The 72089-nt window shown below is 46.6% G+C and overlaps 1 protein-coding gene across 1 annotated transcript; it reads left to right on the forward strand.

Annotated features, from left to right (window-relative positions):
* Positions 1-6049: 6049 nt before the first annotated feature.
* LOC127338132 (uncharacterized) lies at positions 6050-11081 on the forward strand. The gene is made up of 4 exons (XM_051364376.2): positions 6050-7028; positions 9296-9760; positions 10447-10569; positions 10690-11081. Exons 1-4 carry the CDS (start codon positions 6990-6992, stop codon positions 10783-10785), a joined length of 723 nt encoding a protein of 240 aa, XP_051220336.1. The 5' UTR covers positions 6050-6989; the 3' UTR covers positions 10786-11081.
* Positions 11082-72089: the final 61008 nt, after the last annotated feature.

The following is a 72089-nucleotide window of genomic DNA, read 5'->3' on the forward strand; positions in this document are numbered from 1 at the left end:
TATATCTTGAATGAACATTGCTGGCAGATTTTTGTGCGAATAGTGTTGGGCCTCAAATGAACAGTTTTTTTAGATTTGAGTTTGGCCGGAATCTATTTTTGTTTAGGCTTTAAATGGGTAAAAAACCGGGCCATGACGGTCTATCTCCTAACCTACATCACCTTTCCCTGCCGCGCTACATCCTATCGCATCACTACCATAGACATCACACCTTAATTCCTTCTCAGTCTTTGGCGGGTATAGCTGATAGATATGTCATAGCCTCCCACAACACTCATTCGTGTAGACCCGCCCACAACTAGCAATACTGCATTGCCTTCTCGATCGCACCCCAGGCAATCCCTCTTAGCATGATGGATGGAGAAGACGTACTCAACTGGACGCACATGATTGTTTTTCCCTTTTCCTCTTCTCTCCCCACGTCTGCTCTCACCACTACAGTGCTATAGTACCATCACAAAATCTACTCCTGTCAGTCCGACCTTTTTTGTTTTGCTTTACCCTCCCACTCCGCTCGCAATGAATATATAAAATGAACACCCAGCAGATTGGGCTAATAACGTTCACAACTAGCCTTTTTTTTTGCAAAAATTATCACAACTAACACTACAGGAAAGGATCAAGGTGCCGACGGCCCTGCCGTCGGCACAGGGCCCATCCACGCCAGCCCACGGAAAGGGCCATCGGCACAAGCGCTGATTTTTTTCCCTCCACGCACCCCCCAGTGGATCACCTTTTTAAGTTTCAACCGAATGGCAGAAAATGATAAAAATTTCAAAAAATAAAATCTTTTGAGATTCTTGTATGATACACAACCTACTATTAGGGGAAATTAACAAATTTGAATTTTGACTTTTTTTTGCAAAAAAAGTTTATTTCTCAATAAAATGGCATTATCTTTTGCATACGATGTCAGAAAAAAAATGTATACCCTATCAAAATGATCATCTCGAAAAGTTAGATCCGAATTCACCAAGGTTTACCTGGTTGCCATTTTTTAGATTCTCAAAATTCCAAAGGAAAATACGAAAGCAGGAAGATTTTAGTTTTTGCCAGAAATTCAGGATTATATTTTTTTAAAAAAAATTAAAATTAATAATTGTATTCTGCATAAAGATTATTATTACTTAATGATTGATGTTTATTTAAATAATTATTTAAAATTCAAAATAATAAAGAGTTGTGATATCACGGTGTAAGGGTTAATAGAATTGATATGGTAGTATTATCAATAATGTTTTGTTTCTTTCATGGAAGCTCAACCGAAAGGAACGAAGATGTTAAACGTGCTAGGGCTAGAGTAGTGTGAGGATGGGTGACCAAATTGGGAAGTTTGACCGTGAGTGTAATTTGACCTAAGATTAAGTGTAGTTAGAGTTAAACTAAGACATGTGAGTTTTTTTTTTAAATTTTTTTTAAAAAAATTCCAGCCAGAAACGGCCATTAGTTCTATGCCGACGGCTTTGCCGTCGGCACAAAATACTATGCCGACAGCCAGGCTGTGCCGATGGCAAATGGGCCTGTGCAGAGGCCATATTGTGCCGTCAGCAAATGGGCCTGTGCCGAGGCCATATTGTGCCGACGGCGGCCGTCGGCACAGGGTTGTGCCGACGGCAATTCTAGGTGTGCCAACGGCATGGCAGCCGCCGGCACCTTGACTGGTCCCGTAGTGTAACCTTAGCACAACATTGCCCTAGGCTGATGCTGACTGATCCTGTGCGGACTAGGCATCGATGGGTAGGTAGGGTGCAACATTGCCCCTGGTTGAAATTAGTTTAATCAATTCCAGCACAAGATAGGGAGACATGAGAATCGATTGAGCCATCATCAAATTGACAGACAGGGACAACAATGATATTAAAACTAATCAACAACTAGGTACCATTCCATGACTCTTTTGACTTCATCTCAAATAAATAAATAAAAGACTCTGTCGACTGTAGCCACTGATATCAAGGCGCACGTTATTTTTTTTTTACTATAATCAACTTCACTGTCATATATTATCTCTTATATATACAAACTTTTCTTACAACCGGTGGTAGTGACACTCATGTGAGTTTTGCATGTTGTATATATCAAACCGGAAAGTATGTACGCGTAGTATGTAGTATCTAAGAATATTTTGTAGTTTATCTAACACTTTTTAGGTAGTATGTACTATTTTTTAGTATATTGTTTTATACATACAAATATAAAGGTATTTTCAAAATATACTAAAAACTATGGACTGTCATGTGGCTCATTTATTTCTCCCCCTAGGTATGGATGGAGTCTAATATATGGGTCCATGCATCTACTCACCTTTCTTAGCTCCTAATCTCATAATATAAAAGTAACAGAACACGTTATTGGAATTCCAATGCACCGGTCCATGCATCCATCAAGTTGCACTGGTCATCTAAGCCAGCTAATCATCATCTTGTTGGCCAAAATAACATGCATGTCACTTTTGTTGAAGTGACCTGAGACATATTTTATTTTATCTTGGGAATGATCCAAACTAGTGTATGATATGCATGTAGATTGAGAAGATCTAATGGGTTGGTAGCTAGTAATACTCCTAATTTTTTCATATAGGTCCTTTTTTCTTATTGAAAAGAGGGATAATAGCCTGGCTTCTACATCGATTGATGCACACAATCTTTATTAATTATTCCACAGTTTAAAAGATCCAAACATGACAAAGTGTAATACATAGAGGGCCACCAGGGCACGCCCAAGAAGAAAACAGCTAACAAGAACAAGAGATATGAAGCCTCACGCATCACAAATCCTATTGTTAGGCCGCCACCCAAACCGGTTGAATAAAGACCGTCTTCCATAGGTTGCACCAAGAGACCGTGGACGCCGGTCCTCCTCCAGGCGCAGAAAGGACCACCTATGGATCCGGCAGATGGCTTTGTAGGAGACCTGTATTTTTTTTTGGAACTTTGGCATTATATATGCATGAAGATTAAGATCTTTTTTCACGGGTAAAAATAAGTTTCCTTTAATTACTGGCAGCTTGCATCATGCATCAGTTGCTTTGATTGAAGTGTCCGTCGATCGATGAGAAAGACTACATATATAAAGTTGTCTCTAGCTACAAACTAGCAGCTGCTTAATTCTCCAATCTCGTAGTATATATAAAGAAAAGAAAAGCATTGAAGAAAGAAAAGATGCATCCGGCCGGTTTGGTTTTCTATTAGTGGAGCGCCAACAGCTTTTGTAGAGGCACCCTGGTTGTCCTATGCTACTACATCTTTTAGAGGCAAAAACAAGAACAGCTTGTTCCTTAACAGACAAGGCTTTTCTAACTTTTCATTGTAACACCATCATTGGCCGGGCACTGGCCGTGTAATTAACCACACTAACCAACTGCTATATATGCTAATCCCCTTAGTGAAATCAAATCATATCAGTACTAGAAAAAAGGTTACCCATGGTGCACTAGTTTTGACTACCCGTGGCGCACCACCCATGCGCCACGACTAGCGCGGCACGGGTAATAGTTGGTGCGCCACGAGTAGTGCATATACCCGTGGCGCACCCCACCTGATGCGTCACGGGTATATTTTCGAAAATTAATTTTTTTCAATCCTTTTTTTTTGCGATTAATTGTTTTATTACGTTCTTTGCGTCGTCGTGGCGGTGGCTCCGCGTCGTGGACCTCGGATGCGGCCGCGCGCGTGCAGGAAGAGGAGGAGGCGCTGGGTCGAGGCTGGGCGCATGGCGGCGGAGGCGCTGTGTCGGGGCAGGGGCGCGCGGAGGCAGAAGTCGCCGGGTCGGGGCAGGGGCGCGCGGAGGGCGGCTGCCAAACTCGAGGGGCCCAGATCGGGCCAGGTCGTCGCGGCGGCGGAGGAGGCCGATGGGCGTGGCGTGCATGTTGGGGAAGAAGGTGGCCGGGGCCAGACGCGGGGAAAGAGAGTGTCGGCGCTGGGAGATAGTATGTAAAATACATCAATATATACATGTGGAAATATTTTTGGTTATAATTTTTTTTCAAAATTTCAGGTTCACACAAAAGTACAGGAAATTAGTGCTTTGCTGCCTACAAGAAGCTAAACTAGCTGTCTTGCTAAGCCAGTCCCGAACCCTCTCACCTTTCCCCTGGTAATACTTAGTGATGTGTATGTGTGATTTTATTGGAATTTTTTCAAAGAATGGAGAATTTTTTTGAGCCATGAGCGTGTGCTCCCGAGCTCACCTAGTGGTTTCCGAAACAAACCTTGGGATGGTATCTTCTGTCATCTCTCTTCTCCTACCTTTTGAATAGTCTTCACACTTACTATCTAGGCAGCTTGTATATTTATATGCTTGGTTGTAAGTACACAATAATTAATTAGGATAGCGATTACAAGGAAGAAGAAGAAAAGTCGTTTGTGTCTTCGGCTTTTGTTCGGCGCGCAATGTCAGTCCATTCTTATGAACGCCCTGCCCTATCACTCACTCACCCGATCACTCACTCACTGAAGTTTACATTAAAGAGGCATTAAGAATAAGGGTTTGATGTTACCAAAGCCACCACTAAACACCTCTACGCAACATGGTGGAGGCGATAAACCGGAGCCGCCGCTCCGACATCCACGCCAGCCTCAGGCTGCGCACCGCCTAGCCGAAGACTATCTAGGCAGCTAGTATATTTGTACGTTGGTGATAAGTAGCGATCACAAGGGATAATAAGAAAAGTGGTTTGTCTGTATTCGGCTTTTGTTCGGCGCGCGATGTCAGTCCATTCATGTGACTACCCTGCCGTGGCTGGCTCACTCACTCGATCACTCACTCACTGAAGTTCACAGTAAACATCATTAAGAGTAATGGCGTGAGAGAGTGATGGAGACACTGACAGACGGAGTCGCAGGAGTGGCAGCCTCTGACTTTGTTACTGCATACTTCATCCTCAAATAAGCGTACCTCTGGACATGTCTTAAGTCAAACTTTATTAACTTTAATCAACTCCCTATAAAAAAATAGCATCATTTATGACACTAAATTAATATCACTAGATTCATCTTCACATATATATGTTGTTATTTTTGTGTAATTTGAAAATGTTCGACTTCCAAAAAAAACGTACACTTATTTGCGGATGGAGGGAGTACTAACTAGTATATTTATATGCTTCGTGATAAGGATACATACACTAATTAGGATGACCATAGAAGAAGAAGAAGAAGAAGAAGAAGAAAAAATCATGGATGAGAAACTTGTAGCAGGTGTTAGTGTTTGATGTTCATTGGTAGGCAGGAAGCAACAAACATAATGCCATTCTATTGCGATGGCCATAGATGAAGAAGAAGAAGGAGAAATCATGGATGAGAAACTTGTAGTAGGTGTTAGTGTTTGATGTTCATTGGCAGGCAGGAAGCAACAAACATAATGCTATTCTGTTGCCACCTTACCAGCTTCATATAAGCCAAACCTCGGGTGCTGTGCTCTTGTCCCCTCATCTCTTCTCATCCAAATTCCTTTTGGATGAACTAATTATACGGCATACTAGCTAGTATACTTATATGCTTGGTGATAAGGATAAGTACAGTAAGTAGGTGTTAGTGTTTGATGTTCATTGGCAGGCAGGAAGCAACAAACATAATGCTATTCTGTTGCGATGGCCATAGATTAAGAAGAAGAAATCATGGATGAGTAACTTGTAGCATGTGTTAGTGTTTGATGTTCATTGGCAGGTAGGAAGCAACAAACATAATGCTATTCTGTTGCCACCTTATCAGCTTCATATAAGCCAAACCTCGGGTGCACTGCTCTTGTCCCCTCATCTCTTCTCATCCAAATCCCTTTTGGATGAACTAATTATACGGCATACTAGCTAGTATACTTAGATGCTTGGTGATAAGGATAAGTATAGTAATTACGATGGTTACAGATTAAGAAAAAGAAATGACGGATGAGAACCTTGTAGTAGGTGTTCGGGTTTGATGTTCATTGGTAGGCACCAAGCAACAACCATAGTGCTATTACTTTTGTTGCACCCAACCCTCCCAGGATAATGTTTGTGTACTTATATATAGTTTGGTTGTAATAAGGTAGTACTAGCACAAACCATCATGGAAAATGACCCAGCTCCATAAGGGAAGGGAGTGAGAGCTAGAAGCAGACATGGATGGTTGGTTCGTTGGTTCGTTGGTTCATGCGCGCACATAAACTAGCTTAGGTACTTGTTCAATGTGATGATATGTGAGAGTCTCTACATCCGCTCATGCGCCACTGCCAGCCAGCCTACTACTAGCTAGGCATCCACCCAACAACAACGAATGACCTCACAGACCTTTGCAACAAGGCGAGGAGATGATGTACGACCACTTGCCGCCGGTCTTCGACCTCTCCTTCTCCACTGCTCCTACACCACCGTCACCACCTCCTCTTTGTCCTCTTCCTCTTCCTCTTCTACATGATGGTGAAGCCGATGATGCCATCTACCACCACCTCGTAAGTTGTAGTATCTTCTTCTTGCTTCTTTTTTCATCATACATAGTACTCCCTCCGTCCTAAAGTAAGTGTTTCAACTTTTTTCTTGACACGGATATATCTAGAACTAAAATGCGTCTATATACCACGGAACTTATTTACTAAAGGTGCTCAGATTGCTCTATCTACGACAGCCGCCGTCATTTCCTCTCCGGACAAATTCAACTACGGCTTTCCACCCACCTTTGATATAGATATATAGCTTGTTGAAGTGAATCAAATGCAACTCATGCTGTCTAAGGAATGGAGTACTAGTATATTAGTAATATTATGGAGGGAGGTGTCAACTAGAAGCTCTCATGTCATGTCCTCTTCTCTCCTATTTTAATATTTCCACACTCCACTAGTTAAACATTGCAACTTTAAGCTCATTGCTTTTGTCGTAATTTATAGCTGCATACATGCTGCTTCTTTCTGACTTCCATTTTTGGCTATGGCCAAAAAATTGCATACATGCTGCTGTCCTCGTATAATACAGTCTTCATCAAAATCAATCACACACACAAGCTGCCGTTGGATGTACGATGCAAAATCATTTTATTGCATTCAAGGTTCAATTCAAGGTTCGATCTTTTTTTATTTTATTGCATTGCTAAGGCTATAATTAATGCATTGCTAAGGCTATAATTAATGCATTGATACACTATTTGAATCACTACATCTGTTTCATTGTTTTGTATAAATGAGAAAGCTTAAGGCCCCGTTCGGTAGCAAACTATTCTTAATTTCTTTTGGATATACCACGGTTTTCAAAAAACTATCATTATAAATACTTTGAGGTGTTCGGCTTCAACTCATAATGTGATTTTACAAACCGTGGCATTGCCAAAAATAGAAGAACTTTGGTAATATTGAGAAATGAGGTATTCCAACAAAGAAATGAAAAAAAAATGGCGCAGTCATTTCACAAATTGTAGTACTTTTTTTTTGAATAAAACACTGGCATTAAAAGAAACACCGAACAGTACAAAGCAGCCCAAGAAAAACGAAATTTACAACGAGATCCATGAGAAGCCCTTCATCTTCAACCTCCAGACCGTGTCGACGGCGCGCCGCCGCTGCCGCTCCTCCCTGAGTCGGCCTGACGTTGTTGGTTGCGGACGGGAAGTCGCCGAATGGGTCGAAAAGACCACATCCGTCCCGGAGACGAAGAAGTAGGATGCACTGCCGATGAATCTCCTTGACGATCCAAAGATCCCCACAGCCAGACGAAATCCTCGAAGACCACACCATACCCACAAGCTTCTCGACGTCGCCGTCGAGATGGGGTTGAAGCCGGGGAAACGTTATTGCACGAGGCGCCGCCACCACCACCCGAGCGTCGGCCCTACAAACGAAAACCCTAAAGACGGGGAACGAAGCCCCAAAACTGGGAAACGGAGCCCTCCTGCCGACGAGAGCCGCGATCCGCCACACCTCCATGGCCCGAAGGCCACAGAGACGGCCAGATCGGAGGCGGCCGCCGATGGGAGGCAGAGGAACCCTAGTCGCCTGAGGATCCCCTCAAGAGCACAAATTGTAGTACTTAGTGGCCCAGCAATCAAAAAACCGTTGTATCTAAATAATGTGGTTTTAAAAGAACTTTGCTTTCAAACAAAGCCTAAGTTATCTAATTAAATGAAAGTTTTATACAATTTAGGGCCTCATATTACAGCTTGCACAGGAGCCCCAAATTTCTAGAGACGGCCCTGCCAAAATAAATGGTGGATGCAGCAGTGGTGTACTTAAACCGAGGGGGCCCGATGATTACGCTTTTAGCTACTGCCAAAAATTGCATACATGCTGCTGTCATGTCCTCATATAGTATAGCCTTCATCAACATCAATCAACACTACTATACAAAAAAATGAACCGAAAAAGAAATTTCAGATGCTTGATTAATGGTACTCCTAGATTACTGCTTCCTACCTACACAGGACAGGAAATGAACATCCCCTTCAAGAAGTAAAAAAAATCACTTCTATATGATTTATCACATCAATTTGATGACCGAGTGCCCTCCCTATTTTTATTCAAATATCCTAAATATTATTTGGTGATGTTGGATCCAACTTCTCATTTCCCTTTTGCCTTGAATCTTCTCACTTCACATCCTTTCAAAAGCATCCTTTGGGGCAACGTCGACGATGGTCTTTCTCTTGGTACTATGTGTGGAGTGCATGTGAGTAGCCAGACTGGCTGCTGGTGGCCCGTGTGTTTTCAGGCGCATTGTAATGGTTTCCGCCCGGGTTTTCGCTAATTAGCAGGCAATTATCTTCTTGTTGATTAATGGATTGGGCCCTAAAGGCTCCTGCGTAAAAAAAAACCTTTCAAAGTCACACAAAGGACAGCCAGGTCGGAGGGGCTGAGATATTAATTGTCCTTTAGCTGCCTGACAAGGGATCAAATTTGGTTGTCTTTTTGGCCAATTTTAGATGCTCATCTAGTATATGCTCTGCTCTGGTGGTACCATGACATCATGAACACAAACACCAACACTACAATGCAATACTCCCCAGTCCCCACTCATGTCATAGCTCCGCTTTAGCGCCGCTATAGCTGATTTGTAGGGCTACCACTATTTGTCATAGCCCGCTATTTTAAACTTCGATCAAAACATTTGCCTTTTGCTTGGATTTACTCTGATGTTGTACTTTTTCTTCTTTTTTCATGAATGAATTGGCCTAGTCTATTAATCGATTCGATTATGTTCATTATACTTGTGGGAAAACAGACAAAAATCAAGTAGGTTGATTCATTCTAACTGATAGAGATTAAGTATTTGTCATTTTAGCCTTAATTAATTAAGTTGACTTCTCCACTCTAATAAAAAAAATTGATGTGAAAAAAGGGAAACAATGGGCAGCCATCCTTGATACCAGAGTATGACCTTGGAGGAGAAGGGGACCTGTTCAAGGCTCCACAGCCCATAATTGAGGAACCGCTGCGTACCCTCGACTCGGTCGCGGCTGCCATCTCGATAACGTCCTGCTATGAGAATACAATGGATGACACCATCCAGGTTTCAGACATGGGTTTGAGTGAAGTGATGTACGAGTGCGAGAAGGAGCTCATGGAGAGGTCTGTGATCGAAGAGACGATATCCGAACTTCTAGACGCCATCCCTATGTTACAAGTTGGGAAGGTCCCCGGAGAACTCAGGGCATCACCTTTAGCCAGTGAATGCTCACTCCAGAAGAGTGTTAGCTCTGAATGCCTCAACCCGGCCGATTGGATGAATGGGTCAGTGAGGCCAAATTTCTTGGATTTCCAAGGGCTCGACTTCAAGGCGGCATTCGAGCTGAGGAAGAAATGGGTATGATGACCTCTCTCCTCTCTCTCTCTGTCTCTCTCGCTCTCCCTCCCTATCTCTCTCTATCTATCTCTCTATCCCTTGCACTACACAAATATGGAATTATTATGACAAGCACTGATCTTTGTGTCTCAAGTAAGTACATAAACCAAAATGATAAGGCATTGCTTTCTCATTGCGTTGGACAAGCCTCACATTAGAGGTAGATGGTGTGCAGTGTAGTGCTTTGCTCAACATGAAAAAGCCATTAAATAAAGGTATGAATGACACTAACTAGTGATGTGATTTCAGATGTTACTAATTCTTCCTGAAGCCACCTTTCCCTTAATGACCTGGTAACTGCTTTAGCTAGTACAAGGCATATACATACTCTGCACACTCAACGGTATCTACTGTGATTTTTTCTTCCAATTTACTTATTATTTAGACATGCAAGATACTAGTATATGTTCTCTAATTTTTTTTTCAAAAGGGGGCTCGAGATGGGGCCAGCTTTGAATTAACAAAGTCATCAACCGACCAGGATAAAGGTTCTCTAATTTACACGCCCACATGAAGTATTTCACTCAGACAGATAAATGACATGTCAACCTGATACGTGTTTAGGACATTAGGTAGGATCACCATGTAAAATTATTTTTTACATTAAAAGCCTAAGATTACTAACTAGGATTTTTATTTTTTGACAGAATCTTGGTGCCAATACCCCTGGGCTTGTAACCATCAGTGACCTAAAAACTGAGGAAAGGAAGCAGAAGCTCTCTAGGTACAGGATGAAAAAGTTCAAGAGAAACTTTGGCAGAAAGATCAAGGTATAAAAATCTCTCTGTTTCTGCTAATATACAAGTAATTAAGCAAGAAGATGGAAGATCAGAGGCGCTAATGAATTCATGATGAGTGAGTGATAAATGTTTGCAACTCTGTGCTTGCAGTATGCTTGCAGGAAGGCTATGGCAGACAGCCAGCCAAGAACGCGAGGGAGGTTCGCCAAGATGCACCGTGGCGACATGCTCAAGCCGAGCAAGTAAAATAATGGGAAGATCGCTGAGGTTGCTGCGAAGCTGATGAGGATGTTAGAGTTAATCTTGTCAAAAGATCTGTTTTGTGTACTAGGACAGTCTGAGCGTGCATGTGTGCACGTCGCATATTCAGTAGTTTGGTTTATTAGTAGGTGCATTAGGTGTAAGCCAAGTACATGTGGTGTGGAGGCCTTTGAGAAGCAGCCGGATCACGCATGGAGAGCCTGCATGCATAGTTAGTTAGTGAGCTAGCTAAAAGCTTGGTTCATGTGTGTGTCCAGGTCGTGTGTGTATTCGAGATACAAAAGAGAAATAGAGAAAGATGTAGCTACGGTGGAAACCAAGGAAGTGCCCAGGCAAGATACCAAATGTCGGGGCTGAATCTCTCAGCCCCTATATATCTCTTCTTCTACCTCTCTCTCACTCTCTCTGGTTTCTCCCTCTCTCTCACAAGAACGCAGTACACACTTGTGTCTCACAAGCACACGCACCATGGAAGAAACCCACCCACACACACTTCACCCAAGGAAAAGAAGAAATACAGAGAAGAGAAAAGCCGTGAGGGCACCAAAACTCCTGTGTGTATTTGTTCATCTGAGAGCTGTGCGACGCAGCCGAGAGAGTAGCTAGCTAGTGAGTTGAGAGAATCAACTCCATCAATTGGTATCAGAGCGAGAAGATCCGGAAGGGCTACAGCGACAGCGGTGCAATGCCGCTGAAGCCGACAATGGTGGCGGCGGTGAACTCCATGCGAGGTGGAGGACGACGGCGCGAGGTGAAGGTCGCTGGCGGTGTGATGCCGCTAGCAGCCCAGCACGGTGCGATGCTGCGAGAAGGAGCCGAGGTGTGATGCCTCCACAAGACGAAGGCGGCGGCGTGACGCTGCCATGTGTCAACGGCGACGGTGTGATGCCGTTGCGCGGCTGGCAGCGGTGGCGTGATGCTATCGTCATCATGGAGAGTTGGTGTGAAGCCAACAACAGTTGCAATGTGATGTTGCGGCAAGACGGAGAGGTGACCGGCGCTGCGATCCGCGTCATGCTGGCGTGCAGTTTGGCGCTGTGAAGGCGTCATCCACAAGAAGTTGTCTCTATGTGCGGCAAGTGGACATGGTGAGATGGTGTGAAGAATGTCGTCCATGAGTGTTGCTGCGTCTAGTGCAGGTGATCTGCATTGAAGATATGCCAAGATTAAGGGAGAGATTGTTAGAGTTAATCTTGTCAAAAGATCTGTTTTGTGTACTAGGAGAGTCTGAGCGTGCATGTGTGCACGTCGCATGTTCAGTAGGCCTGGAGAGCCTGCATGCATGGTTAGTTAGTGAGCTAGCTAAAAGCTTGGTTCATGTGTGTGTCCAGGTCGTGTGTGTATTCGAGAGACAAGAGAGATTGGAGAGTGTGAGGTAGAAGAAGAAGATGGGGCTGCATCGCAGCCCCAACAGAGGAAGACAAGGTTGTTGCAAGGAATTATGCTACTACTGAGCTACCAGTAAAGCTTGTCGTCGTCTAGAATCTTCTAGGTGAGGCTACGATTTCTGTTGCGCCGCGCCGCGCTGCCCCATCGGAATTAATTTTAGTCACTACATCAATCTTCTACTCCTTGTGGAATTTCTATTTCACACGTTCCTCCATAATAGTAATAATATGATCCTTGCGCTGCAAGAGTGGAGAGCCCTTGCTAGGGAGGCTGCTCTCTGTTTACAAAGGCGACTTTTTAAGTCATCAAAGATGCAATTTTCATCTCTGTTTCTAATTTTTTTACCCAAAGTCATACTTGTAACAATATTAAGAAACTATCCCTGATATACAGATATATAGATACAATATAGATGGTTTTAAATCTATCAAGCTTCAGAATGCTTGTCCACATAAAAGGACATAGTTTTGCAAGGCTTGTTTTGCTTTGAAAGTTAGGGCCCTGAAACTGATAAGTCAATTTGTTGTGGCTGAAGATGGAAGAAAATAACCCTCTTCTTCTTGACATCAAGCACTTCAGCAACCATCAAACCAAGAGTACGCTGCGCTGGTAATAATACTAATACTACTAAGATTGATAGTTACTAAGATTATTACATGGCAAGCAAGAGAGGAGCCTGGGTTTCATTATTACCATGCATCTTCAAGCCTTTGTGCAGAGAGCAGCCTGCCTAGCTAGGGCTCTCCACTCTCTTGCAGAAGGAGGATCATATTATTACTAACTATTACAACAGATGAACACAGGGAAATAGAAATGTCACCCGAAGGAGCGGACTGATGGAGCGACTAAAATTAATTCCGACAGGTGGCGCAGCGTTGCACAGCAACCATCATCCTAGAAGATGGTGCGCCTCACCTAGAAGCTTGTAGATGCCGACGAGCTTGCTGGAAGCTCAGCAGTAGCTCAAATTCCTTCCATGCAGCCCTTTCTTCCTTCTTCTGCTGGCAGAATTGGTAACGTCTGAAACAGAACATGAATTATATCTCATATTGTATGTGTTTTGACATTACTCACATGGTGACATAATACATAGTAATCGCATCCAAATTTCAGTTCCAAATATCAAAAAAAAATATCTTAAATTACTGCGAAAAAGAACAACTTGAGACAGAGATCGACTTGGAAAAACAATTATGATCCTAACTCAAAGGGCCTAAAAAAACTTAATAAGTGAATGGCCAGTACTTTCATACTGTAAACTATAACTTGCACTATTGAATTAAATCTGAATAATTTCATGTGAGAAATCCTGGCAGGGTCATCATCTTCCAGAAGCACCTATGCCTACAGCCTACAGGTTTGGGCTGCGAAGCCCAAGGCACTGAGCACCTTGCTAGGGCTCGGCAAGATAAACGATAGAGAAAAATAAGAACGTGAAAAAGTAGATGAATTGTATTGATAGATCGATTGGTCTCTTTCCGTCAATCGACCAGAGCCTTTAAATAAGGCGCAGGTCTTCACGTATCGAGCCGGACTTGGATTAGTCGTCCTTCCAAGATTCGGTTGCTAACCTGCACCTACCAAATCTACGTATCAGCTCCAAATCTTAAACAATGTGTACGTACAAATTGAAAACTTTCAGAGAGGGAGGAGAGATTGGTTTTGGCCGTAATGGTTAACTCCATCGGGCGCTCAGTATATATAGCCTCTACCGATAGAATCGGTGGGCATAACGTACGGAACACGTACGTGAGATTACAACAGAAGATTACAACAACTCATGTGTTTATCTCTACAGCTAGCTAACTACAAATCTCACCAACTAATTACGTATCTGTACATGAGCTATCTCGTACAATATGTTGTACGCTAACATCCTCCCTCGATCGAAACGTGGGAAGTACATTGAGATCGCTCCTGAATCGCTCAAACTGCTGAGCCATCAGTGGTTTGGTGAGTACATCCGCTAGCTGATCATGAGTTGAAATATGTCGAATCTCGAGCGCCTTCTTGGCAACCTGCTCACGCACAAAGTGATAGTCAATCTCGATATGCTTTGTGCGAGCATGGAACACTGGGTTCACTGAGAGATAGGTCGCACCAATATTGTCACACCATAGCGACGGTGGGCGACGCATCACACATCCAAGCTCACGAAGTAATGCCCGTATCCACATAATCTCCGCTGTGGCATTAGCAACAGATTTGTATTCAGCCTCCGTACTTGAACGTGAAACCGTAGGTTGTTTCCGAGAATTCCAAGCAACGAGATTCCCACCAAGGAACACAGCATGCCCTCCTGTGGAACGCCGATCATCAGGGCATCCAGCCCAGTCGGCATCAGAAAAGGCACTCAGAGTCATCGAGGAAGAGCGACGAAGAAGTAAGCCATGCGTCGCTGTACCCTGAAGGTAGCGAAGTATCCTCTTAACTGCCGTCCAGTGCAAATCTGTGGGTGAGTGCAGGAACTGACAAACTTTGTTGACACTGTATGAAATGTCTGGGCGCGTCAAAGTGACATACTGTAATGCCCCAACAATACTACGATACATAGTGGCAGCAGCTTGTGCTAACACGGTGCCGGAATCCTTGGAGAGCCTCTCGGTTACAGCCATCGGTGTAGTGCAGGATTTTGCCATCCCCATGTTGGCCTTCTGTAGAAGATCAAGTATATACTTCCGCTGACACAAAGCAAGTCCCTCATCAACAGCATGAACTTCAATACCCAAAAAGTAACTCAGAGCACCAAGATCCTTGATAGCAAAGTCTCGGCGTAGCTGAGTCAGCAAGCGATCAATAGCTGCAGAAGAGGAGCTGATAACAATGATGTCGTCAACATAGATGAGGAAATATATGCATAGGCCCCCTTTCCGAAATATGAAGAGAGACACATCAGCGGCTGAGGATGAAAACCCGAGAGCAAGCAAACGAGAGCTAAGGCGAGCGAACCAGGCACGAGAAGCTTGCTTGAGACCATATAGGGACTTCTGAAGCTTGCAGATATGATGCGGGTACCGAGAATCAACATACCCAGGTGGCTGGAACATATAAACCTCCTCATCAAGGATACCATGGAGGAAGGCATTTTGGACATCCAGCTGACGCATACTCCAATTGTTCGCCACCGCCAAAGAGAGAAGAACTCGAATCGTAGTATGCTTAACAACGGGGCTGAACGTATCATCATAGTCAATACCTTCACGTTGCTTGAACCCCTTAGCCACCAGTCGCGCCTTATAGCGGTCAACAGAGCCATCTGCTTTGAACTTCAACTTGTAGACCCACTTACTGTCAATAACATTGAGGCCAGGACGGAACGGAACTAGACGCCACGTACCATTGCGGTGTAGTGCAGCCATCTCATCATCCATGGCCAGCTTCCAGGGAACATGGCGAGCGGCTTCTGAGTAACCGGAGGGCGCAGCAGGAACAACCGCGTCGGGCGACACAGTCTGGCACGCGTACGTGACTGTCCCGTCGGTTCGTTCCAATTTCTTGATGATGCCTGAGCGGGAGCGTGTGTGCGGCCGAGCATTGGAGGCAGCAGGTGCATCAGCCGTAGCTGGGCCAGGAGCAGCGGACGAGGTAGGCGGCCCAGCGGCAGTGGACGGGCGCAGCGGAGGGTGCGCGGGTGAGTCAGAGAGCCCACCAGACGGCCCAGCGGTGGACTGGCGTGCGGGAGACGAAGCCCGGGATGCTTGAGCGGGCGAGGAAGGCTGCTCAGGATCGCTGTCCGCTGCATGCCCCATGCATGGCGGTGTGGGAGCGGAAGATCCTGACTCCGTCGTTGTTCCTGCAGTGGGATCAAACGAAATAGCATGCTCATCGGCAATTAGATCATCAGAACCATTAATACTTCCGCTGGGTGGTGGGTTGGGGGCTACTGGTGATGGTAAAAGCTGGGCATAGGATGGTGGAGATGCATGGACCGGAGTAGCTTGTGTGTTGCGAGAAAAGGGAAAAACTGCCTCGTCAAAAATGACATCGCGGGATATATAGATGCGTCCGGTAGTAGTATCTAGGCACTTGTATCCTTTGTGATGGGAACTATAGCCGACAAACACACATTCTTTGGAGCGAAAAGCAAGTTTCTTATTATTATGGGGACGGAGATGAGGCCAACACGCACACCCAAAGGATTTGAGCATTGTGTAGTCAGGCTTAGCTTTAAAAAGACGTTCCATGGGTGAAGCATTATCAATGACACGGGTAGGAAGGCGATTGATGAGGAATGTTGCCGTTAAGAATGCCTCATCCCAAAAACGAACAGGCATACACGAGTGTGCAAGGAGTGCAAGACCCGTTTCGACAATATGCCTATGTTTGCGCTCGGCAGCGCCATTTTGCTGGTGTGTGTATGGACATGAGACATGATGTGCAATGCCATGTGTTTGAAAATATGAATGGAGACGTTGGTACTCTCCTCCCCAGTCCGATTGGACACAAAGAATTTTGCGATCAAGTAGGCGTTCAACATGAGTTTGAAAGCGAAGAAAAACTTGCTCAACATCAGATTTGGCATGCAAAAGATAAATCCAAGTGAACTTGCTAAAAGCATCAATAAAGGAAACATAGTACTTATAACCACCAACTAATACCGTTGCTGGCCCCCACACATCGGAGTAAATAAGTTCTAAAGGAAATTTTGCAACAAAACTAGAAGGGCCATAAGGGAGTTGATGACTCTTGGCCATTTGACACGCATTACAAATCGATGCGTCATGAGTTCCACTAATGGGAAGTTTATTCAAACTAATGATGGACTGAACCACTTGGGAAGAAGGGTGTCCAAGGCGATGATGCCATTGCCTTTTATTGACGGAAGCGAGCATGGCGGCACGAACATGGTGAAGGGTGGATGACGGCAGGGGGTAGAGTCCAGCTCTACATGCTCCTCGAAGCAGAGTTCTCCGTGTTGCTAGGTCCTTGATAACAAAAAAAGTGGGGTGAAACTCGACATAAACATCATTGTCTTTTGTTAATCTATGAATGGAAATGAGATTTTTTGTTATGTGGGGAACATGGAGAACATTGCGTAGAGCAAGATGTTTATCAGCGGAAGTAATAATAGAACTTTGACCAATATGTGCGATGTGCAAACCTGCGCCGTTGCCCACTTGAACGTTGTCGGTGCCGTTGTAGCGCTCGCGCAAGGAGAGACGATCTAAGTCGCTGGTGATGTGGTCCGTTGCGCCGGTGTCGGAGTACCAGTTTGGGTCCACTTGGTACCCGGCGTTGGTGCCGGCGATGTTTGCCGACGGGTGCTCCTCTTCGCCATGGAAGGAGCAGTCGAAGCGGCGATGGCACTTGAGAGCCATGTGCCCAGGTTTGCCGCACAGTTGGCATGGGGGACGCGGTGCTCCACCACCTCCCTGGTTGCCACGACGCCAGTTGCCGCCGCCACCGCCATGGCGACCGCCGCCACCGCCTTGACCTTGGCCACCTTGGTTGCCGCGACCGCGCCAGTTGCCGTTGCCTTGTCCGCCACCACCAGTGCGGCCTCCTCCCTGGTTACCCTGGCCTTGACCGCCACGATTCTGCTGGTTCTGCGGACGGCCGGACCCAGCGAAGTTGGCGGAGCTGCTGGATCCGATCTGGGGCTCGGCGTGGTAGACCTCCTGGCGATGCTCGTAGCCCATCATGTACGCGTAGACGTCGTCCAGGGTGAGATCGGCCTTGACGTTGAGGGCAGCGACGAGGGACTCGTATTCCGAGCCGAGCCCGGAGAGGATGTAGGCGACGACCTCGTCGGCTTGGAGTGGATGGCCGATCGATGCAAGGGTGTCGGCGAGTGTCTTCTTGAGCTTGAAGTAGGCGGTGCCGGTCATGCCGGCCCGTTTTGGCATCGCAAGCTGGGCCCGAATCTGGTTCAGCCGGGCACGGGAGCGAGAGGCGAACATCCGCTCCAGCTGCCCCCATGCTTCCGCTGCCGAGACAGCAGCCATGACATGGGAGAGAATGTCCTCAGATACGGTGGCGAGGATGCCACCGAGTATGGCCTGATCCTTCGTGTACCAGGTGACGTAGGCGGTGTTGGTCGTCCGCGAGGTGGTGCGGTTGTCGCCTGTGCCGCTCTCAACAACGACGGTCTTGGCTGGGGCAGCCTCGTCTCCATTGACGATGCCCAGGAGCTGGTGGGTGCGAAGGTACGTAAGGAACTGGGCTTTCCACATCATGTGGTTCTCGTGCGTGAGGCGCACGGTAACTACCGACGAGATCGGCGGCAGCGCGCCCAGGATGGAGGAGGAAGAAGCAGACATATGTCACGGTAGCTCTGATACCATGAAAACTTTCAGAGAGGGAGGAGAGATTGGTTTTGGCCGTAATGGTTAACTCCATCGGGCGCTCAGTATATATAGCCTCTACCGATAGAATCGGTGGGCATAACGTACGGAACACGTACGTGAGATTACAACAGAAGATTACAACAGAAGATTACAACAACTCATGTGTTTATCTCTACAGCTAGCTAACTACAAATCTCACCAACTAATTACGTATCTGTACATGAGCTATCTCGTACAATATGTTGTACGCTAACACAAATAACCTTGGGCCTACAAAGAGACAATATAATATTCCGGCCAGAACGCTAATCATACTAGCTAATGAAGATTGGTCGTTCCCTCTTTCCATGTGATTTTCCATGTTGCATTTCTCTTTATGTAATAACCTCGTAACCTTTGCAAACGTCCCTGCACCCGAGACCGGTCAGGACTTGTCCTGGGCAGTAGCATCTTAGCTTCTACGAATCCCAGAATCCGACCAAGATGTGTCCTTGGCGCTGCTAGTCCATCATCAAAATTGTTGAAGTGTATAAGTAGATTGCCTAGCTCTTTCCATCAGTTCAAACTTTTGGTTCAAGTGGCCAGTGCATGAAGCTTAACATGGTATCAGAGCCCCATGTCTCGAGTTCAAATCCTGGCTTTCACAATTTATTCTAAATTCCCCGCAGCCTCCTGCCGCGCCCGGCCTCCCGCTGCCTCTTTGCCTCTCTACACGTGTTGACTTGTCTTCTCGTCTCCCCGTCACACGTGAGAGGGGGTGTTGAAGTGTATAAGTAGATTGTCTAGCCCTTTCCATCAGTTCGGACTTTTGGTTCAAGTGGCTAGTGCATGAAGCTTAACAAAAATATCTGTTGCAATACTTAAGCAATGTGTCAACTGATTAGCTTGATCAACGATTGAATTAATTTGGGCCATTATACAAAAGCACAAACCAAATTACACCACCAACAAATGCCCCCCGTTTTTGGTACAATTACATTGACCAAAAGCACTATGGCAATTACCTTAGGGCGATGTTGCTTACTCGATCTACCGGCCATACAATTGCTTAGGGCGATATTTGAAATAATATATCAGCCAAATTTTGCTTAGGGCGATATGAATAATATGTTGGCCTTTTATTTTGTTGCTTAGGGTGATATTTCAGATAATATATTGGCCATAGTATCATTAAGTCTCCTGCCACATGGTACGATAATACTTTTTCGAATATTTTCCATTGAGTGCTTTGGACAACTTCTCTCCGTGCAAAAATTGTACAAAGTATGAATTTCTAGAAACAATCTCTTCAACTCTATATGGACCTTCCCAACTCGGCGACCATTTTGCCGAATCTTCTATCTTTAGTTCAGGCTCCTTTTAGTGCTCATAACAATTTCCTAATTAACATTGTCGGCCAAGAAAACCCCCTATTTGTAATAACCATCGCATCTCATGAGCCGACTGATGTGTCCCGCGTATTGCTTCATGCACTTCACCCATTGCTAATCTAGATTGACAAGAAACCAAGCAATTTAAAAATAAGGCATTTATTATTCGGCGATACACAACTCAGTCCTTCAACAAAGTATGTTTTAAAAATTGTCGCCTAAGATTCCTATCTCTTGTCCAACTTGGATCCTTTAAATAATTAACTAATGGAACTCTCAATCAGCTGGTTCTAAACTACACGCTAATTCGGTTAATTGGGAATCATGTACCGAATTGTGCTTGCTATGTACTTCTAGCTGCTGATGCTGAACTGAACCAGTACCAGCTGCACCATGCACTGAACTCAACCTAGCAGGCCGGTTTCACTCTCAACAACAGCTAGCATCGGCCTCTCTACTATAATTTTTTTACGTTGCCAACGTAATGACCAGATGCTTGCAGTGCTAAGCAATAAGCTCTAGAAATTTCTTCCCTAGGTATATGATAGATAGTGAACGTATCTAGAGACTTAATTATGTCTAAACATTGGTCCAAGTAGCTATTTAGTTATACATTAAAGCACTGAAATTCGCCTTTTATTTGTTGTAGTACCACAAGCGAATCTCCATAAGCATCTATGTCCTTCACACCCATGTCTACTAATTTTTTAAAACCAAACAGTAAAGCCTCATATTCAGTTTGGTTATTAATACAAGGTATTCCAAAGAGACCGATGTCTCATAAACTACATTGTTAGGTGAAATTAAATCATTACCGACGCCTTGTCCATCTCTACAAACCAATCCATCATAATAAAGCTTCCATGGGCAAACACTGACATAATTAATATTTTCCTCATCTTTAATCCTATGATCAACAATAAAATCGGCGATAACTTAACTTCTCATAGCGCGATTCGTATGCTGAATCATATTCTATTAGTGCATAAGCCCAATTTCCAATCCTACAACTAGGAATCGGTAGAAAGTAGATAACGCCGAAAATTGGTACATGTATAATCTAAAGACACGCATAACTTTTCAATAAACACGTACCGATTCTCGGCTTCGAGTAAGCGGCGGCTTAGATATGCAATGATGTACTCCTTCCAGATATTCTCTTTGTAGGCATCATTGCTCTATCTTGATCGAACCACTCATCACGCTACTTCTCTGCTAGCACTTCTCTGATTTTCAATACTCAAAATCACTGTACCCATCGTTTCTGAGTATGTGTGAGTCCCGTTGGGCACCATTGAGGTCATGGTTTAGTTATCGGTGCGATTAACTTAATTATGTTGCCCCCTGAGTTTCTCGGCCTGTACCGAAGTACTGTCATTTTTGGCGCAAATAGTTTGCCCTTGGCCAAAAACATTCTCTGTTGATCAGATATGTCGCTTGCAACAACTCTCTGGCTGCCTCCATTCCTTGAATCCCAGCGTTGCGTAGATGTCCTAGCACCCGACTTGACAATCGTTGGGGACAAACAAGCTGAAACAGCATGCATGCTAGCCGATTCGGATTTCCTACTTGTACGTGTACTAGAGGATGCAACATATGTATTGTCTATACGTTTCCCTTCTGTACCAGCAACTTTTCTTTGAACTGAACCACAACCAACTTCATCAACCTCTGAGTTTCTCGGCTTGTACTGGCATACTCTAGTTTCTGAGGCAAATATTCTGTCACTGGCCGAGAAAACTCTCCGCTGATCAGATAGACCACCAGTCCAAATTTTATGTTGCCTCTCGCATATTGATCAACATATACAGCAGCTGACTTACTATTATTGGTACGTACAACAGGCTTCTCTGAATGTGTATCCACGTTAAGCTCCATATCAGCATGCGAACTAGTGCCTTTTGCAGCAATTTTCTTGGTGCAGCCACGATTAGGTCCTTCACGTGTGACATCGTCTTCTGCATGGCAACTGATATCGTTGCCGTTCTGCAAACTAAGATTCGACGTTGCCTCATTCTGAACCAGACCAGACCATTGTTGCTGCTGCACATCACTGCCACCGTCAGCTACTTTTGGCTCCCGAGGTTTCAAAACGTGACCAGCATCAGACCCATTAAAATTTGTTGCAGACTGATTCACGATGGTACCCACTGGTAGAAAAAAGACCTTCCATACGACCCCTTTAGTCCCCAAAAAATTCGAACCGCGACTAATGGGGTCTTTAGTCGCGGTTCTGCAGGTGAACCGAGACTAATGCTCCACCACCCGGGACTAAAGGTCTATGGTGGGCCTCTTTAGTCCCGGTTGGGGACACCAACCGGGACTAAAGGGTCTTCCAGGTTTTTTTGCTCTCCACGCACCTCCACCCACCCCCCCCCCTCCCCCCCCCCCCCGTGGATCGCCTTTTTACCTTCGTAAATTATAAAAGAAAATGGTAGAAAATTCAAAAAATAAAATCTTTCGAGATTCCTGTATGTTATGCAACCTACTATTAGGATAAATTAATAAATTTGAATTTGAACTTTTTTTGCAAAAAAAGTTTACAAAAGGGTAAAAACGGCATTAACTTTTGCATACAACATCGAAAAAAAAACGTATAATATATCAAAATGATCGTGGGAAAAAGTTACATCCGAATTCACCCGAGTTTACCTGGTTAGCCAATTTTTAGATTCTCAAAATTCCAAATAAAAATATGAAAGCAGGAAGATTTTAGTTTTTGCTATAAATTACGGATTTTATATTTTTTAAATTTTTTAAAAAATTAAAATTAATAATTGCATACTGCATAAAGATTACTATTACTTTTACCCAATTTTTAGATTTTCAAATTTTTAGGTTTTGGGTTTGGCAAAAAAAAATTTAAAAAATTTAAAAATTAAAAAAATTAGAAATAATACAAATTAAAAAGTTAATGTTTATTTATTTATTCAAAATTATTATTACATCATTAATTTTGTTTATTAAAAGATTTATTTGAAATTCAAACAATAAAGAAATGTGACATCGACCAACATGTTAATAGGATTGATATGATACTAGTATCACATACATGCGCGCGAAGCACTTGGATGCGGGACGGGATGGAACTCGGAAGTTAAGCGTGCTAGTGCTAGAGTAGTGGGAGGATGGGTGACCGAGCGGGAAGTTTGACCACGAGTAAGTAATTTGACTAGAGATAATTATAGTTAGACACTAAACTATGCAAATAATAGAAATTCTGAAAAAAAAAGAAAAAAAAGAGGGAGTGAAAAATAATTAGAAACCCAAATGAATAAATAAAAATTAACGAAATAGCCTTTAGTCCCGGTTTGTTCCTTCGCCCCGGCGCACGCCAGCCGCCCACGTGGTAGGTGTTGGCGATGCAGGTGCCGTCGAAGAAGGCCTCGGCGAAGCAAATGGCGATGCAGGTGCCGTTGGTTTGCCACCTCCGTCACCGCCTCGTCCACGTCCCAGCCCGCTGGAGAGCCGACCGACGGCCCAGCCCGGTGCGGCGCCGATTCCTCCTGGGCAGCAGCAGGCGATGAGGCCTAGCCTATGACGCTGCCAGCCCATCATGCTGCGTGGCTGGTATGGTGCGGCCTATGGTGTAAGCTCGGCCGCGCACAGTCTTGGCGGGAGCATCGCGACTGGAAGCCTCCGCACCCGGCCACTGATTGGCCTCCGACTCCAACCCAGCCGAGTGAGAGCCAGCCAAGCGAACATCGACCGGTCCCTGCCGCTGATCACCAATAGCGGACAATGCAGACTGCAGCTGTTGTGGAGAAACTCGCGGTGGAGTAGTCTGTGGAGACGGATGAACTGGTGGGCGCTCAAGCGAGGGGTGAGACATCCATAGTGCTGCAACTAGCTCAGTCCCACGCGTTCTCTTTAGATTAGGATTAAAAGGCGTGACCGCTATCTGTAGAGCAGCTATCTGCGATGTGCCTGCTGGTGCAACCGCTGAACTATCAGACTAAGCTTGAGGCATAGCAGCATCAGCAAACCTCACTGTAGAATAAGAGATATCCATCTTGTCCTCATGTTCCCTACCATTGCCATTGTCATCACCATCACTCCTCTTCCACCAGATGAAAGGAATAAAGTATGGCTCTGGCACATAATCCGCAGGCTCGCGGCGAAAAAGGAATTCATAACCCTTCAGACTGACAACCACATCTGTACTCGCAAACGGACCAGTACCATCCTTCTTCTTCTTCTCCAACACACTAGTATTGTACCTAGCAACAAGGACACGAACAACTCCACGACGCCTCAAGTTTAGGAGATCAACATCCAGGGTAGTACACATAAGAGAACCAACAGCCCAAAGCCCCAAAAAATGGCGCACCGTATGCGGGACACCCTCCACATGCAGCCAGACTTGCTTAAGCTCTATCTTGTGAGGAACGTCCATAGATTTCCAAGCACTGACAGTCAACTATGCATTGAAAGACGTCACACACATCTAGATACAATCAACTCTGTCTAGGTCCTTGAAAGAAGGAAAGCTGATGAGATAAGTATTGTCCCCATGAGGTAAAGCTTCCCACTTCCATTGAGATTTAACCGGGCATTTCCTTTCCACCTGTTTTGCAATAACATCAGCAGGAATGGAGCCACCAGTGACTAGGACACGAGCAATGGGCGACAGGCTCGGAGCAAGGTCCTCATTAACCGCACTATCCAGCAACTGTGTGAAGTACGTCTCCGCAGTACCCACCCCAGACACAAAGGCAGTAGGTTTAGGTGCTTCAGAATGGGACAACGGACAGTCGGGTGGGCAAACTTATCACAAATATAACAATAATGCTTTACATTACAATCCTTTGCAGCATGTGTGTCCACCGCACATTTCTAGCAACGGACCCCTTTCTTCGGCTTGCCAACAGCAGTCACTACGGGAAAATCAGGCGCTGCCGTGCAACCTATCTTTGCCGTGAGCTGCTGCACGGCAAAGATTTCTTTGCCGTGCGCAGCAAGAAGACCGCACGGCAACGTCAAAACGCACGGCAAAGTATAGGAGCAGCGCACGGCAAAGAAATCTAGCACGGCAAAGAAAGACTTGGCGCACGGCAAAGCAATATCTCACGGCAAAGTCTGGGAGCAGCGCACGGCAAAGATATTAGGACGGCAAAGTCCCTGCAAGCCGCACGGCAAAGAAACAGTGCACGGCAAAGGACTGGGCACTGCCGTGTCCCGCCCCTTTGCCGTGCAGACACACCAGTTGCACGGCAAAGGGTCCTTTGCCGTGCGCTGCTCCCTTTGCCGTGCGCCAATATACATTTTATTTGTTTTTCTAACTATTTTATTTCATCTACTACTTATATTTATTTTGTTAATTAGTTTTTCTTTTTGATGACTATTTATTACACTATGTGCAATACAAAATTAGTCTCCATGCTCATCCCCCACATATATCAGGGTTCCGGTGCTCCGGCGGCCGTCCCCCTCCTTCCCCCAAAAACAGCGGGACGGCGGGTCTACCCCCGTAGATTTCTCCGCGCGAGGGTGCAAAATGTACTTTTTCATTCTTTTAGGTTTGTTAGGGTTAGGTTTTAGGTCCACTTGCAAGTTTTGGTGGCATTCCGGTGCTCCGGGGGTCATTCCCCCCTAAAAACGGCTGTCTGTGGGCCCCGGATGGTCTACCCCCTAGATTTCTCCGCGCGAGGTTCCACCAATATACCTTTTCATAGGTTTAGGTTTGTTTAGTCCATGGACATATGGAAAACCATGTGTGGCACCCTTTGGCACAGTCTAGCCCCTGATATACCCGCGGCGGGACACTTCACCGTACACGTCCAGGAATCTGTTAAGTGTTATCGCCCGAAGGTGAGGAATGTCAGACCGGGGATCCATGCCATGCACCATTTGGTGAATTACACCTTGCATCACACTTTGAAACATAGAATAGGTCCACATGCAAGGTTTGGTGGGGTTCCGGTGCTCCGGTCGTTATCCCCCTCCTCCCCCAAAACAGCGAACCTGGGCCACGGCGGGTCTACCCCCGTAGATTTCTCCGCGCGAGGGTGCACCAATGTAACTTTTCATTCTTTTAGGTTTGTTTAGTACATATACACATGGAGAACCAAAGATTGGGACCCTTTGGCACATATACCCGCAGCTAGAGCCATTATCACACGATCGACGGTGTGCTCCGATCTCTTGGTTAGGGTTAGGTGTAGGGTTAGGGCTAGGGTTTAGGGGCTAGGGCTAGGGTTTAGGTTAAAGCGTAAGTATTTATGGTTAGGTATAGGTTTAGGGTTTAGGGTTAGGGTTAGGGTTTATGATGCATGGTTCTCATGACTCCGCGTCGTGGTTTAGGGATTTAGAGGGGTTTAGGGCTCGAAGCCTCCCCAGTTTAGGGTTTAGGGTTTAGGGGAGCTACTTTTGCACCATTACACCTTGCATCACACTTTGACACATATCATAGGTCCACATGCAAGGTTTGGTGGGGTTCCGGTGCTCCGGCGGTCGTTATCCCCCTCCTCCCCCCAAAACAGCGGAACGTGTGCCCCGGCGGGTCTACCCCCCTAGATTTCTCCGCGCGAGGGTGCACCAATGTAACTTTTCATTCTTTTAGGTTTGTTTAGTACATATACACATGGAGAACCAATATTGGGACCCTTTGGCACATATACCCGCAGCTAGAGCCATTATCACACGATCGACGGTGTGCACGATCTTGGTTAGGGTTAGGTGTAGGGTTAGGGCTAGGGTTTAGGGGCTAGGGCTAGGGTTTAGGTTAAAGGGTAAGTATTTATGGTTAGGTATAGGTTTAGGGTTTAGGGTTAGGGTTAGGGTTTATGATGCATGGTTCTGCAGCTCTGGCGTCGTGGTTTAGGGATTTAGAGGGGTTTAGGGCTCAAGCCTCCCGGTTTAGGGTTTAGGGTTTAGGGGAGCTACTTTTGCACCATTACACCTTGCATCACACTTTGACACATATCATAGGTCCACATGCAAGGTTTGGTGGGGTTCGGGTGCTCCGGCGTTCGTTATCCCCCTCCTCCCCCCAAAACAGCGGAACGTGTGCCCCGGCGGGTCTACCCCCTAGATTTCTCCGCGCGAGGGTGCACCAATGTAACTTTTCATTCTTTTAGGTTTGTTTAGTACATATACACATGGAGAACCAAGATTGGGACCCTTTGGCACATATACCCGCAGCTAGAGCCATTATCACACGATCGACGGTGTGCCTGATCTACTGGTTAGGTTAGGTGTAGGGTTAGGGCTAGGGTTTAGGGGCTAGGGCTAGGGTTTAGGTTAAAGGGTAAGTATTTATGGTTAGGTATAGGTTTAGGGTTTAGGGTTAGGGTTAGGGTTTATGATGCATGGTTCTGCAGCTCCGGCGTCGTGGTTTAGGGATTTAGAGGGGTTTAGGGCTCGAAGCCTCCCCAGTTTAGGGTTTAGGGTTTAGGGGAGCTACTTTTGCACCATTACACCTTGCATCACACTTTGACACATATCATAGGTCCACATGCAAGGTTTGGTGGGGTTCCGGTGCTCCGGCGGTCGTTATCCCCCTCCTCCCCCAAAACAGCGGAACGTGTGCCCCGGCGGGTCTACCCCCTAGATTTCTCCGCGCGAGGGTGCACCAATGTAACTTTTCATTCTTTTAGGTTTGTTTAGTACATATACACATGGAGAACCAAGATTGGGACCCTTTGGCACATATACCCGCAGCTAGAGCCATTATCACACGATCGACGGTGTGCACGATCTCTCGGTTAGGTTAGGTGTAGGGTTAGGGCTAGGGTTTAGGGGCTAGGGCTAGGGTTTAGGTTAAAGGTATGTATTTATTGTTAGGTAAAGGTTTAGGGTTTACGGTTAGGGTTAGGGTTTATGATGCATGGTTCTGCAGCTCGTCGTGGTTTAGGGATTTAGAGGGGTTTAGGGCTCGAAGCCTCCCCAGTTTAGGGTTTAGGGTTTAGGGGAGCTACTTTTGCACCATTACACCTTGCATCACACTTTGAAACATAGAATAGGTCCACATGCAAGGTTTGGTGGGGTTCCGGTGCTCCGGCGGTCGTTATCCCCTCCTCCCCCAAAAACAATGGAACGTGTGCCCGGCGGGACTACCCCCTAGATTTCTCCGCGCGAGGGTGCACCAATGTAACTTTTCATTCTTTTAGGTTTGTTTAGTACATATACACATGGAGAACCAAATATTGGGACCCTTTGGCACATATACCCGCAGCTAGAGCCATTATCACACGATCGACGGTGTGCCTGATCTACTGGTTAGGGTTAGGTGTAGGGTTAGGGCTAGGGTTTAGGGGCTAGGGCTAGGGTTTAGGTTAAAGGGTAAGTATTTATGGTTAGGTATAGGTTTAGGGTTTAGGGTTAGGGTTAGGGTTTATGATGCATGGTTCTGCAGCTCCGGCGTCGTGGTTTAGGGATTTAGAGGGGTTTAGGGCTCGAAGCCTCCCCAGTTTAGGGTTTAGGGTTTAGGGGAGCTACTTTTGCACCATTACACCTTGCATCACACTTTGACACATATCATAGGTCCACATGCAAGGTTTGGTGGGGTTCCGGTGCTCCGGCGGTTGTTATCCCCCTCCCCCCCCAAAAAATGGGTAAGGTGTGCCCGGGAGGTCTTACCCCCTAGATTTCTCCGCGCGAGGGTGCACTAATGTAACTTTTCATTCTTTTAGGTTTGTTTAGTACATATACACATGGAGAACCAAGATTGGGACCCTTTGGCACATATACCCGTTAAACCTAGAGCCATTATCACACGATCGACTTGGTGCTCACGATCTACTGGTTAGGTTAGGTGTAGGGTTAGGGCTAGGGTTTAGGGGCTAGGTCTAGGGTTTAGGTTAAAGGTAAGTATTTATGGTTAGGTATAGGTTTAGGGTTTAGGGTTAGGGTTAGGGTTTATGATGCATGGTTCTGCAGCTCCGGCGTCGTGGTTTAGGGATTTAGAGGGGTTTAGGGCTCGAAGCCTCCCCAGTTTAGGGTTTAGGGTTTAGGGGAGCTACTTTTGCACCATTACACCTTGCATCACACTTTGAAACATAGAATAGGTCCACATGCAAGGTTTGGTGGGGTTCCGGTGCTCCGGCGGTCGTTATCCCCCTCCTCCCCCAAAACAGCGGAACGTGTGCCCCGGCGGGTCTACCCCCCTAGATTTCTCCGCGCGAGGGTGCACCAATGTAACTTTTCATTCTTTTAGGTTTGTTTAGTACATATACACATGGAGAACCAAAGATTGGGACCCTTTGGCACATATACCCGCAGCTAGAGCCATTATCACACGATCGACGGTGTGCGGGAGCTCGTGGTTAGTGTAACGGGTAGGGTTAGGGCTAGGGTTTAGGGGCTAGGGGTAGGGTTTAGGTTAAATGGTAAGTATTTATGGTTAGGTATAGGTTTAGGGTTTAGGGTTAGGGTTAGGGTTTATGATGCATGGTTCTGCGGCTCGGCGTCGTGGTTTAGGGATTTAGAGGGGTTTAGGGCTCGAAGCCTCCCTGGTTTAGGGTTTAGGGTTTAGGGGAGCTATTTTTGCACCATTACACCTTGCATCACACTTTGACACATATCATAGGTCCACATGCAAGGTTTGGTGGGGTTCGGTGCTCCGGCGGTCGTTATCCTCCTCCCCCCAAAACAGCGGAACGTGTGCCCCGGCGGGTCTACCCCCCTAGATTTCTCCGCGCGAGGGTGCACCAATGTAACTTTTCATTATTTTAGGTTTGTTTAGTACATATACACATGGAGAACCAAAGATTGGGACCCTTTGGCACATATACCCGCAGCTAGAGCCATTATCACACGATCGACGGTGTGCCTGATCTACTGGTTAGGGTTAGGTGTAGGGTTAGGGCTAGGGTTTAGGGGCTAGGGCTAGGGTTTAGGTTAAAGGGTAAGTATTTATGGTTAGGTATAGGTTTAGGGTTTAGGGTTAGGGTTAGGGTTTATGATGCATGGTTCTGCGACTCCGGCGTCGTGGTTTAGGGATTTAGAGGGGTTTAGGGCTCGAAGCCTCCCAGCTTTAGGGTTTAGGGTTTAGGGGAGCTACTTTTGCACCAAAACACCTTGCATCACACTTTGACACATATCATAGGTCCACATGCAAGGTTTGGTGGGGTTCCGGTGCTCCGGCGGTTGTTATCCCCTCCTCCCCCAAAACAGCGGAACGTGTGCCCCGGCGGGTCTACCCCCCTAGATTTCTCCGCGCGAGGGTGCACCAATGTAACTTTTCATTCTTTTAGGTTTGTTTAGTACATATACACATGGAGAACCAAGATTGGGACCCTTTGGCACATATACCCGCAGCTAGAGCCATTATCACACGATCGACGGTGTGCCTGATCTACTGGTTAGGTTAGGTGTAGGGTTAGGGCTAGGGTTTAGGGGCTAGGGCTAGGGTTTAGGTTAAAGGTAAGTATTTATGGTTAGGTATAGGTTTAGGGTTTAGGGTTAGGGTTAGGGTTTATGATGCATGGTTCTGCAGCTCCGGCGTCGTGGTTTAGGGATTTAGAGGGGTTTAGGGCTCGAAGCCTCCCCAGTTTAGGGTTTAGGGTTTAGGGGAGCTACTTTTGCACCATTACACCTTGCATCACACTTTGAAACATAGAATAGGTCCACATGCAAGGTTTGGTGGGGTTCCGGTGCTCCGGCGGTCGTTATCCCCCTCCTCCCCCCAAAACAGCGGAACGTGTGCCCGGGGTGGTCTACCCCCCTAGATTTCTCCGCGCGAGGGTGCACCAATGTAACTTTTCATTCTTTTAGGTTTGTTTAGTACATATACACATGGAGAACCAAAGATTGGGACCCTTTGGCACATATACCCGCAGCTAGAGCCATTATCACACGATCGACGGTGTGCCTGATCTACTGGTTAGGGTTAGGTGTAGGGTTAGGGCTAGGGTTTAGGGGCTAGGGCTAGGGTTTAGGTTAAAGGGTAAGTATTTATGGTTAGGTATAGGTTTAGGGTTTAGGGTTAGGGTTAGGGTTTATGATGCATGGTTCTGCAGCTCCGGCGTCGTGGTTTAGGGATTTAGAGGGGTTTAGGGCTCGAAGCCTCCCCGCTTAGGGTTTAGGGTTTAGGGGAGCTACTTTTGCACCATTACACCTTGCATCACACTTTGACACATATCATAGGTCCACATGCAAGGTTTGGTGGGGTTCCGGTGCTCCGGCGGTTGTTATCCCCTCCTCCCCCAAAACAATGAACGTGTGCCCGGCGGGTCTACCCCCTAGATTTCTCCGCGCGAGGGTGCACCAATGTAACTTTTCATTCTTTTAGGTTTGTTTAGTACATATACACATGGAGAACCAAGATTGGGACCCATTGGCACATATACCCGCAGCCTAGAGCCATTATCACACGATCGACGGTGTGCTCGATCTATCGGTTAGGTTAGGTGTAGGGTTAGGGCTAGGGTTTAGGGGCTAGGTCTAGGGTTTAGGTTAAAGGTAAGTATTTATGGTTAGGTATAGGTTTAGGGTTTATGGTTACGGTTAGGGTTTAATATGCATGGTTCTCAGACTCCGGTGTCGTGGTTTAGGGATTTAGAGGGGTTTAGGGCTCGAAGCCTCCCCAGTTTAGGGTTTAGGGTTTAGGGGAGCTACTTTTGCACCATTACACCTTGCATCACACTTTGAAACATAGAATAGGTCCACATGCAAGGTTTGGTGGGGTTCCGGTGCTCCGGCGGTCGTTATCCCCCTCCTCCCCCCAAAACAGCGGAACGTGTGCCCCGGCGGGTCTACCCCCCTAGATTTCTCCGCGCGAGGGTGCACCAATGTAACTTTTCATTCTTTTAGGTTTGTTTAGTACATATACACATGGAGAACCAAAGATTGGGACCCTTTGGCACATATCCCCGCAGCTAGAGCCATTATCACACGATCGACGGTGTGCTCGATCTATCGGTTAGGGTTAGGTGTAGGGTTAGGGCTAGGGTTTAGGGGCTAGGGCTAGGGTTTAGGTTAAAGGGTAAGTATTTATGGTTAGGTATAGGTTTAGGGTTTAGGGTTAGGGTTAGGGTTTATGATGCATGGTTCTGCAGCTCCGGCGTCGTGGTTTAGGGATTTAGAGGGGTTTAGGGCTCGAAGCCTCCCCAGTTTAGGGTTTAGGGTTTAGGGGAGCTACTTTTGCACCATTACACCTTGCATCACACTTTGACACATATCATAGGTCCACATGCAAGGTTTGGTGGGGTTCCGGTGCTCCGGCGGTCGTTATCCCCCTCCTGCCCCAAAACAGCGGAACGTGTGCCCGGCGGGTCTACCCCCCTAGATTTCTCCGCGCGAGGGTGCACCAATGTAACTTTTCATTCTTTTAGGTTTGTTTAGTACATATACACATGGAGAACCAAAGATTGGGACCCTTTGGCACATATACCCGCAGCTAGAGCCATTATCACACGATCGACGGTGTGCCTGATCTACTGGTTAGGGTTAGGTGTAGGGTTAGGGCTAGGGTTTAGGGGCTAGGGCTAGGGTTTAGGTTAAAGGGTAAGTATTTATGGTTAGGTATAGGTTTAGGGTTTAGGGTTAGGGTTAGGGTTTATGATGCATGGTTATGCAGCTCCGGCGTCGTGGTTTAGGGATTTAGAGGGGTTTAGGGCTCGAAGCCTCCCGCTTTAGGGTTTAGGGTTTAGGGGAGCTACTTTTGCACCATTACACCTTGCATCACACTTTGACACATATCATAGGTCCACATGCAAGGTTTGGTGGGGTTCCGGTGCTCCGGCGGTTGTTATCCCCCTCCTCCCCCCAAAACAGCGGAACGTGTGCCCCGGCGGGTCTACCCCCCTAGATTTCTCCGCGCGAGGGTGCACCAATGTAACTTTTCATTCTTTTAGGTTTGTTTAGTACATATACACATGGAGAACCAAGATTGGGACCCTTTGGCACATATACCCGCAGCTAGAGCCATTATCACACGATCGACGGTGTGCCTGATCTACTGGTTAGGTTAGGTGTAGGGTTAGGGCTAGGGTTTAGGGGCTAGGGCTAGGGTTTAGGTTAAAGGTAAGTATTTATGGTTAGGTATAGGTTTAGGGTTTAGGGTTAGGGTTAGGGTTTATGATGCATGGTTCTGCAGCTCCGGCGTCGTGGTTTAGGGATTTAGAGGGGTTTAGGGCTCAAGCCTCCCCAGTTTAGGGTTTAGGGTTTAGGGGAGCTACTTTTGCACCATTACACCTTGCATCACACTTTGAAACATAGAATAGGTCCACATGCAAGGTTTGGTGGGGTTCCGGTGCTCCGGCGGTCGTTATCCCCCTCCTCCCCCCAAAACAGCGGAACGTGTGCCCCGGCGGGTCTACCCCCCTAGATTTCTCCGCGCGAGGGTGCACCAATGTAACTTTTCATTCTTTTAGGTTTGTTTAGTACATATACACATGGAGAACCAAAGATTGGGACCCTTTGGCACATATACCCGCAGCTAGAGCCATTATCACACGATCGACGGTGTGCCTGATCTACTGGTTAGGGTTAGGTGTAGGGTTAGGGCTAGGGTTTAGGGGCTAGGGCTAGGGTTTAGGTTAAAGGGTAAGTATTTATGGTTAGGTATAGGTTTAGGGTTTAGGGTTAGGGTTAGGGTTTATGATGCATGGTTCTGCAGCTCCGGCGTCGTGGTTTAGGGATTTAGAGGGGTTTAGGGCTCGAAGCCTACCGATTATAGCGTTGAGTGTTCGGGGGAGCTACTTTTGCACCATTACACCTTGCATCACACTTTGACACATATCATAGGTCCACATGCAAGGTTTGGTGGGGTTCCGGTGCTCCGGCGGTCGTTATCCCCCTCCTCCCCCAAAACAATGGAACGTGTGCCCGGCGGGTCTACCCCTAGATTTCTCCGCGAGGGTGCACCAATGTAACTTTTCATTCTTTTAGGTTTGTTTAGTACATATACACATGGAGAACCAAAGATTGGGACCCTTTGGCACATATACCCGCAGCTAGAGCCATTATCACACGATCGACGGTGTGCACGATCTCTTGGTTAGGGTTAGGTGTAGGGTTAGGGCTAGGGTTTAGGGGCTAGGGCTAGGGTTTAGGTTAAAGGGTAAGTATTTATGGTTAGGTATAGGTTTAGGGTTTAGGGTTAGGGTTAGGGTTTATGATGCATGGTTCTGCAGCTCCGGCGTCGTGGTTTAGGGATTTAGAGGGGTTTAGGGCTCGAAGCCTCCCCAGTTTAGGGTTTAGGGTTTAGGGGAGCTACTTTTGCACCATTACACCTTGCACCACACTTTGACACATATCATAGGTCCACATGCAAGGTTTGGTGGGGTTCCGGTGCTCCGGCGGTTGTTATCCCCCTCCTCCCCCAAAACAGCGGAACGTGTGCCCCGGCGGGTCTACCCCCTAGATTTCTCCGCGCGAGGGTGCACCAATGTAAATTTTCATTCTTTTAGGTTTGTTTAGTACATATACACATGGAGAACCAAGATTGGGACCCTTTGGCACATATACCCGCAGCTAGAGCCATTATCACACGATCGACGGTGTGCCTGATCTACTGGTTAGGTTAGGTGTAGGGTTAGGGCTAGGGTTTAGGGGCTAGGGCTAGGGTTTAGGTTAAAGGTAAGTATTTATGGTTAGGTATAGGTTTAGGGTTTAGGGTTAGGGTTAGGGTTTATGATGCATGGTTCTGCAGCTCCGGCGTCGTGGTTTAGGGATTTAGAGGGGTTTAGGGCTCGAAGCCTCCCCAGTTTAGGGTTTAGGGTTTAGGGGAGCTACTTTTGCACCATTACACCTTGCATCACACTTTGAAACATAGAATAGGTCCACATGCAAGGTTTGGTGGGGTTCCGGTGCTTCGGCGGTCGTTGTCCCCCTCCTCCCCCCAAAACAGCGGAACGTGTGCCACGGCGGGTCTACCCCCCTAGATTTCTCCGCGCGAGGGTGCACCAATGTAACTTTTCATTCTTTTAGGTTTGTTTAGTACATATACACATGGAGAACCAAAGATTGGGACCCTTTGGCACATATACCCGCAGCTAGAGCCATTATCACACGATCGACGGTGTGCCTGATCTACTGGTTAGGGTTAGGTGTAGGGTTAGGGCTAGGGTTTAGGGGCTAGGGCTAGGGTTTAGGTTAAAGGGTAAGTATTTATGGTTAGGTATAGGTTTAGGGTTTAGGGTTAGGGTTAGGGTTTATGATGCATGGTTCTGCATCTCCGGCGTCGTGGTTTAGGGATTTAGAGGGGTTTAGGGCTCGAAGCCTCCCCAGTTTAGGGTTTAGGGTTTAGGGGAGCTACTTTTGCACCATTACACCTTGCACCACACTTTGACACATATCATAGGTCCACATGCAAGGTTTGGTGGGGTTCCGGTGCTCCGGCGGTCGTTATCCCCCTCCTCCCCCCAAAACAGCGGAACGTGTGCCCCGGCGGGTCTACCCCCCTAGATTTCTCCGCGCGAGGGTGCACCAATGTACTTTTTCATTCTTTTAGGTTTGTTTAGTACATATACACATGGAGAACCAAGATTGGGACCCTTTGGCACATGGTAGCCTCCGACGGTTGTTCTCCCCCTCCTCCCTTCAAAGCAGCGGTATTGTGTGTGCGCCGACAGTTATGGTTAGGATTTAGGCGATCGAGTTTGCATCCCTATAGTTTTAAGAAAACATGGTAAGAACATTATTAAAAAGTACTCATGTTGGAAAAACAGGTTTAATTTAATTTGAAATAAAACTAAATTTTCATATATGAAAATTGAAATGGTAAAAAAAAACCGTTGCCGTGCGCTAGCACACGGCAAAGGACAAAGCCGCACGGCAAAGAGACTATGCCGCACGGCAAAGGTCTCTCCGCACGGCGAAGATCTATTGCGCACGGCAAAGATTGTTTTGCACGGCAAAGGCCTTTGCCGCACGGCAAAGGCGTCCTCGCACGGCAAAGGCGCGTGGATAAGGTGCGGGTTAGGCCCGACCATCTATTCCTTCGCTGTCCAGATCGAGTCCCCGCTAGCTGCCGCCGCCGAGCTCCCCACTCCTCCCCCGCCACCGCCTCCCGCACACGCCGCCGACACCATTGACGCCGCCGCCTCCCGCAGACGCCGCCGCCGCCTCCCGCAGACGCCGCCGCCACCACTCCCGCCGTCGCCTCCCGCACAAGCCGCCGCCAGCACTCACGCCGCCGCCTCCCGCACACGCCGCCGCCACCACTCACGCCGCTGCCTCCCCCAGCCCGCGCCGCCTCGCCGCCTCGCCACCACCACCCGAGCTGCCCATGCCTAGTCTCCCACACCCCTGCCCCTGCCTCCCGCGCCGTGCCTCCCGCTGCTGCCCTGCCTCCGGTGCCCCTGCACAAAGGTTAGTGATAGTGTAGTACAAATTAGTGATATGGTAGTATAGTATAAGTTAGTGTAGTATGAATTAGTGTAGAGTATAATAGGATTAGAAATAGGATTTTGGTTTGGTATAAATTAGGAATATGATTTTAGTTTAGTATAAGATTTTAGTGTAGTTTAAACTAGAAATAGGATTTAAGTTTGAAAAAGGTGTTTAGAAGTCGGATATGTTAAAAGTAGTCCCATATAGCAAAAATGAGATAATGTGCTGCAAGGAAATTTAAGGTAAAAGTGGTCAAATGAATTATTTTCTCGTTATGCAGGTGATGCTTCGAGGTGGACACGGGGGGCAGCGTCGTGGGGGTGTTTGACGGGGGGGGCGGCGTCCCGGATCTTCTTCGGCGATTCTCTCACGCGTCTAGGGTATAAATCTCCCTCCCACCTTTACATGTACCTAGGTTTTTTTGTGTCTAGATCACCAAGTCTGTCGCGATACCTAGGCGTCTCTTCCCGACCGTAAGGGTTACGCGGATAAATATGCATTAGTGGTCTCGCATATTATGAACCGTAACTCTTACGGCATTTATCGGGACAGCCGGCGGATGCGTAGTTGGGTACGTTCTCCCTGCTCTACCCCGATCCGAGATAGGATTTCGGTAGCGCCTCCCCGTTGTTCTCCGGATGCACACCCCTCTCGGCTTTTTGCCGAGACGTGTATCGGGAGAGCAGCGGGGAGGTGCTGCCGAAATTCTGTCTCGGATCGGGGTAGAGCTGGGAGAACGTACTCAATCTACGGATCCGGCGGCTGCTAGGAGCCCACCTAGTAGAGTTTCAGGTTGATGCACGCGTAAAATAAATAAATATATGATGCATTTATTTCGTATTTGATATATAAATGCTATGTTCGTCTGTTTTGTTGCTGATTAGAGGATGGATAATCGTGGCTGGATGTACGATGGCAGAATCAGTCAGTGGAACTATACTGATGAATGGGGAGAAAAGACCGAGCAGTTTGTGGATAGGGCGTTTGCCATCCCTAGCAGACCTATAAGTGTTTGGTGCCCTTGTAGTAAGTGCGCTAACCGAAAGGCACAGGACAAGGAAACTATGAGTATGCACCTGATCAAGTTTGGGTTCACACCGTTCTACAGGATTTGGACTTACCATGGAGAAAAGGCAAAGAAACGTGCTAGGAAGGAGGTGCGGCAGATTCAACCTAGGGGGGAATATGACACTGGTTTTGATAGGTGCTTAGAAAACTTGGCTAATGGTAATGTGCCTGAAAGCTCTCATGTAGAGGTGGAGACACCTCAGGATGCGGAGACAAGTGAGGACCCGGAGGAAAACACAAAGGAGTATTATGAGGCTCTGTTTGCTTCGCAGAAACCCCTACATGAAAATACAGAGGTTACCCAACTAGATGCCATCGCTCGCCTTATGGCCTTGAAGTGCCATAGGAACTTGTGCAGAGATGGGTTCGATGAACTTCTGGTCATCGTAGGCAGCCTTCTGCCGAAAGGGCACCTCTTGCCGCAAAACTTCTACTATTCGACCAAATTGCTCAGTGACCTTAAGATGTCATCTCAGCAGATACACGCTTGTCCAAAGGGATGCATGCTATTCAGAGAGGAGCACGCTGACACAAATTATTGCATCAAATGCAATTCCTCTAGGTACTTTGAGGTAGACCGCAATGGTGATGGTCAGAAGAGGCAGACCACGGTTGCCAAGAATATCCTCCGCTATCTTCCAGTTCTACCGAGGATCCAGCGGCTCTTCATGACCGAGGGTACTGCCCAGCAGATGAGTCGGGCCGTGGAAGGAAACAGATACACCGACAAGATGATACATCCGTCGGATGGTACTGCATGGAAGAACTTTGTGAAGAAATTTCCACTGAAAGCAGGTGACCCGAGGAGCGTAGCAGTTGCGATATCAACCGATGGGTTCAATCCATATGGTATGTCGGCTGTAGTATACAGTTGTTGGCCAGTGTTTGTTATTCCCATGAACCTCCCCCCTGGCGTCTGCATGAGATCAGAGAACATGTTTGTGTCGATGATAATCCCAGGGCCCAAATACCCGGGCAAGAACATGAATGTGTACCTGGAACCGCTGGTGGATGACTTGGTTCGTGGCTGGGAAGGTCGCGGGATCCGAACATATGACGCATCAAAGAAGGAGTACTTCGATATGTATGTGTGGTACCACACGTCCCTGCATGACCTGCCAGCACGTGCTTTGTTCTGCGGGTGGTGTACACATGGGAAGTGGCCTTGCCCACAGTGCAGACAGGCCGTGACTTTCTTCTGGCTAAACAAGGGAGGCAAGTATTCATGCTTTGATGAAGCTCGACAGTTCCTTGAGCGGAGGCATGCATACAGGAGTGATGTAAAGAGTTTCAAGAAAGGCCGTGTTGTCCGTGGCCCGAAGCCAATTCCGAAGACCGGAACGGAAATCAAGGCCGAGTTAGATGCTCTTCAGCCTAGCCCTGATGGGAATGGTTTCTTAGGATATGGGGAGACACACCAATGGACTCACAAGCCGTGCTTATGGAAGCTCCCTTACTTTGAGTTTCTCGAGCTCCCGCATAACATTGATGTAATGCACACCGAGAAGAATATCAGTGAAGCCATTTGGAGCACGATTGTGGACACTGAGAAGACGAAGGATAACATAAAGGCTCGAATTGATCAAGAAATGTGGTGTGATAGGCCGGAGTTGAACATGCAGCCACCTAATGGTGCCAAAAAAACTTGGACTAAGCCACACGCTCCGTTCTGCCTCACAAAGGCCCAAAAAAGGGAGGTCTTCCAATGGATGAAGGACTCCTTGTTTTTCCCCGATGGGTTCGCAGCCAACTGGATGAGGGGCCTGAACATTGAAACGCTGCGAGTACAAGGACTGAAGAGTCATGACTACCACATATGGCTTGAGCGGATAATGCCGGTGATGATTCGAGGCTATGTCCCTGAGAAGACTTGGCGAGTGCTAGCGAGGTTGAGTTTTTTCTTCCGCCAGATTTGTGCTAGGGAGTTAGACACTAAAGTGATTGAGAAGCTGGATGAAGAGGCACCCGTGTTGCTTTGCGATCTAGAGAAGATCTTTCCTCCAGGGTTTTTTAATCCGATGCAACACATGATCCTGCACCTCGCGGAGGAGTGCTTAAAGGGGGGCCCGAATTGGGGCCGTTGGCAGTTTGGTCCCGAGAGAGAAACACAAAAGCTTCGTCAAATGACTGGCAATAAATGCAAGATCGAAGCATCCATAGCCGAGGCAGTCCTGAACGTGGAGGTGGCAAACTTCACCACTAAGCACTATGATCCCAACATTCCCACAAAGCACAACCCAGTCCTCCGTTACAATGCCGCCAACAATGAAGAAGTACCCAAGCTTAGCATCTTCGTGGGGCTTGGTGGCAAGTCAAGTGGCTCGAAGTCGTACGTAACGGACCTACATGAGCGGACCTTGATCCACTCGTATGTCTTAAACACCATGGTCGAAGTGAAGCCGTACATCGAGTAAGTGCGAACCATTTAATTATTCGCAAACATTCACTCGTATGTTCGTGGCTAACTCTTCCTCTTTTCATCGGTATAGGAAATTCAAGGCTATACATTGGAAGAATACCCACCGGAGCCTACCCCGGAAGAATCCAAGCAAATTTTCGATAAGGGAGGCGGTTTCGGTTTCAGTAGCTGGTTTTGTAATTTGGTACTATTCTATCCAAATTAGCTAGCACTTCCGACATTTATCGGTCATTTCTCGTTCTAAACTTCTTGTGCTAAACTTGTAGGCAAGAACGGACAAAGAGATGAAGTCAGAGCTAAGAAAAATTGCTAGGGGCTTTGACCATTCCGTAGAAGCGTTCAACTCCTATGACGTGAACGGGTATCGCTTCCAGACCCATCAATACACAACAAGCCGGCCCAACGCGAAGACAATAAATAGCGGGGTGGTATGTCAAGGTGATGATGGGCTCCATTACTATGGAAGAGTCGAGGGTATATACGAGCTGAATTACGGGTTTCACAAAGGGCTAAATCCCGTCGTCTTCAAATGCCATTGGTTTGACCCACGTCGGGTGAGACGGGATCCTGAAATTGGGTTGGTCGAAGTTGAAAGGAACTCCGTTTATAAGGGAGAGGATGTGTACATCTTGGCAACCCAGGCCTTTCAAGTATTCTATCTCCCGTACGCGTGCAGAAACCCGACAAAACGTCTACATGGATGGGATGTTGTGATGACGGTGCCTTCACGCAATAGGCCGCCCCCGCCAAACAAGGACGATTACCGCCGCGTAGACCCCTCAGCAAGGAGTGTCGAGTTTTATCAGGAAGAAGGGCTCCCCGGCCATTTCACAATCGGCTTGCCGACTATCGATGACATGGTCGTAGACGATGAACAAGAAGACGCGGGCATGGATGGAGACAATGCAGAAGATGAAGCTGAGGATGTCTGTGCCCCGGAAGACCTGAGTTTGCTCGAGGCGTTCAAAGCAGGGATTGACCTCGATGCAGATGGACCACCTCCAGGTTTCATTGATGATTATTGGTTCGCCGAGCCCGATGACGATGAGGAGACACGCGGTCCAATCACGGATGGCGACACAAAGCTATCGATCTATGTAGTAGTAATTGTGAGGCTAGCCTATTTGTAATAACTCCATGTAACCGTGATTGTCTAGCTAGGTTATTTGTAAGAACTCCGTGCTATGTTTGAGAGAACTCTATGCTAGCTATTTGTTGCTTCCACTAATTAATGTTCATCTATTTGCATTATTGTTGCTTTCATTAATGTTCATCTACTTATATTTCTGTTGCTTTCACTAATATTTATCTCTTTACAATATTGCGTACTAATAAACCACTCTCTTCATTTGTGTTTGCAGGTGATTGAAGCATGCCGCCAAAAAAAAAGGGGTGGCAGTCTTACAAAGAAGCTCAAGGACTTGGTAGGTGCAGGGACTTCGAGGCGGGGCCGAGCTACTACCCCCCTCCTAGCCCCCCTCCCGTCGCTTCTCCAGGGCACGTGCGACCGCGTAGGAAGAATGCGACGCGGGTACTCACTCCTAGTCCTAGCCCCCCTCCCGCAGCCGATGATGATGATGAGGTGGAGGACCAGGAGCACCACGGGGGTGGGGAGGACCAGTGGAGGAGGAGGAGGGGGTTGGGGAGGACCTGGAGGAGGAGGGGGGTGGGGAGGACCTGGAGGAGGAGGGGGACGAGGAGGACCTCTCGGAGGATGAGGGGTTGGGGAACTTACCGTTCGATCCTGATCCAAACCTAGTTTGGCATGCGCCGCCGGATTACGAGTACGTTCCAGCTTTGGAGAGGCTGAGGCCACGTGAACGGAAGCCATATCGGCGTGGGATGACACAGCTCCCCAACCTGAAGCACTGGCGCTACAGCCATGTTGTTCTAGTGCCCTATGGAAGGAGGTACATGTTAATTTTTGGCATTTCGTTATCGCAATTTTGTCATTATCAAAATTATTATCACATACATATTGATGTTGTCGTTTCATGGTGCAGCTCGTTCACGTATGAAGACCCGTCGCAGAGGCCGCCACGTGGGTACTCGAACATCCTTGGGGGCCTACTTAGATGGTATTTCCCTGGGATAGTCGATCTCCCTACTGGTGGCCGCGACGTAGCTTGGAGGTGGGCGCACTACAGCCTCGCGGAAGATCCTCTTGGCCGCGGCACCATGGCGGACGTGGTTGTTAACAAATTTTGGGTACGTGACTTTTGACTTCTTACCATTCATACACTCTCCTTGGTTGACAATAATTGCACTAATGCCCCTTGTTTTACCTATGTGCATGGTTGCAGAAATACTTCAAGAAGGCCGAGGGCAAGGAAAATGCGTGCGATGATGTCCTTCACCAGCTTGCAAGGAAGAGGGTGACTGGCATGCACTACGAGGCACGTGTTCAGTGCGTCCGCGACTGGCACGCCGACCGCTTCGTCCACATGACTAAGGAGGACGCTCGCGACACGCTCATGCAGCCGTGGCAGTACATGCAGGTATTTGCATTTGTGTGTTATTGATTTCTTTATCGCCATGTAGTTTATTTTAACATAATGGGTTTATCTTGTGCATGTAGAACCCTCCTCATTACGTCGGCGCAGACGACAGGTGCTTCCTTGCGATGGTCATGTGGTGGACATGCCCCCAGTACCTCGAGAAGCACGAGGAGAGCAAGAAGAAGCGGGCAGAGATGCGAGGCGGATCGCATATCCAAGGCAGCATCCCCATCTCTCTTCACCTGCAGAACGAGGTGAGCAAATTAATGGTTCCTTCATTCTTTGAATTCATGTTATATATTTGCTAACTCTGCAAGGGTGTGCCACTTCACTTTATTACATGTTCTCTTTTGCAGGAAGTCAGGACAGGAGCGAAGCCTAACGTCTTTGCCGTGCTGAAGAAGATGAAGCAAAGGAAGACGCCGCATCCTGAGACGGGGTCCGTGTGGGTTAACCCGCAATCCGAGACCCAGTGCACGTCGTATGTCTCCAAGTTCAAGCAGAAGTACGGCGAGGACGCCAACCCAGAGGCCGAGGACTTTGACCCTGAGGTTGCGGTGCTTGCGGGAGAAGGCTTGAAGCATGGCCGCCTATGGTTTGGTGACGGGGTTGTCGACCCAGCGACGGTTCCCTCTCTCCGCCAGATCCGTCGTGGTCGTAAGAGCGGCCAGCCTGAGGTAGAGCCCCGGCCACGGGCTTCGGATCTAGCTGTCGAGCGGTTACGGGTATGTTCTTCCTCGGGTCTCTACATTTCCTTTACATGCTTTCCATTGAAATGTTAATGACATCGCGGCAACACAACGTAGGAGGAGATGGCAGCGAAGGAGCAAAGGCCCAGGAGCAAAGGGCGCAGATGGAGCAGCAGATTCTGCAGCACCAGCCAGCAGACACGTATGATGCAGCAGATGCAACAGCAGCAGATGATGCAGCAGCAGCAGGCACAGATGAGCTGGCTGATGAGCCAGACGGTTCTGACTTCTCCACCGGGGAGTCTTCCTGCTCCTCCACCTTACTCCATGCCGTGGATGCCGCCACCGCCCACTCAGACCCCGGGGACACCTATCACCGTCAACAACATGAACATCATCCGGAGCATGAACCGCGGTGAGTCCTCTTGTGCCCAACCCGCTACTTGTTCAAGTGTTCAATATGCAAATGCAAATGTTCATTCCATCAACCTTGTAGATTATATGTCGCAAGGCAATGACGATGAGGCCGGCGGAAGCGGAGGAGGACAATAAGGTTGATGGCATGGTCTTGATGGATTTGTGGACATTGCACTTGTTATGGATTGTACTTGTACTTGATGTGTGTTGATGTATTTGTGGACATTGCACTTGTTATGCATAAACTATGTGTGTTGATGTGTTTGGTGATGCTATGGTGAATATATATGTTGTATATGTTATATATATGTGAAATGCTATTTTGAAACGCAGGGATTAGTGGAAAACAGAAAAAAAATAAAGAATCTAGGGGCCTTTGCCGTGTGTATGCACACGGCAAAGGACTTTTGGTCACTTTGCCGTGTGCATACACACGGCAAAGGGGACACGTGGCGCAAGCCTGTGCTCCTGGGAAGCCAGTGGGTGTGCCTGGAGATTCCTTTGCCGTGCATGCTAGGGCTTTGACGCACGGCAAAGGGTAGCAGCACGGCAACGACTGGCCGCACGGCAATGTTGGGGCGCACGGCAGCCTCCATGACGCACGGCAGAGACGAGCCGCACGGCAAAGGGGCGAGCGCACGGCAAAGATCGCGCGCACGGCAAAGGGGCGGCCGCACGGCAACGTTGCGCGCGCACGGCAAAGGCCTTTGCCGTGCGGTTTGGTCAGGCGCACGGCAATGTCTTCGTTGCCGTCGAGGGCGTTGCCGTGCAGACGTTGCCGTGCGTCGACGCACGGCAAAGCCTTTGCCGGGCGAATAAGGGCCTTTGCCGTGCGAATTGTCGCACGGCAATGAATTGTTTTCCCGTAGTGAGTGGAGCTTTCCCCTTTATCAAACACACCGGCATCTGTACCCGAGAACTGAGTAGCAGTCAGAACCAGCATGGGCACCTGAGGAATCATGGCCTGCTGCGGAGGCAACTCACTGGTGGAAAAATGGCCTTTGGTCGCGGTTCGTAACTGCCATTAGTCGCGGTTGCGCAACCGCGACCAAATAGGCGCGACTAAAGGCCCCCCCTTTAGTCGCGGTTGCTTAAGAACCGCGACTAAAGGCCCGTCCACGTGGGCGCCAGGCGGCCGTCGGGGCGGAGGACCTTTAGTCGCGGTTCTTCTGGCCAACCGCGACTAAAGGCCGCCGCAGGTTTAGGGTTTTAGCCCCCCCCCACCTAAACCTGCCCCCCCCCCCTAAACCTGTTTTCTGTTTCATTTGTATTGTTTTATTTCTTTTGTGCTTTATTTTAATTTTGAAGGAGTTTCACATATTCTACGGTACTACATACATGCATATGAATGTACAATTTCAAACAAATTTGAAATTAGAATCAAAAAGAATTCAAGAGGAATATACAATATATATTCAATATCATCGGATGACCATATACAATTTTGAACAAGTTTCCATACATAATTTAATGCATATAAAGTTCTACGTCCTCGTAATGGTTTTCTCCTTTAGGATGGAGGACTTCCCTGCTGAACCATCCAGCTAGTTCCTCTTGAAGTGGTCGGAAGCGAGCTTCTGGACTAAGCATCATCCGGAGGTTATTCCTCTGAGCATTGGTATCACTCGGAACCCGCTCAGAGGTGTATCTCCGGATCATCTCACAGACATAGTATCCACATAGATTGGTCCCCGCTGGCTGAATATCCCCACCATTCTTAGCCTTTGACCTTTTGAATTCTAGCTCTTTTTTGAATTCACCGACCTTTGTATCTACGAACCGTGTCCAAACCCTACGAGGCAAAGAAAATTAAATGAACAAGAGAGTTATTAGTTACTTGATATTAGGAAATGAACGAAATAGGCCGATCGATATAGAGCGCAAATGAATGAAAATAATTACTTCTGCAGCATTCTTCTCATGCCGCCCCAAAGCTTTGGATCCATATTCAGAGAGTCGTGGACGAGACATTCTGAGGTGTCAACTTTAATTACTAGCAGAATCCAGTGGAACCTGCGGACACGATACATGCACAGTACGTCATGCATAACTCATCGATTAGCCGGCCACATACCATGCATGGAGTAAACAAAAGAGAATGTGCTCAAGACAGAAACACTCACCCAAAATGGTAAGGAAATAGAATATCACTTTTGAGTTCCTGCTTTGTAAGACGCCATGTGTCCGCCTCCATGTCGGCGGGGTGATGCTCCAACACATATCCATTAACGATGTGTGGGTCAATGAACCCAACATCATGGATGTTCCTTACTCTGCATTCCTTAATCTTCATTCTGCATGTATAATAGCGGTCACAACAATATAGTTAGGACATATATATAGTGCAGGCAATATGAACGAGATGGGGTAGAAATAAATCACTTACCGAACGTAGCAACTGATGATAGATTTGTCGAGCTCGCGCAGATTGAAAAGCTGGAACAATTCACTCAGATGAATTTGTACATAGTAATGTTTGAAGTGATGCTCATATCTAACTTCCGCATAAATATATTCTTTGGCGTTTTTATTTTTTATGTAACCCTTGTACCATTTCAGCAGACCTTTCATTTGTGGAGGTAGATCCTCTTCTGCGCAGCTCGACGAGAGGCCCATTCTTCACATATGTAATTACTACCTCCTTCACTGGCGCCTCATCAAGGCCTAACAGTTCACGAAGAGTAATACCTAAGTTGGCCGCTTGTTCTCTGGCACTCGTTACAGTCAATCCATGTGCTGCCGCAGCTGCTATGATATCGGGGTCATCCGGACCGGCGGCTTTCACTATAAGCGGGGCAATCGATTGTTTACTTTGTTCCCCGAGCTGGGCAACTCGTTTCCCGCTTTTTTTACTTTCTAATTCCGTTTTCTCGGCCTCCACCAAGGCTTTGTTCTCCTGGTTCTCCGCCCGCTCTTTCTTCTCCTTCAACATGAGTGCCTGCCTACGAAGTTCACGTGCATAGTCGTCAGGCAGATTCTTCGCGGCTTGGGACGGTGTGCTCAAAAATGACTTAGCCCACTTCTTTTGCTCATCAGAAAATACTGGCTTGGGCTCGGGCTCTCTTTTCTTCTTGCAGTCCGCCTTCCATTTCTCATAATCAGCAGCCACGGCCGCGGCAGTTTCCTCGGCACTACGTTCCCAAGGCCTTGTGGGGAGAGGCTTCAGTGATGGCTCCGGTACCTTTGTGGTCTTAGGTACATAAGGGTCCGGGTTAATAATCCAGGACTGCTTCTGCTTCTTTGCCGGAGGTGGATTGGGGGGCGGCGTCTGATCACCCGCCGGACGAGGACTGGGGGGCGGCGTCTGATCACCCGCCGGACGTTGTGGACTGGGGGGCGTCGGCTGACGTGACGGAGGTGTAGGTGAACCGCCACCACCACCACCACCACCACCACCACCACCGCCACCGCCACCACCACCACCGTAGGGGGGTGGACTTGTTGGCCTTGGCGACTCGCCTGGAAACTTGATAAACTTCTTTTGCCATAGAATGAACTGGCGCTTGACACCTCCAAGTCTTTTCTCCCCTTCAGGTGTAGCAATGTCAATCTCCAGGTCCTCAAACCCTTGGACTATGTCCTCCACCGTGACACGAGCATAGCCATCTTGAATGGGGTTGTTGTGGTGGAGTGCTCCAGGTAAACATGGTAAAGCACTGCCGATGGCTACCTTCATGGACATGTTCCCGATAGGATAATACAGATGACATTCTTTCATCTCCTTTATATCGTCCACGGGGTAGCGAGGAGGCTCTGGTGCAGTAATATTGATCGTCGGTTCAACATCACTAGCCGGCGGGACCTCCGTGGATGCCACGCTGCTTCTCCGTTGCTGGCTTCCGAGATCCGCTGGATGATCTTCATGCGTCGTAGCTACCGATCTTTCTTGTACTAGTGTATCCAGCGTTTTCTTCATCACATCGAATTCTGATACCAACCGCGCCACAACATTTGCATCTCGATCCGCCTTTCTCTTACGGCTTCTGTAACCGTACGGGTCATCGTCCTGGGAAAACCCTATTTTCCACGGAATGTGCCCCTTGCCTCGTACACGTCCTCCGTGTTCAGGATTCCCGAGGGCTTTTGTCAGCGCGTCGTTCTCTCTGTTGAACTTGATCTTCCCCTCTTGAGCAGCGGTCATTGCGTCAATAAGGGCTTGGGTGGGTTTAAACGTTTTGTTCTCGTGAACACACTCCCATGTCTCCGGGTGTAGCGTTCCCCCATGCCCGTACCACCAGCTTTTGGCCCTTGGGTCCCATCCCTCCGTACCTGGACGGATTCCTCGCGCCCTCAGCTCGTTCTCCATCTTCTCCCACCTAGGCTCCCAATAGCTATACCCTCCTGGCCCCATAATATGATTGTACTCCTTCTTAGCCGCATTTTCCTTATTTTTTTTCGATATTTCAATGAAATGCTCCGATTTCTTTTGCCTCACAAATTCTGGCCAATCATCTTTCAGTTTCTCATATTGTCCTTTGAAATCCGGAGTCTTGTTCTTGTTGACATAGTCACGGGCTAGATTTTGCTTGAATTTCCGGAATGCGTCGGCCATCTTACCGAGAGCGAAGTGTTTGACTAGCCTCCTCCTCTCCTTGTTTTCCTCAATCTTGTTACCCTCCTCATCGAATTTGTTGTATTCCGGAGGTAGAACGAAATGTTCCATAAGCTTTTTGAAGCAATCTTTTTTTGTTCTCTTCTCGACAAAACTGAAACCAACACGTGCCTTCTTTGGCTGATTCCACTCCTGGACGGTGATCGGGACGTTGTCTCTAACAACGGCTCCGCATTGGTTGATAAACTTGGTTGAGTTCTTCTGGGGCTCCAGCGGCCTGCCGGTTGCAGCACAGACAACCTCGATGGTAAATATTTCTCCTTGTTTCAGCATCTTGGTTGCGCCACGCTTTGACAACGTACTCGATTGTTTCGACGATCCGGCCGAGGGCTAAAATAAGAAAGAGAGTCGCGCGCGTTAGTACACACATATTTATTCAAATCAGTAAGTTTGTATCACCAGAGGCTCAATGTATATATATATACCTCGGCGCCGGAGGTGGTTGCTACTTCCAATTGAAGATCGTCGTTTATCGACGTTTGTTCGGCATCATCTTGCTGACGGCCTTCATCTTGACCGTCAAGGTTCAGATAAGAAGAGATATCATCTTCTTCATCTTGTTCGGTCGGCACATAAATAACATCGCCTTTTATGATGTCGAAGATGCGTTCTTCAGCTTCCTGATCATAGGTGGCCATAATCGGGTCAACTCTATCGTCCGCCATATGTCAGTCCTGAAAACATGTAGTAAAAACAAATTAATTGTGTATATGCCAGCATTATCACATCTCTTCTACATATAAAGAGAGAGGACGACGAGGGAGGCGAGAGGGGCGACGCAGTGACCGCGTGACCGAGAGACCGGTGGCGACGAGCGCCGCCCCCTCTCTGTCGAGGCGAGGGCGGTGGGCGAGGCGCGCGGCGCTCGAGGGTGGCGGGCGAGGCGCGGTCGAGGGCGGCGGGCGAGCTAGGGCGGCGGCGAGGGCGGCGCGGCGCTCGAGGGTGGCGGGCGAGGCGCGATCGAGGGCGGCGGGCGAGCTAGGGCGGTGGGCGAGGGCGGCGCGCGACGGTATACTACACGGAGGACACGCGCGAAGACGTACGGCGACCGCGAGAGGACGACGACGTTCGAGATGGAGGCGGCCGACGCCGATGGCGGCGGGCGAGGGCGGCGGCGTGCAGAGGGGCAGCTTGACGGCGTCGTCGGCGAGCGAGCTTCGGCGCAGATGTGGCCCTTGCCAACCCTCCGTATACGCGCGGTGTTCTTCGGTTGTGCGGGGTCGCGATGTTTTTGGAAAAATTTGTTAAGTTAAAATTTTGGTTAATTAAGTTAATTTTTTGGTTAAGTTAAACTTATTGTATTAAGTTAAAATTATAGTTAAATTAATTAAAAAAATTGTTAAGTTAAAAAAAACAAAAAAAAAGAATGTGAGAGGGGCGCCGTGTGTACTGTGGCGCCCCTCTCCCGGATGTGTGGTGGTGGACGGCGGCGGCCGGCGGCCGGCGCGCGGCGGTGGCCACGGCCCTGGCCCTCCTCGTAACTACCGCGGCGGCCCCGGCCCCTCCTCTCTCTCTCCCGTGTGGCGGCGGCGGCGCGCGCGCAGTGTGGGTGGCGGCGGCGCCGCGCGCGGCTGTCGGCGGCGGGCACATGGCGTACGGGGCGCGCGACGACTTACGGCGGCTTCCGACGGCGGGCGGCAAAGGCGAGCGCGGCGACGACGAGGGCGGGCGCGGCGACGACGAGGGCGAGCGCAGAGATGAGGGCGCGGCGACGACGACGAGACGACGAGGGCTGTGCAGAGACGAAGCGGTCTGGCGGAGAAGAAGAAGTGGCGCCGCGCACGCGAATATATAGGGAACCCCCTTTAGTCGCGGTTGGTGTGGCAAACCGCGACTAAAGGGGTACCTTTAGTCGCGGTTGGTGTGGCAAACCGCGACTAAAGGTATTTTCGCCCGAATCCAGCGGTTCCCGCGGAAAGACCCTTTAGTCGCGGTTGGGGAGGCCAACCGCGACTAAAGGTATTTTTCAAAATAGTTTTCTTTTTCAAAATCTTAAAAATACAAATAATATATCAAAAAATTTAGAAAAATAAAACTAATTCATTTCAAAATCTTAAAAATACAAATGATATATCAAAAAATTTAGAAAAATAAAACTAATTCATTTCAAAATCTTAAAAATACAAATAATATATCAAAAAATTCAGAAAAATAAAACTAATTCATTTCAAAATCTTAAAAATACAAATAATATATCAAAAAATTTAGAAAAATAAAAATAATTAATTTCAAAATATTAAAAATTCAGATAATACATCAAAAAATTCAGAAAAATAAAACTAATTAATTTCAAAATCTTAAAAATACAGATAATACATCAAAAAATTCAGAAAAATAAAACTAATTAATTTCAAAATCTTTCCTACCGCCGCTGTCTTCCCGCCCCCTGATCTTCCCACCAGTTCTTCCCGGCCGCCTCTGTCTTCCCGCCCCTCTTCCCACCAGTTCACGGGTTTGCAGGAAAATTTTCCCGAGGAGCAACTTCCGAAGATGTCGTAGGGCGTGTGCACCGACGACATCTTCGAGAAGCTGCGCCACGGGAGATTTTCCAACCCTTTACTCCATCCATGGGGATGAAACTCTCCCTACCTGCTAGGTTGGCTTGTTGGTCTGCTTGCCAAGGCGTATCGATGCTCCTTTTATAGGCACGGCGCCGCTGCTGCTTTGTCTTGTTCCTCCGACAGGGTGTCGTGCGCTACATGCTTTATCTCATCGAGCAGTGCGTCCACCCACGCGTCCTTATCCTGCCGACAGCTTTAGTCACGGTTGCAGTCTCCAGCCGGGACTAAAGCTTACCCAGACGTCCTTATCCCACCGACAGTTTTGTTAGATGATACAAAACCACCTTTAGTCCCGGTTGCACCCACCAGCCGGGACTAAAGGTTAGATGACCAGCTCTAGATTCCTCTTCTTCCCGCCATTTCTTCCATGTCTTCCCGCCTCTTTATTCCCGCCTCCTGTCTTCCCGCTCCCATTTTTCCCGCCATTTCTCACTACATATATATAGCCCGGCTTGGCCAGCATTATCACATCTCTACAATCTCTCATCACTCTCACATGGCTTCCACCGCACCCACTCTAACCTACCAGCAGGTGGAGGAGCTTTGCGCCTCGAACTACCCTTGCCCACCGGGCTACCGCGTCCCCGCCGGCTGGAGCCTAAGCGCCGGAGGCGTGCCGGTCCCTCCCGTCCCTCAGGGTACTGCGCGCCGGGCGGCCATCACGAACCACTACTACCTCGACCTCACGCCGGAGCAGCGGATGAATCCCCGCTGGCATCCCGATAACCAGCATACCTGGGACGCCTTCTTCATCAATCGGCGTGACAGGGCGCTCGCTAGGTATGAGGAGGACGGTCTGCCTCCTGGGAACTTCCACGAGGCCGGCCGTCGGCTATGGTGGTACGGCCGGACTCTGCAGAGCGTCATGGACTACATCACGGCCGGCGATATCCCCCGCCTGCGCTACCCTCAGTTCGAGCCACGAGCGCCGCCCGACGACAGCGACGACAGCAGCGACGACGACGGCGGCAACTTAGAAGGCGACGACTACCAGTACAACGGCGGCGGCTATGAAGACTACGAGTATGCATATTATACGCCTAGGCAGGAGTATGACTAAATCACTCCAAATTTCATGTATCATCAGTGTGGTTTCTCGAATCAATCGAATCATTCGAAAATGGACACCAAACACATCACGGGTAATATAATTCATGATCCATTCAATAAAGTTTGGTACAATAAATTATTACACATCATTTCTTCCCTTGTGTCCCTGCTTGCTTACGATTGTGCCGTATCCATGGAGCATCCTCATCATTTAACTTAATGCTTGGGTCGGTGTTCACTTTGAAGGGCGGAATTTCAGCAAACATATTATAATCTTCGACATGTCTGTCTTGTCCTCCACTCCCACGATGTTTCTTTTCCCTGAAAGAACAATGTGGCGCTTTGGATCATCGCATGATGTACTGATCGTTTTCTTATCTTTCTGTTTCCTCGGTTTGCTACTCATGTCCTTCACATAGAAAACCTGAGCGACATCTTTCGCTAGGACGAATGGTTCGTCAAGGTAACCAAGATTGTTGAAATCCACCATTGTCATTCCGTATTGCTGGTCCACCTTTACCCCACCTCCTGTTAGCTTGAACCATTTGCACCGGAACAAAGGGACCTTAAAGGAGGGTCCATAGTCAAGTTCCCATATCTCATCTATGTAACCATAATATGTGACCTTTTGCCCATTCTCGGTTGCTGCATCAAAGCGGACACCACTGTTTTGGTTGGTGCTCTTTTTATCTTGGGCGATCGTGTAAAATGTATTCCCATTTATCTCGTACCCTTGGAAAGTCGTTATAGTCGAAGATGCTGTCTTGGCCAACATGTACAAATTGATCTACAACATCATTGTCATTCATTAAATGTTTTCTCAACCAACTGCCGAAAGTCTCCATGTGGGCCTTCCTAATCCAGGATTCAGGCTTCCCCGGGTTGTCCGAGCGTAAAATATTCTTGTGTTTCTCAAAGTACGGAGCCACCAAGCTAGAATTGGTCAAGACAAAGTGTGGTGTGCTTGATCGAGAGAATGGCCGTCCATACATATCATTGATTTCCTTCCGATCGTGCCTTTTCCACTTAGTCTCCCTCGTGCCGCGATCGAGGAAGACCAATCGGCTTAAGGTCAGGAACAAAGTCAACACAAAACTCAATTACCTCCTCATTTCCATAGCCCTTGGCGATGCTTCCTTTTGGCCTAGCACGGTTACGAACATATTTCTTTAATACTCCCATGAACCTCTCGAAGGGGAACATATTGTGTAGAAATACGGGACCGAGAATGGAAATCTCTTCGACTAGGTGAACCAGGAGGTGCGTCATAATATTGAAGAAGGATGGCGGGAACACCAACTCGAAACCGACAAGACATTGGATCACATCGTTACGTAACCGTGGTAGAACTTCTGGATTGATTACCTTCGAGAGATTGCATTGAGGAATGCACATAGCTTCACAATGGCTACTCGAACATTTTTCCGGCAGGAGCACCCTCAAAGCAATCGGAAGCAATTGCGTCATAATCACGTGGCAGTCGTGAGACTTCAGGTTTTGGAACTTTTTCTCCGCCATGTTTATTATTCCCTTTATATTGGACGAGAATCCAGACGGGACCTTCATACTGCTCAGGCATTCAAAAAAGATGACCTTCTCTTCTTTGGTCAGAGCGTAGCTGGCACGACCTTGAAACCATTCCGGATGCCGGTCATCGGGATCTTTCAAACGTTGCTGGTCCTGCCGTGCTTCCTTTGTATCATTTGTCTTCCCATACACGCCCAAGAAGCTTAGGAGGTTCACGCAAATATTCTTCGTAACGTGCATCACGTCGATTGCAGAGCGGACTTCTAGGACTTTCCAATATTCTAGCTCCTAATATAGATTTCTTCTTCCACATGGCTGCGTGCCGTCACCTCCCTTCGAACTGATTGTCCGCCAGACCCTTTCCAAAGATGACTTTCAAATCCTTGACCATATCAAATACCTCAGCACCAAGTGCGTTCGCAGCTTCGGCCGGTGATCTGCCTTGCCGTTGTAATGCTTGCCTTTCTTTCTTCTTGGATGAATTGTCGGATGAAATCGACGATGCCCTAGGTACACGTTCTTCTTACAATTTGGCAAATGTACACTTTCAGTCTCATGTAAGCAGTGCGTGCATGCATTGTATCCCTTATTTGACAGTCCCGAAAGGTTACTAAGAGCAGGCCAATCGTTGATGGTTACGAAAAGCAACGCTCGTAGGTCAAATTCCTCTTCTTTGTGCTCATCCCACACACGGACACCAGGTCTGCCCCACAGCTGTAAAAGTTCATCAACTAATGGCCTTAGGTACACATCGATGTCGTTGCCGGGTTGCTTCGGACCTTGGATGAGCACTGGCATCATAATGAACTTCCGCTTCATGCACAACCAAGGAGGAAGGTTGTAGATGCATAGAGTCATGGGCCAGTGTGCTATGGCTGGAGCTCGTCGCCAAAAGGATTCATGCCATCTTGTACTTAGACCAAATCTTATGTTCCTTGCGTCACTGCAAAATCTTTGAACTCTCTGTCGATCTTTCTCCATTGCGTTCCATCCGCGGGTGTCTCAACTCCCCGTCCGACTTACGGTCCTCTTTGTGCCATCGCAACAACTTGGCATGCTCTTTGTTCCTGAACAGACGTTTCAACCGTGGTATTATAGGAGCATACCACATCACCTTGGCGGGAACCCTCTTCCTGGGTTTCTCGCCCTCAACATCGTCACCAGGGTCATCGCCTCTGATCTTATAACGCAATGCAGTGCATACCGGACATTCATTCAAATTCTCGTATTCACCGCGGTAGAGGATGCAGTCGTTGATGCATGCATGTATCTTCAGAACCTCTAAACCTAGAGGGAAGACAACCTTCTTTGCTTCGTACGTACTGGCGGGCAACTCGTTATTCTTTGGAAACATATTCTTCAACATTTTCAGCAAGTTTTCAAATGCCGAGTCAGCTACACCTGCCTGTGCCTTCCATTTCAGCAAATCCAGTGTGCAGCCCAGCTTTTTCAGACCATCATCGCATCCGGGGTACAGCGACTTTCTGTGATCCTCTAACATGCGATCCAAATTCTCCCTCTCCTTTTCAGTTTCGCAGCGTCTCCGTGCATCAGCAATGGTCCGACCAAGATCATCAACGGTCTCATCACGTGCCTCTTCTTCACCTTCACCTTCCCCTTCACCTTCCCCTTCACCTTCAGCATCCTCCATGAAAGTATCACCGAAATGAGCAAGATAGCTTTCATCGATGAAATCATCCCCTTCTTCATCTTCTTCCATTATAACCCCTCTTTCTCCATGCTTGGTCCAACAATTATAGCTTGGCATGAAACCGTGCCGAAGCAGGTGCAGGTGAACTTCTCTTGAGGAAGAGTAACCCTTCTGATTCTTACAGTCAACACATGGACAGATAACAAAACCCTTCTGCTTGTTCGCATTAGCCACTACGAGGAAATCTTTCAAACCCGTAGTGAACTCGCGGGAGAGTCGGTTACCGTACATCCATTGCCGATTCATCTGCATTATTATAATATAAAATATATAATTAACCATCATGCATTTGTTAAACTAACTAGCTATAAACAATAGAAATTAAACAATGAACAACACACATGCATATTTTATCAATGACACACATGCATGAAAGGTTCAAGTTGCTAACCGCGATCGAGGAGGAAAAAATAAATGAGGAACCTCAAGTGTGGCTCCAACACTTCATATCATGTTTGTTTCATGCTCTTGGGGCATTTCATCAAACACCTTGTGTGCATAAGAGGAACCAAAAGCAAACCTATACCCCCTTGTGAAGCTTGTGAAGAGAAGTGGCACCAAATGGCTAAGTGAGTGTGCTGAACTGGTATATATAGGGGAGGAGCTTTAGTCGCGGTTGGCCTGGCCAACCGCGACTAAAGGCCTTTGGGCACCATTAGTCGCGGTTGGCCTGGCCAACCGCGACTAAAGCCCCTCACGTGCACCAGCTGGCCACCGAGCGCCCTGGGCCCAGGCCTTTGGTCGCGGTTCGTCTGCCGAACCGCGACTAAAGACTTCATTAGTCGCGGTTCCTACAGTTTCGCGACTAATGGGGCTGGACGGAAGCCTCTTTTTCTACCAGTGACTGCTGTTGTTGAGGCGCATACATCTGAGGAGTGGGCATAGCAGCATCTGAGGTCTTGGTGACTTGGCTAAGCATTCTCACATTGCCGATGGTTGTAGAGATTTTATTGCTATATCGGAGATGGGTAGGCGAAATTTCTCACAGAGTTTCCTCGACCGATTGTCAGGCGGGATTAACTTTCTGTGGTTTTCTCGCCCGCCTCATGGTAGGTCTGGGGGCATTTTACTTGGCGTCCGCATAGACACCATGACTGTTTTAGCTAGTTCTGATGCAGAGTACCACATTAAACTCGACATTCAGAACAAAGCAGACGGTTTCATTTGGAGTCTGGTTGCTGTGTATGGTGCTGCCCAAGACGCTTTTAAGGCCGACTTTTTACGTGAGTTGGTAAATCTTGCAAAAGATAACCCGTATCCGATCTTGATCGGAGGGGACTTCAATTTGCTGAGATTTCCTCATGAGAAAAGCAAAGGCCTTTTCGATGGACATTGGCCTTTCTTGTTTAACGCTGTCATTGATAGCCTAGACTTAAGAAAGGTGTTTATGTCCGGTCGACAGTTTACCTGGGCCAACAGCTTGCCTGAACCCACATACGAGAAACTAGATCGCGTGTTGATGGATACCGAATGGGAATATAAATATCCTATGGTGTCCGTCCGTGCCCTAGAACGTATTGAAAAACTGTCTGACCATGCTCCTATCCTCCTAACTACTGGGAATCCCCGACCTATTTGTAAACGGCCGTTCAAATTTGAACTTGGCTGGTTACATCGAGATGGATTCCATGATATGGTTAAGACGGTGTGGGAAAGACCAGTCGGGGGTAGCACTCCAATAGTGAGATGGAATAATAAGATGCGAGCAATGCGCAAACATCTCTCTGGTTGGGCTGCCCATATGGCTGGTATTCTTAAAAAAGAGAAAGCGCGCTTATCAAAAGTGATTGATGAGCTAGAGGCCGTTGCGGAAGTGAGACCGTTGTCCACGCAAGAGATTGATCTTAAGAATCAATCCAATGCATAGATGGCGAGTCTTCTCCGTGAAGAGGAACTCAAATGGTATCAACGATCCAAAGTCCAATTCATTTTGGAAGGAGATTCGAATACGCGATATTTTCATGGCTTGGCCAATGGAAGACATCGGAAAAAACGTATTCACTCTCTCATTCAAGATGAAGGGGTGATTGAAGGCCATGAGCAACTCAAATCATATATTACTAATTGTTATAAAGATCTGTTTGGTCCTCCGGAGGAAAGCTCCTTTTCTCTTAATGAGGACCTAACAGATGATATACCCCAAGTTTCTATTGAAGAAAATGACCTACTAACCGCACCTTATTCTGAGGAAGAGGTTCAGAAGGCAATTTTCCAAATGGAAGGCAACAAAGCACCGTGTCCAGATGGTTTTCCTGCGGAGTTTTATCAAACTTTCTGGGATACTATTAAACCGGACCTTCTAGATTTGTTCAGTGATCTGCACAAAGGACAACTAGAATTATTTCTTCTAAATTTTGGTGAAGTAATTTTTTTACCGAAAGTTAATGAGGCAGAAAGGATTCAACAATATAGACCTATTTGCCTCTTAAACGTCAGTTTCAAGATTTTCACGAAAGTGGCCACCATTAGACTTAATACGGTTGTGGATCATGTCGTTCAGCCGTCACAGACCGCTTTCATGCAAGGAAGGAATATCCTCGATGGAGTGGCGGTTTTGCATGAGACGGTACATGAGATGCATTCTAAGAAATTAAATGGGGTCATTTTAAAATTAGATTTTGAAAAGGCGTATGATAAGGTCAAGTGGTCTTTCCTACAACAGACACTCAGGATGAAAGGTTTTTCTCCATAGTGGCGTGCTCTTATTTACGATTTTGTGTATGGAGGTAGCGTGGCACTTCGGGTTAATGATGACACCGGTCACTATTTCCAAACACGAAAAGGGTTACGCCAAGGCGATCCGTTATCACCGATGTTGTTTAACATTGTTGCGGATATGCTGGCGATACTCATAGAGCGGGCTAAGTCTGATGGTCAGATTGAAGGTGTGATACCACATCTGGTTGATGGGGGTTTATGTATCCTTCAATATGCCGACGATACAATTATATTTATGGATCACGATCTCGAAAAGGCTCACAATCTGAAATTAATTTTGGCGGCTTTCGAGCAATTGTCGGGATTGAAAATCAATTTCCATAAAAGTGAATTGTTCTGTTTCGGTGATACCCAAAATGATATGACTCTATATACAGAGTTGTTTGGTTGTGGGCAAGGCCAATTTCCTATTCGATATTTGGGTACTCCAATTCATTATCGGAGACTTACAATTGGTGAATGGAAAATTGTGGAAGAAAGATGTCAACACCCGGATTTTTAGGTCCAGATGCCTGTTATGCCATACATCGCAATCCCAGGAATATTGTTTTTGCGAGACATAACAGTTGATATCACAGAACATCATTCATTACAAACCATAATTGTCTTACAACAAAGGATCACATGATCCAGTCTTACAACACAGTTGATCCAAAGATCAAATACAAAACACATAGCGGAAGAAACGTAGTAGTGGTCCATCTATGCCACAGGCAACGCTTGACGTCAGGAGTAGTCCTAGTTATCATAGACGTCCTGCTGTCCATCTTCATGGTACTGGTGCTCCTCTTCATAGTCTGGCCATTTGAATAGCCAGGGACACAGCCATGAGTACTTTAAAGTACTCGCAAACTAATACTAGTGTAAGCACTATCAACAATGGTAAGGGGGTTCTAAGCTCTAGGTTTATTTGCATAAAGCCAGTTTTATTTCATAAGCACGTAGTAATAAAAGACTCTTCATTTGCCTAACTTAACTCAAGTGGGAACATTAGTGTCCTTCCCACAACTCTGTTGTGATTCAAGTCAAAGTCACAATTCAAGTTCAAGTCACAAGTCACCAGTCACATTCTGAAAAGTTCTGATGACGGAACAGTATGGCCTTTCCAACTGTCCATGACCGCGGACGCGGCTATTCGAATAGGTTTACACTCTGCAGAGGTTGTACACTTGTGCCACAACATTTGATTGCATCCGTCAGGGATAGCCCTGAATAATCATACTCCATATGCGGATCATCAACCATAACCTTTCACTTACATACCCTAGTATAGGCACCTCCCCCATGAGCTTGGCCTCCCAGTGATAACCATCTGCTATCCTGGGAACTGCACAGGGCTTGGGTAGGACAGTCATCTCATTTTCACGTCATTTCTTTGGTTGTGGAGGCAGCTTTCGGCATAACCCCTATGACGCTTGTTTAGAGGGAACCCATACTAAAGTACATAAACTTCCAGTTAAGCCCTACCCATAATCAGGTATTGTGGGGGTACTCAAAAATTGGAATGGTATCGCATCCGAACCCAATCATCAGTTTTTGTCAAAATCACCAAGTCATTCATGTCATATTCACCTTCAAAATCTTTCAATAGAATGACTCATTATTCCAAGGTTTTCAAAATCATTTGCTTCACAAGTTCCCATCTAGAGTAGTAAATTTTAGTTTTGCACTAGCAACTAATCATGAGGGGTGCTAACTACCTGTAGCTCTCTAGGCTAATTTTGATACTCTTGTAGTACTCTATACTTAGACCAAAGTTAACTATAAAAGTAAGCTTGGATAATCAAAGTAAAAGCTTGTAAGAATAAAACTTGGGATTGGATCCTTAAACATAAAGTAATGGTGCAATGGCGCCTTGCTCTAGTAGAGCTTTGCATTAGGGTAGCTTGCAAGAGTATAGCTTGCCTTGATTGGTACAGTGATCAAAGCTTTCTTCTTCCTCTTGGTAGAAGACCTCCTCCTCCTGGTAGTCCTTGGTACTAGCGTCTATAAACGGATACGAGGCATACAATCACCACACAATGCTTAAGTGCTAGACTTAACACTCAAATGGATCACACAAGCTATCCTATCATCACACATTATTAACAAGGTGGTTGGCTTTGTTTTCTGTTTAAGAAAATACTTGTAAGAAGAATAATTTCCTCTCATTGAAATATGGATTATGGTTTCTATTTATTTCCTTTTTGAGAAATAATTTCCTCTCATTGAATCTTATTAAGATTTAATCTCCTCAAATAATAAAGTATGAGATTATGTTGACCAAGGTCAACACTTCATATGTACTATTTGGGAAAATGATTTAAATGAGATACTATATCTCATGCAATTTAAATACTACTCTTGAAAAATGATTTAATATTCTTAAGTAATAACATATGGGGTCATGAAGACTAATGTCATCACCTCACATTGAATTACTTAGAAAAGTGATTTAAATGAGATGCTACATCTCATAAATTTTAAATACTATTTTTGAAATAATTTAAATGGGCTAGAAATAGCCACATAGCCATTATTTGAATCTAGCCCATGATCATATGAAGCAACCCTGTCATATTTTTACATATTCATGTAGAGTATGTGAAATGTGAATTATAGGAGTTCGAATCAACTCAAAATCATTTATGGTTGAATTTTAATAATTGTTTGAAATCTGAAAACCTACTGCCTTGTTATTTTTAGTGCCAGTGATCTACAACCATTCAAGGGTTGAGAACAATTGGGTTGGAAAGAGAATTTCATAAGCCTTCCAGAGATATAAAACTCATAAATTTTGGCTTAGTGGATTTTGTTTTATTCAAATTTGAATCAAGCTTCAGTATTGAATTTCAGCTAAATTGAATATTTCGAATTTGAATTACACGGGCTTAGGCGGGAAACGCTAACGGGCCGGCCCAGCTTTGCTCTGGCGCGCAGCAGGCCGCCTGACAGGTGGGTCCTGCCGGTCAGCGCCTATTTAGCCAGCCCGAAACGGTACGCAGCGTGAGCCGTTGGATTAGAAGGGAATCGAACGGCAGATGGCCGTCGTCGTCTCCGACGAGATCCTACCCTACTGGCGGTGACGGTGGGGGGTTGGAGGCTCACCGGCGGTCCGGTGAGGGTCGGCGACGATGCACAGCGACGTTGTCGACAACGGCGGTTCTTCTGGTACCGGCGGCGGCTCCGGGGGTGGACGAAATCGACGGCGAGCTTGCAGGTGTACTGGCGGGACTCCGGCAAGAAATTGGGGCGGCTCCGGTGACAAAGTGGAGGGGGAAGGGGTCGAGGAGGTTCAGAGAGAAGAGGAGAGCACTATGGTGTGAAGAAATCGTCCCGGGGGGTGCTCCTTTTATAGCTGGCGAGGGGTGCCGAGGGGTGCGGCCAGGTCGACGACGGATGCGATGCTACAGTGACGGAGGGGCGTCGGCGACGTCATAGCACTGTAGGCAACGTCGAAGCGGTCCTGGGGAGCGTCATGGCGCGGAAAACGGTGCACGGTAGCGTTCGGGCGACGTCATCGTCTGGCGAGACAGAGGCGGACGTCGTCGATGAGCTCGTCGTCTACAGGGCTTGCGCGGGGAAATGGAGGTGTCCAGGAGGTGGCTGGTGACCTGGTGATGGCGTGTGCAAGCGCTGAGGTCAGGGAGAGGTCTCAATCGCTCGGAACGGACGCGTCCATCGGCATGCCAGGGAGGTGTCCTTGCACGCTCTGGCGTGGCCATGCCGATCCTGGCACGTTCTGGGCGTCGTGGGCACGTCATGTGCTGGTCAATGCCGAGCTCCTCTTCGACCAGGGCCAGTACAGGCATGATCAGCAAGGGGTAGGCTAACTATTTGACAAAGTGAGAGAGACCAGAGAGGGCAGGGGAGTAGGGTTGGCATGGTGAGGTCATGGTGCACACGGCATGGCATGGTTTTGATCCTTTTCCTGCAGGAGCAGTGGTACCAATGCCTGGCATGGTTCAGAGGATGCAAGGAGAAGTCAATGATGACAAGAGTGGGGATGGTTTAGTCTAAAATCTGCTGGGTATTAGAGTGGATGCCAATTCCAGAATTTTGCACACAAGGTGTTTGAGGAAATGGCCGAAAGAAACTTACTTTTGAATTTTGGCACAAAATTTTATGGGTGTGTCTCAAATAATGCTTGGAACCTCCTGATGGTGTTGGTTTGAAATTTGGAAGAGATTTGGGAGAAATCAAATTTGGGTTGATCTAGTTTCTGTTTCCAAAGTTGCTACTTTGCCTGCTTATATTAAGAATTTGAAAAGGATTTAGTCAAGGTGGTCAACAGAAAAATTGTTCACCTTGATGAGCTCTTGGACGAGGTGCAAAGATTTGAGATAGTTTAGTTTAAGAATCTCTTAATCCAGGGGCTCAAAGTGGGTACCCTGATGTGAAAGTCAAAAATGACCATTATCACATGTAACTTAAATTTGATTTTTCTTTTGATTTGATTTGTGTTTCTTTGATTCAAAAGTGATTCTTATTAGTTTAGTAACATTTCCAAACCATTGACACAATTCAAAATGGCCTAGGTTAAAGATTTGCAAAAGTGGCCATAGCCTCATATGTGTTGCTATTTTTATTTTCTTTTCTTTTTCTTTATTTCTCTTTGATCCAATATGTATTCATTTGGGTTCATTTAGGGTTAGGTTGAGTTGATGGAGGGTTTCACCCTTTGGGTAGAGTGAATATGGCCTAGGCCATTATTTGTAAAAATGGCCATAAGCTCACATGAGCTTTTTCTTTTATTTATTTTTCTTTTGGCTTTGTTTCTTTTTGACTCCAAAGAGCAAGGTTTAGGGTTTAAGATCATTTCAAAATACTTCACACAAGTATCATGGCAAAACTCACAACATTTAGGCATGAGCACTATGCACATTATAGAACTCAAATAGAGTTTTTGTTGGTTCCAATTTTTGGAAAAAGGAATTTGCATTTCTTTCTTGTTTTAAAATTTTTTTTGGATGTTACAAACCCTTCCCCCTTAAACAAAATCTCGTCCCGAGATTTAAGAAAAGTTAGGAACCTAAGAGAGATTGGGCAATTTAGTCCTAATAAACGGGTGCGATGCTCTGAGTTAACAGGAAAACATACCCTGCATGGCATTAGGTGCTTCCTGGGCTTCTGTTGCATTCATGCGGTAGAGACGGCCGTTGCGGTTGTTCGGGTTGCTTGGGGCAAACTTCCTTCCAGTTGTGACACGGCGCTGCTGCTAGGTAGGTGCAGCGGTATTGGGGGCAGTCCTTGCTAGCTTCTTGAGGCACTCATTGGAGTAATGACCAGTAACTCCACATTCATAGCAGGTCACAGTTGACTTGTCTCCTGAGGTAAGGGGCACAGCATTGCTTCCAGTCCTTGGGGCATTGTTGGCGGCTTTTATCGGGCACTTATTAGAGTAATGACCAGTGACACCACATTCATAGCAAGTCACAGTGGACTTGTCTCTGGGGGCATGGTTGGGTATTGGGATGAGCTGCTCCAGTGATACTATCCTCACGCGGAGGCGAGCAATGAGGTAGTCCTTCTTGGCGTGCTGATGGCGAAGTGCCTTGCGCTCCATTGCAAGGATGTTGATGGTGTCAGTCATCTTGGCGTGCTCAATGTGCATCTGGTTGGCCTGGGCACGGGAGTTGTTGCGGGTAGGAGGGGCCATCTGAACAATGAGGTAGATCATAAGATAAGAGGGAATTTTCTATGGCTTGTTTTGGGTAAAGTTCAAAAAGTTTCAAAACTTGAGTAGTGTTGAGGGAGTAAAAACCAACAACACTTTTTCATTCATACCAATCATCACACATTACAAAGCTAACACACCGTTGGTTTTAAGAACCATTCATTCGTTCTACGATACAAGGGGACAGATACAACTCACACCTACGCGAGTGTTCTAGTGATACGACTCTTCATCCGGAATGGTGGTTTCTTCGTCTTCATGGGTAATGTGCTTGGCGAAAGGCGCGGGCGTTGTCCAACTCCTTGCGGGTCTTGTACAGCATGAAGTCCAGGTATGCAACATAGTGGTTCCTCTCCGGGTGCGGTGGCATGGTTATTGGCCTTCCCATGGGGTCATGTCTTGGGTAGTAGAAGAAGCGAGTGTTCTTGATCTTGTTCACATTCTGTCCACACAGACGGGCAATTGCTTCTTGCATGGCTTTGGCTATCCCTTCCTTCCAAGTGTTTCCCCTTACAGAAAACCATATGGTTTCCCAAATTGGGGCTCCTAGCTTTCCCCTCAGATCTGAAGTAACTACCCACTGAAGTTGTCTTCCCGACTGATTATTGAGTGGCACTCCAAAGAACTCAGGATACGGGCGTCCTAAATATTCAACTAGTTGTTCCAAATCCTTCTCGAACATTAGGTTTCCTCCGTGGCCAAGCTGATAGGACTCATAGTGGTACTCCATCTGTGAGCAATTAGGATGAGTAAGTTAAGGAAGTGATCAAGTGTGCAAAATTTTATGTAGAATTACAAGGAAAAGTAGAGCATCGTTTTCTCTTTTTGAAAAGATCTCAAGGATAAGAGTGAGAATAAGTTTTCATAAATATTCACCTCATTTGTTTTGAAACTAAGTTTTTCAGACGTCCATTCTAACTAGGGTCTCCTAAGGTCAAACAATGGCTCTGATACCAACTTGTCAACACCCGGATTTTTAGGTCCAGATGCCTGTTATGCCATACATCGCAATCCCAGGAATATTGTTTTTGCGAGACATAACAGTTGATATCACAGAACATCATTCATTACAAACCATAATTGTCTTACAACAAAGGATCACATGATCCAGTCTTACAACACAGTTGATCCAAAGATCAAATACAAAACACATAGCGGTCCATATGTGCCACAGGCAACGCTTGACGTCAGGAGTAGTCCTAGTTATCATAGACGTCCTGCTGTCCATCTTCACGGTACTGGTGCTCCTCTTCATAGTCTGGCCATTTGAATAGCCAGGGACACAGCCATGAGTACTTTAAAGTACTCGCAAACTAATACTAGTGTAAGCACTATCAACAATGGTAAGGGGGTTCTAAGCTCTAGGTTTATTTGCATAAAGCCAGTTTTATTTCATAAGCACGTAGTAATAAAAGACTCTTCATTTGCCTAACTTAACTCAAGTGGGAACATTAGTGTCCTTCCCACAACTCTGTTGTGATTCAAGTCAAAGTCACAATTCAAGTTCAAGTCACAAGTCACCAGTCACATTCTGAAAAGTTCTGATGACAGAACAGTATGGCCTTTCCAACTGTCCATGACCGCGGACGCGGCTATTCGAATAGATTTACACTCTGCAGAGGTTGTACACTTGTGCCACAACATTTGATTGCATCCGTCAGGGATAGCCCTGAATAATCATACTCCATATGCGGATCATCAACCATAACCTTTCACTTACATACCCTAGTATAGGCACCTCCCCCATGAGCTTGGCCTCCCAGTGATAACCATCTGCTATCCTGGGAACTGCACAGGGCTTGGGTAGGACAGTCACCTCATTTTCACGTCATTTCTTTGGTTGTGGAGGCAGCTTTCGGCATAACCCCTATGACGCTTGTTTAGAGGGAACCCATACTAAAGTACAAAAACTTCCAGTTAAGCCCTACCCATAATCAGGTATTGTGGGGGTACTCAAAAATTGGAATGGTATCGCATCCGAACCCAATCATCAGTTTTTGTCAAAATCACCAAGTCATTCATGTCATATTCACCTTCAAAATCTTTCAATAGAATGACTCATCATTCCAAGGTTTTCAAAATCATTTGCTTCACAAGTTCCCATCTAGAGTAGTAAATTTTAGTTTTGCACTAGCAACTAATCATGAGGGGTGCTAACTACCTGTAGCTCTCTAGGCTAATTTTGATACTCTTGTAGTACTCTATACTTAGACCAAAGTTAACTATAAAAGTAAGCTTGGATAATCAAAGTAAAAGCTTGTAAGAATAAAACTTGGGATTGGATCCTTAAACATAAAGTAATGGTGCAATGGTGCCTTGCTCTAGTAGAGCTTTGCATTAGGGTAGCTTGCAAGAGTATAGCTTGCCTTGATTGGTACAGTGATCAAAGCTTTCTTCTTCCTCTTGGTAGAAGACCTCCTCCTCCTGGTAGTCCTTGGTACTAGCGTCTATAAACGGATACGAGGCATACAATCACCACACAATGCTTAAGTGCTAGACTTAACACTCAAATGGATCACACAAGCTATCCTATCATCACACATTATTAACAAGGTGGTTGGCTTTGTTTTCTGTTTAAGAAAATACTTGTAAGAAGAATAATTTCCTCTCATTGAAATATGGATTAGGGTTTCTATTTATTTCCTTTTTGAGAAATAATTTCCTCTCATTGAATCTTATTAAGATTTAATCTCCTCAAATAATAAAGTGTGAGATTATGTTGACCAAGGTCAACACTTCATATGTACTATTTGGGAAAATGATTTAAATGAGATACTATATCTCATGCAATTTAAATACTACTCTTGAAAAATGATTTAATATTCTTAAGTAATAACATATGGGGTCATGAAGACTAATGTCATCACCTCACATTGAATTACTTAGAAAATTGATTTAAATGAGATGCTACATCTCATAAATTTTAAATACTATTTTTGAAATAATTTAAATGGGCTAGAAATAGCCACATAGCCATTATTTGAATCTAGCCCATGATCATATGAAGCAACCCTGTCATATTTTTACATATTCATGTAGAGTATGTGAAATGTGAATTATAGGAGTTCGAATCAACTCAAAATCATTTATGGTTGAATTTTAATAATTGTTTGAAATCTGAAAACCTACTGCCTTGTTATTTTTAGTGCCAGTGATCTACAACCATTCAAGGGTTGAGACCAATTGGGTTGGAAAGAGAATTTCATAAGCTTTCCAGAGATATAAAATCATAAATTTTGGCTTAGTGGATTTTGTTTTATTCAAATTTGAATCAAGCATCAGTATTGAATTTCAGCTAAATTGAATATTTCGAATTTGAATTACACGGGCTTAGGCGGGAAACGCTAACGGGCCGGCCCAGCTTTGCTCTGGCGCGCAGCAGGCCGCCTGACAGGTAGGTCCTGCCGGTCAGCGCCTATTTAGCCAGCCCGAAATGGTACGCAGCGTGAGCCGTTGGATTAGAAGGGAATCGAACGGCAGATGGTCGTCGTCATCTCCGACGAGATCCTACCCTACTGGCAGTGACGGTGGGGGGTCGGAGGCTCACCGGCGGTCCGGCGAGGGTCGGCGACGATGCACAGCGACGTTGTCGACAACGGCGGTTCTTCTGGTACCGGCGGCGGCTCCGGGGGTGGACGGAATCGATGGCGAGCTTGCAGGTGTACTGGCGGGACTCCGGCGAGAAATTGGGGCGGCTCCGGTGACAAAGTGGAGGGGGAAGGGGTCGAGGAGGTTCAGAGAGAAGAGGAGAGCACTATGGTGTGAAGAAATCGTCCCGGGGGGTGCTCCTTTTATAGCTGGCGAGGGGTGCCGAGGGGTGCGGCAAGGTCGACGACGGATGCGACGCTACGGTGACGGAGGGGCGTTGGCGACGTCATAGCACTGTAGGCTACGTCGAAGCGGTCCTGGGGAGCGTCATGGCGCGGAAAACGGTGCACGGTAGCGTTCGGGCGACGTCATCGTCTGGCGAGACAGAGGCGGACGTCGTCGATGATCTCGTCGTCTACAGGGCTTGCGCGGGGAAATGGAGGTGTCCAGGAGGTGGCTGGTGACCTGGTGATGGCGTGTGCAAGCGCTGAGGTCAGGGAGAGGTCTCAATCGCTCGGAACGGACGCGTCCATCGGCATGCCAGGGAGGTGTCCTTGCACGCTCTGGCGTGGCCATGCCGATCCTGGCACGTTCTGGGCGTCGTGGGCACGTCATGTGCTGGTCAATGCCGAGCTCCTCTTCGACCAGGGCCAGTACATGCATGATCAGCAAGGGGTAGGCTAACTATTTGACAAAGTGAGAGAGACCAGAGAGGGCAGGGGAGTAGGGTTGGCATGGTGAGGTCATGGTGCACACGGCATGGCATGGTTTTGATCCTTTTCCTGCAGGAGCAGTGGTACCAATGCCTGGCATGGTTCAGAGGATGCAAGGAGAAGTCAATGATGACAAGAGTGGGGATGGTTTAGTCTAAAATTTGCTGGGTATTAGAGTGGATGCCAATTCCAGAATTTTGCACACAAGCTGTTTGAGGAAATGGCCGAAAGAAACTTACTTTTGAATTTTGGCACAAAATTTTATGGGTGTGTCTCAAATAATGCTTGGAACCTCCTGATGGTGTTGGTTTGAAATTTGGGAGAAATCAAATTTGGGTTGATCTAGTTTCTGTTTCCAAAGTTGCTACTTTGCCTGCTTATATTAATAATTTGAAAAGGATTTAGTCAAGGTGGTCAACACCAAAATTGTTCACCTTGATGAGGTCTTTGGATGAGGTGCAAAGATTTGAGAAAGTTTAGTTTAAGAATCTCTTAATCCAGGGGCTCAAAGTGGGTACCCTGATGTGAAAGTCAAAAATGACCATTATCACATGTAACTTAAATTTGAATTTTCTTTTGATTTGATTTGTGTTTCTTTGATTCAAAAGTGATTCTTATTAGTTTAGTAACATTTCCAAACCATTGACACAATTCAAAATGGCCTAGGTTAAAGATTTGCAAAAGTGGCCATAGCCTCATATGTGTTGCTATTTTTATTTTCTTTTCTTTTTCTTTATTTCTCTTTGATCCAATATGTATTCATTTGGGTTCATTTAGGGTTAGGTTGAGTTGATGGAGGGTTTCACCCTTTGGGTAGAGTGAATAGAGGGAACCCATACTAAAGTACATAAACTTCCAGTTAAGCCCTACCCATAATCAGGTATTGTGGGGGTACTCAAAAATTGGAATGGTATCGCATCCGAACCCAATCATCAGTTTTTGTCAAAATCACCAAGTCATTCATGTCATATTCACCTTCAAAATCTTTCAATAGAATGACTCATTATTCCAAGGTTTTCAAAATCATTTGCTTCACAAGTTCCCATCTAGAGTAGTAAATTTTAGTTTTGCACTAGCAACTAATCATGAGGGGTGCTAACTACCTGTAGCTCTCTAGGCTAATTTTGATACTCTTGTAGTACTCTATACTTAGACCAAAGTTAACTATAAAAGTAAGCTTGGATAATCAAAGTAAAAGCTTGTAAGAATAAAACTTGGGATTGGATCCTTAAACATAAAGTAATGGTGCAATGGCGCCTTGCTCTAGTAGAGCTTTGCATTAGGGTAGCTTGCAAGAGTATAGCTTGCCTTGATTGGTACAGTGATCAAAGCTTTCTTCTTCCTCTTGGTAGAAGACCTCCTCCTCCTGGTAGTCCTTGGTACTAGCGTCTATAAACGGATACGAGGCATACAATCACCACACAATGCTTAAGTGCTAGACTTAACACTCAAATGGATCACACAAGCTATCCTATCATCACACATTATTAACAAGGTGGTTGGCTTTGTTTTCTGTTTAAGAAAATACTTGTAAGAAGAATAATTTCCTCTCATTGAAATATGGATTATGGTTTCTATTTATTTCCTTTTTGAGAAATAATTTCCTCTCATTGAATCTTATTAAGATTTAATCTCCTCAAATAATAAAGTATGAGATTATGTTGACCAAGGTCAACACTTCATATGTACTATTTGGGAAAATGATTTAAATGAGATACTATATCTCATGCAATTTAAATACTACTCTTGAAAAATGATTTAATATTCTTAAGTAATAACATATGGGGTCATGAAGACTAATGTCATCACCTCACATTGAATTACTTAGAAAAGTGATTTAAATGAGATGCTACATCTCATAAATTTTAAATACTATTTTTGAAATAATTTAAATGGGCTAGAAATAGCCACATAGCCATTATTTGAATCTAGCCCATGATCATATGAAGCAACCCTGTCATATTTTTACATATTCATGTAGAGTATGTGAAATGTGAATTATAGGAGTTCGAATCAACTCAAAATCATTTATGGTTGAATTTTAATAATTGTTTGAAATCTGAAAACCTACTGCCTTGTTATTTTTAGTGCCAGTGATCTACAACCATTCAAGGGTTGACAACAATTGGGTTGGAAAGAGAATTTCATAAGCCTTCCAGAGATATAAAACTCATAAATTTTGGCTTAGTGGATTTTGTTTTATTCAAATTTGAATCAAGCATCAGTATTGAATTTCAGCTAAATTGAATATTTCGAATTTGAATTACACGGGCTTAGGCGGGAAACGCTAACGGGCCGGCCCAGCTTTGCTCTGGCGCGCAGCAGGCCGCCTGACAGGTGGGTCCTGCCGGTCAGCGCCTATTTAGCCAGCCCGAAACGGTACGCAGCGTGAGCCGTTGGATTAGAAGGGAATCGAACGGCAGATGGCCGTCGTCGTCTCCGACGAGATCCTACCCTACTGGCGGTGACGGTGGGGGGTCGGAGGCTCACCGGCGGTCCGGTGAGGGTCGGCGACGATGCACAGCGACGTTGTCGACAACGGCGGTTCTTCTGGTACCGGCGGCGGCTCCGGGGGTGGACGAAATCGACGGCGAGCTTGCAGGTGTACTGGCGGGACTCCGGCAAGAAATTGGGCGGCTCCGGTGACAAAGTGGAGGGGGAAGGGGTCGAGGAGGTTCAGAGAGAAGAGGAGAGCACTATGGTGTGAAGAAATCGTCCCGGGGGGTGCTCCTTTTATAGCTGGCGAGGGGTGCCGAGGGGTGCGGCCAGGTCGACGACGGATGCGATGCTACAGTGACGGAGGGGCGTCGGCGACGTCATAGCACTGTAGGCAACGTCGAAGCGGTCCTGGGGAGCGTCATGGCGCGGAAAACGGTGCACGGTAGCGTTCGGGCGACGTCATCGTCTGGCGAGACAGAGGCGGACGTCGTCGATGAGCTCGTCGTCTACAGGGCTTGCGCGGGGAAATGGAGGTGTCCAGGAGGTGGCTGGTGACCTGGTGATGGCGTGTGCAAGCGCTGAGGTCAGGGAGAGGTCTCAATCGCTCGGAACGGACGCGTCCATCGGCATGCCAGGGAGGTGTCCTTGCACGCTCTGGCGTGGCCATGCCGATACTGGCACGTTCTGGGCGTCGTGGGCACGTCATGTGCTGGTCAATGCCGAGCTCCTCTTCGACCAGGGCCAGTACAGGCATGATCAGCAAGGGGTAGGCTAACTATTTGACAAAGTGAGAGAGACCAGAGAGGGCAGGGGAGTAGGGTTGGCATGGTGAGGTCATGGTGCACACGGCATGGCATGGTTTTGATCCTTTTCCTGCAGGAGCAGTGGTACCAATGCCTGGCATGGTTCAGAGGATGCAAGGAGAAGTCAATGATGACAAGAGTGGGGATGGTTTAGTCTAAAATCTGCTGGGTATTAGAGTGGATGCCAATTCCAGAATTTTGCACACAAGGTGTTTGAGGAAATGGCCGAAAGAAACTTACTTTTGAATTTTGGCACAAAATTTTATGGGTGTGTCTCAAATAATGCTTGGAACCTCCTGATGGTGTTGGTTTGAAATTTGGAAGAGATTTGGGAGAAATCAAATTTGGGTTGATCTAGTTTATGTTTCCAAAGTTGCTACTTTGCCTGCTTATATTAAGAATTTGAAAAGGATTTAGTCAAGGTGGTCAACAGAAAAATTGTTCACCTTGATGAGCTCTTGGATGAGGTGCAAAGATTTGAGATAGTTTAGTTTAAGAATCTCTTAATCCAGGGGCTCAAAGTGGGTACCCTGATGTGAAAGTCAAAAATGACCATTATCACATGTAACTTAAATTTGATTTTTCTTTTGATTTGATTTGTGTTTCTTTGATTCAAAAGTGATTCTTATTAGTTTAGTAACATTTCCAAACCATTGACACAATTCAAAATGGCCTAGGTTAAAGATTTGCAAAAGTGGCCATAGCCTCATATGTGTTGCTATTTTTATTTTATTTTCTTTTTCTTTATTTCTCTTTGATCCAATATGTATTCATTTGGGTTCATTTAGGGTTAGGTTGAGTTGATGGAGGGTTTCACCCTTTGGGTAGAGTGAATATGGCCTAGGCCATTATTTGTAAAAATGGCCATAAGCTCACATGAGCTTTTTCTTTTATTTATTTTTCTTTTGGCTTTGTTTCTTTTTGACTCCAAAGAGCAAGGTTTAGGGTTTAAGATCATTTCAAAATACTTCACACAAGTATCATGGCAAAACTCACAACATTTAGGCATGAGCACTATGCACATTATAGAACTCAAATAGAGTTTTTGTTGGTTCCAATTTTTGGAAAAAGGAATTTGCATTTCTTTCTTGTTTAAAAAAAAAATTTTGGATGTTACAAAAGATTACAAAAACGCCTTAGTAGTTGAAAGGGTAAATTGTTGTCCCTAGGGGGAAGATTGATACTCATTAATTCAGTACTGACAAATATGGTACTGTATATGTTATCATTCTTTCTGCTACCGAAAGGAATTCTGCATAAACTCGATTATTATCGATCCAGATTCTTTTGGCAAGGGGACAGCGAGAAAAAGAAATATCGGCTGGTTAAATGGAGTATAGTTTGTAGTCCCAAAGATCAAGGCGGGCTTGGAGTTCATGATCTGGAGGTCAAGAATTCAGCTCTGCTGGGTAAATGTCTTTTTAAGCTTCTTACCGAGGATGGGATTTGGCAAACTATTCTTCGGAGAAAGTATATTGGCTCGAAGACGCTATCCC

Source organism: Lolium perenne, chromosome 3, assembly GCF_019359855.2.
Source record: "Lolium perenne isolate Kyuss_39 chromosome 3, Kyuss_2.0, whole genome shotgun sequence".
NCBI lineage: Eukaryota > Viridiplantae > Streptophyta > Magnoliopsida > Poales > Poaceae > Lolium > Lolium perenne.

Excerpts from the sequence above, each read along its gene's own strand:
- LOC127338132 (XM_051364376.2), top strand. The coding sequence starts at position 6,990 with ATGCAAAATCATTTTATTGCATTCAAGGTTCAATTCAAG. Across the intron at positions 7,029-9,295 it reads CATTCAAGGTTCAATTCAAG|GGAAACAATGGGCAGCCATC; the intron begins GTTCGATCTTTT and ends ATGTGAAAAAAG. Across the intron at positions 10,570-10,689 it reads ACTTTGGCAGAAAGATCAAG|TATGCTTGCAGGAAGGCTAT; the intron begins GTATAAAAATCT and ends CTGTGCTTGCAG.